We start from the raw sequence: 72,089 nt of genomic DNA on the forward strand, positions 1-72,089 counted from the left end.
ACAAATCTCCACAAAGATGTGCCCCCAAAACAAATGGTAAGGATTCAATCTCTCTAGGAGATTCTGAATCCACGAATCTAGGCTTCCCTACGTATGGGTGTCTCTGTAAAGAGATACAACCCATATGAAGGGGCATGTCTTAAGATAATGAATGTTCAACTTGTATTGGGCCCAAAACAGCAAGCCCATGACTTAAAAGCATAAGTCATATATGGGCCCAAAATACCGTCCAAAAAAGTAATTTAATGGACCCATACCCAAACCTAAGCCCAATCAGAGAAGTGTTGCACTCACTCTTGATTTCTCTAGTATGACGATGTTTATGCTCTATAATCCCAAGATAGAGAAGTGAAAACCAATTCGGTGAGGGAGAGAGAGAGAGAGAGAGAGAGAGAGAGAGAGAATGTTGTCTTCCAATTTGAGTTTGGAATGGAATGAAAAGATTGACACACTCCTATTAATAGATGTGAAGGTACCCCTTCAAGGGATCTCTACAAAGGTGTGTCCCCAAAACGAATTGCCAGGATTCAATCTCCCTTGGAGATTCTGAATCCACGAATTTGGGATCCTTATGTATTGTGTCTTAAGAAAATGAATGCTTAATTAGTATTGGGCCTAACACTGGGCCCAAAACCGCAAGCCTATGACTTAAAGGTTTAAGTCATACATAGGCATACCTTTCAAAAAGTAATTTAATGGATTCAGGCCCAAACCCAAGCCTAATTGCATTGACACAGTCCGGTTCGAGCGCATGTGAAAGCACTCAAAACCTACTCCGGACATCCCCAAGTAAGGAGAAGCAAGCTTTTAGAATCCTTGTCCCTTATAGTTCCCATAAACACATATATCCCAAATAAAGTATTCTCTCACTCTATGTGAGACCTTTGTTAGCAATAAGTGTTTAAAACGAACACGTTCCTATTTTATATCGTTTTAAACATGTTTTGCCGTATGTTTAGGAAACATACGGAAAAAAATGGCAAACGACAAGCATATCTGTTTAAACATGTTTCCATTTTTTTTTTTGGAGATATTTGACTTGTTAAACAATGGCTTAGCCCCCTTTTTACCGTTTTATTTTATTGACCGTTGCAATTTTTTACTGTTTAAAAGCCGTATCGTTCGCTTCCATTTTTTTGTTGTTCTATGTGTGAGACTAAAGCACTTAAAGATCCCAAGTCCTTTACTTTAGAAAAAGCAAGGCTTGGAGGGGAACCAAGAAAACAACAAATTAAAACAACACAAAATATATAAAATAATTTTAAAATGGGCAAGAGATCTCTACTTGGTCGCATGGTCTCTGCACAAGTGTATGGACCAATGGATGAGCACGCCTGGATATCTATTCAGGGGATAGAGGCATCATCTCATGGTATCTGTGAGAGGGCGAAGGAAACACAACCAAGTAGAGATCTTTTTTTCCCTTAAAAAATAATTGAAACTTGCTATTTTTCAAAACAAAACAACATGAAGTCTAGTTACTAGAGAGCCAGCACTTCATGTACATTCCATAGATAGATAAAGTGTTACCAAAAAAAAAGATAGATAAAGACAAGGCTTGTAAACGGATCGGATTCGGCTCAGATACAGATCGGATGTAATCGGATTCGGATATTTTCTGGTCGAATACGGATACCTCTAAATGGATTCTGATGGATTCGGATGCGGATCGAATTCGGATTTTCGACCATCCGTTTACACCTCTGCTTTGTGTAACCTGAACCTTCCTCCCCCTAGTGGATACATTTCACTCTCAATCCATAGTTTTAGATCATGATTCTCTTCTCATATTCTAGAACCTGTTGAATCTTCCAAAACCCTCAAGATCGTTATTTACTTAATTTTTTATAATTAAGTATTTAGATTCGAATTTTTATCAAAGTATTCGAATTTTTATCAAAGTATTCGAATTTTTTTCCAAATATCTCTAATCGAATATGGATGCCCCTAAACGGATACGGATGCGAATCAAATTTGGATTTTCGATTATCCATTTACAGCCCTAGATAAAATCTATGAGAGGGTGTAGGAAACACCACCAAGTAAAGATTTGTTTTTTCTTAAAAAATATTTGAAACTAGCTTTTTATTAAAACAAAACAATATGAAGTCTAGTTTTTTTTTTTTTTTTTTTTGATTAGACAACATGAAGTCTAGTTACTAGAAAGCCAGCACTTCATGTATATTCCATAGACAGATAAAATGACCAAAAAAAAAAAAAAAGAACATAAAGTCGCTTGCTTTGGAATCTGGAGCTCTGTTTCATAGTCTATTCGCCTTTGGTTGCGAAGCCAATCTACACCCCATCTTGACGACAACTCTGTCTGCTTCTATGGATAAGATTTCAGGATCAATAGGTCGAATGGCTGACAGCGCAACTGGGGGCTGTGCCGCTAGAGATTCGTTTACAGTAAAAAGGTCAATGCTGCCGATATACACATATAGTGGCCTTGTTGATAATGGAGAAGATCAGAAGATATTGTAATTCTGAAAAAAGGGAAACCAATAATCGAAGACTGGATTTTGGAAATTGTAATGTTTCCTAGTGCTGCCTGCTCTCACAGCTTCAAAATTGACTACTTTTTATACAAATGTAATGCAATATTGGCCTCTTCTTTCAATGATGATTCAGAACTGGATGGCTGTGGCTTCCAATTTCATCTTGCTTTTGTCCAGGCTAACATGCACTGACGAAAGTCCGCTGCGTGTTTTTCCTAACTTAAATCGGCGTAGGCCTAGTGCCTTGTCAAACTTTTTTTTTTAACTCCACCGTCGAAGAAAATTGTTGAAAGAGTATCTGACTTCTGACCTCCCGAGTTTTCTTACCTCTTCGATCTCCATTTTGGTTGAGAGATAGGGATAGAGATAGAGAGAGTCCATCCCTTGAATTGCCAAATTGATATATGGAAGATTTTTCAGCAAACATCCTATTGTTGCCTTAATGTAGTTGGATGACGTAGAGACCTGTAAAAGGTAAAGGGCACTAAAGAGACCTAGAGCGGATTCCGAGGGAGGACTCTCCAATAAAGTTAGTCTGGTAAAACAGTAAGTACAGGGAGTACGCAAAAAGAGTTGAAAAGTGAACGTCCCTCTTTGTGGTCCCTCTTCTCCTTTATATAGGGGTTGCGGTGGTGACTCTTCTTTCAATTCATCTCCTACTTGAATGTTTGGTTGGATTCCGTGCCCTCTTAAACCTGGGACTGTTTCCCGTTATAGTCGAGTCAGGGATTTAGAGTCCATCTAGGAATGCAGAGTATGCTGTTAAAAGTCGTATAGCCCAAGCCATCCTCCACATGTGCTCTTTCTATTGGAGGGCTATTATTTGGTATAACACATCCAAACAACTGATGTGGCCTAAGGTTCCTACTTTATAACCAACTATGATGTATGCTATTTTCTTTTTTTTTTTAACAATTTCTTAAATTTATGAGATAAGAAAAAGAATTACAAAACAATTAGATAGGTTTATAAGAAAAAGTACTTGTAAACAAAGTCAAACATAGTGATATTGTTCATTGGAAACCATCCAAGCACAATGATTTGTTCCTCCAACGTGGCTTAAGGAAAATTGGGTTAGAAAGAAAATGTATGCAACGGAGGTTTACTATTCCCTTGCTAATTTGGTAAAGGCCTGAAATTAAAATAAATAATCAAAAATATATAATTTTCTTTAATGTCCAATGAATTTAAATTTGGTGGACATATTGTCGATATCAACATCTAGTTATCTGTCAAATTCAAACCAATATGAGTTCTTCCACTTGTCAGTTTTGTGCTTTAAAAGATCATTTTTTTTGTTGGAGAGACTAGTCGCAATACTAGAAATTTTTATTTATCCAATTGTGGAGATCCTTGGTCATTTCACATCTATTAAAGCACAACATGAGCAACTTGATAATGGAAAGAGGTAATTTGTTGGCTTAGCTGGTAAGGTCTCCAGCTGTCCAAGACGAGATGTGGGATTGGGCCCACCTTCACCCTCCTCTTCCTCTCTGTTAGGTACGCCAAAAGTTTCAGAGCTAATGGAACGTGTTAAATCAACCCCTCTAACCTATCCCATGCTAGGCTGAACCAATCTAGCGCCCATACACTAAAGTGGACACCATTAGGCATATAACAGATCACCACGCTTCCACAGACGTCATCCACGATGGCTCTCACTCTAGGCAGCTTTCATTCTTGAAAATGGCCCCGATTGTGCCTGTGAGGCCTATGCTTACGAAACATAGTAGATTGGATTAGAGCCCAAAGATTATGGACTTTCCTCAACCTGAAGAGGAGCATGGGCCCACCCTCACCCTCCTATTTAGGTTGAGCACCTGAAGCCTCATAGCCTTCTCCATAACAACATGCCAGATCAACCTCAACTGGATCCGCTGCTCCTGTATCCATATCTAAAAACAAAGATTCCCAAGGGATGAGCTTCCACAGCCCAGTGAGTGATTAAACCATACACATACATATAATAAATAAATACATTGATAATGCATGCTAAAGTATGATCATCACATATGATGTATGAATGTTTTTGTTGATTTTCCCCCTAACATCGAGATTCTAAGTCAGGTCAAGTACTACTATAACACGGGTAGCATCGTTGGCAAATAGTGCCATAAACCGAATGACATTCCGACCATGTCAAACCCATACTATAATAGAAGCCTGCGAGATCGGACCTCCTCACTGGGTTGTCTGCAAAGCCCCGATACAAACCCCGTCCTGGCGTCCAGCCCAAACCACAGTCGGCCCCTGAACTTCACGATAAGCTACCTCTAAAACGGGGCCGGGACCCATGGGCTTGTACGATACCTAAACCCTTGTCGGTAAGGGTTGTAGTACTGGGTAAGTTACGTCCTAGCCAACAGACATCTATTGCAATGCACTTATATATTTGTGCGCAGGTGTAGCCTAGAGGTCGAGTCCATAGTGCCATACTCGGTGGCCCAGCTATCCTCTTGCCCCTCTAGCTTACATCCACACATGGTAATAGTACGGCGGGTGTGATACCGATATATCAGTCAGCCGATCACCACCCGAACTCAATCCATCGATTCCACAATAGGTAGATTCCCCATTTATATAACTCATCTCACCACACTCTCATTGTAATCACAAGCCTGTCACCTACTCACGGTACTTGGATTCCAACACACATCCTTAACATACATCCACATTCCATTTCCATACATGGCAATACTCACATATCATTCATAACCGAATTTTAAGTCCTAATTCCATCTATCATTCAATCATGGTTATCAAATCATACTTCGCATCAATCCATGATAATAGGAAAATAAGAAGTAACATAGTATTCAAAGTATTCACATGACACCAATATGCATAGCTTAATTTGATGCCTAATGAGAAACATGCCATAAAATAATTTAAGCGGTCAATCCACTCACAAAAGTCGAAGCGTAGGTAATCTTAGCCTTCGTGTAATGCACGCTCCCTCTGTACACGTACATTAGCCTAACATGGCAATATATAGGTGTACAATAAGTGAGAGAGAGCCTGGTTAACAGCCTAGAGTTAAAACTCCAAATCAGCAGCAAAATACACTAGGCAGACGATGCTCTGTAACCTAGGCGGATCATGCCATCATTCGCCTAGGCCAAAATTACAGCATTTTGGCCTAAGGTCGAGCCTACATTTGGTCAATGGCCAAGGGGCCTTCAGGGTCAATGTGGGTGGTGTCAAATGCTTCCAACAAAGCTACCAAACAATGGGTTTGATCCAATTAGGATCCACAAGGCAAGGATTGATTCCTTACATCAAAATCCTCCAAAAATAAAGGTTTATAATGGGGTTTCATGGCATCTAAGACAAAGAACAGGGAATGGGGTATTCCAAGGCACCAATTGATGCTCTAGGCATCCTATTAGGTAAATAATACAATTAGGAGGAAAAGCCCTAAGGTTTGGTAAGAGATTGGTTAGATTCCAATCAATTCTAAGTAGGAATTAGCTAGGAATCCATATAGGTTGAAGAGCTTACCAAGGGATTAGCTAGGACAGCCAAGGGAGGATCTTCTATGGCTGAGATGGAGCTCTAATCAGCTATTCCCACCAGCTCCAAGGCCCCAGGATGGAGGTAGCCAGCTAGGGGAGTGAGGTGAGCTTGAATATGGCTTCAATAGAGGTGGAATCCTCCCTTCTCTCTCCTCCTTCCTCTTTCTCCTTCCTTCTTCCTTCTTCCTCTCCTCTTTCTTAGCTCCCACGTTTTCTCTCTTCTTTAGGGTTGTGAGATGAGAGAAATGAGGAGAAGGCTGAGATCTTTCCTAGTTTATCTAAGGGTTCTAGGCCTTGTTTGGTTGGGGGTTGGTTTAAGGTCCAAAAATGGGTTTGAATGTGGTAAGGTCCAAATAGGTCCTAGGATATTGGTCTTGGGTTTTAATACGATCACATGGGTCACAATTGGTCCAAAATAAGCAAGGGCTAAGCCCTAGGCTAAGGTAAGATAGAATCAAGCCAAGTTTACCTTCACAGAGAAGCCCTTCCGCACTGGGCGGATGTTGCACTAGCGGTCATGCATCGTCCTCCTGCTTTATCAGCTGCTAGGTCTAAAATGGGGCCTTTGAATGTTTATAAGCAATGGGGTTTCCTCGAGGGTGTCCATATAAGTGAGGGGGTAGTAGTAGATACACATGGCATACAAATAACATACATGGAATGTATTCGAGATTGGTTTTTAGCCTAAATATATAAATGAATAATTTAAAGAAATTATAATTAGTACTTACCATCAGTCATCCAGGAAAGGAGGTCCCGAGCGATTCGCTCGTAGTCTCTCACACCCTTGACAAGTACATAGGGGAAGGTCATATACTGTCTACCCAGCCACGAACCTCCCCCAATCTCGATCTAGGAATCTATCCTCAACAGGTATACCAAAAGTACGATTGATGACCTTGTAAGTTGGTTTCATGTTGTCAGCCCATAGGTCATGGACATATTCGAGCTCTGCACCTACATACAAGTCCAACAATAGTAGGGTTTAGGTTACGGGTGTAACATTCCCCCCACCGTATAAGAAATTCGTCCTCGAAATTGATGTACCTGATAACCCGAACAACTGAGGGTGTTTCACCCTCAGCTCGGTTTCACGCTCCTAAGATGCTTCTTGGTCGGTGTGGTTGCTCCAAAGCACCCAGACATAAAGATTATATTCCTTTTGCTTCAAAATTTCAATAGGTCTCTCTTCATAGGTCAAATCTTCATTCAACTCAGATAGGTCTTGGGAAAGCACATGGGTTGGATCCAAAACGTATTTCTTCAACATAGAAACATGAAACACATCGTGAACCCCCGCCAAGGTTGGAGGCAATGCCAACCTTTAAGCTACTTGTCCAATGCAAGCCAAAATTTTATAAGGCCCAATGAATCTCGGACTCAACTTCCCTTTCTTCCCAAATCTCATCACTCCCTTGGTAGGTAACAGCCGAAGAAAGACTTTCTCCCCAACTACAAACTCTAGATCCTTTTGCCTAACATCGGCGTAGCTCTTCTACCTTGACTAAGCAGCTTTGATATAGTCCCGAATAAGATCTACCTTCTCACAAGTAGCCTGGATCATCACCGATCCTAAGATATGTCGCTCGCCAACCTCATCCCAATACAATGGCATACGACACTTCCTTCCATATTGGGCTTCAAAATGTGCCATGCCAATAGATGCCTAGTAGCTATTGTTGTAGGCAAATTCAATGAGTGAAATGTGCTCATCCCAACTATCTTGCATGTTAATAGCACAAGCTCTAAGCATATCCTCCAGAGTCTAGATGGTATGCTCCAATTGTCCATCGGTCTGTGGATGAAAGGCTATGCTAAAGTTCAGTAATGATCCCATGGCCTTCTGAAGACCACCCCAAAATCTTGAAGTAAACCTCGGATCTTGGTCCAAAATGATGCTAATCGGTACTCCATGTAAGCGAACAACATTGTCAATGAAGAGCTTTGCTAGACGGTCCATGGTGTAGGTCATCTTCATAGGGATGAAGTATGCCACTTTGGTCAACCGATCAACTATGACCCAAATGGTATCCACACCCCTAGCTGTGCATGGTAACCTGGTAACAAAATCCATTGTAATGTTGTCCCACTTCCACTCTGGGATCGGTATCGACTGGGGTAAACCATGGGGTCGCTGTCTCTTGGCCTTCACCTGCTGGCAGACAAGGCACCTTGAAACATGTGTTGCCACATCGAGCTTCAAACCTCTCCAGCTGAAATTTCTCTTCAAGTCCTTGTACATCTTGGTGCTATCAGGATGTACCAAATAAGATGAATTGTGTTCTTCACATAACACTTCATTCCTCAGTTTCTCATCCTTAGGCAACCAAATCCGGTCTCTATATCAAATTATGCCATCCTCCGATAAAGTGAAATCCGGGTCTAGCTGACTGCTTGCTCGAGCTCTATCAGTCAACACCTGTAGCTCAGGATCATTGGGCTGCCTCTTTGATTCTGTCAACCAAGGATGACTGTAAGGTGAGGGCTGCTAAGGATGCAATGGCATTATAAGTCCATATCTCTAACTCCATTTTTTGAACTTCTTCAATCATCGGTTTGCTAGAAATCGATGTTGCCAGGGACATGGTCTGGGAATTCCTGCTCAGTGCATCAGCTACCACATTTACCTTGCCTAGGTGGTAGTGAATCATGCAATCATAATCTATCCTTCATTAGTTCCAACCATCGTCTCTACCGAATGTTCAACTCCTTCTGTGTAAAGAAGTATGTCAAGCTCTTGTGGTCACTAAAGATTTCACTCTTCTCATCGTAGAGATAGTGGCGCCAAATCTTTAGTGCAAAGACTACAGCCACCAACTCAAGATCATGAGTGGGATAGTTCTTTTCATAGTCCGTCAGTTACCTCGAAGCATAGACTACAACCTTTCTGTTCTGCATCAGTACACAACCTAGTCCCAATCTTGACACATCACTGTAGACCGTCATACCTCCTGTGCCATCTGGTAATGTTAGGACTGGGGTTGTACTTAACTTTTGCTTCAAGTCTTGGAAGCTCTTCTCACATTCATTGGACCAAACAAATTTCACTCCCTTGCAAGTCAATTTAGTCACAGGGGCTGATATACATGAGAAGTTCTCAATAAAGTGCCGATAGTAATCGACCAACCCTTAGAAGCTACGAATCTCACCCACATTCTTTGGTGCTTCCCATTCTATCACCACTTTCACCTTTCCCGGGTCAACTTTAATCCCTTTCACAGAAACTACATGGCCCAAGAAGGTAACTTGTGAGAGCCAAAACTCGCACTTGCTAAATTTGGCATACAGTTGCTTCTCTCTTAATCTCTGTAGTACCAACTTGAGATGCTCAGCATGCTCCACCTCTGATTTGGAGTAAATCAGAATGTCATCAATAAATACAATCACACATTTGTCAAGGACATCCTGGAAGACTCAGTTCATCAATTCCATGAATGCTACTGGGGTGTTGCTCAAGCCAAAAGACATAACTAGAAATTTGTAGTGGCCATAGTGTGATCAGAAGGCAATCTTGCTGATATCACTCTCCTCGATCTTCAGTTGATGGTACCCAGATCTCAAATCTATCTTAGAGAATACTTTAGCTCCCTGCAGCTGATCAAATAAATCATCAATTCTAGGTAGTGGGTATTTGTTCTTGATAGTGAGCTTGTTGAGTTCCCTATAATCAATGCACATCCTCATGCTACCGTCTTTCTTCTTAACAAAGAGGACCGGTGCTCCCAAGGGGACACACTAGGCCGAATGAACCCTTTCTTCAACAAATCTTATTGTAACTATTCTTGCAAGTCCTTTAACTTGGTTGTTGCCATCCTGTATGGAGCCTTGGATATCGGTGCCACTCCGTAATAGATCAATGGAAAACTTGGTTTCTTGATCGGAGGCAACTTGGTCCAATCGTCTGGATACCCATTTGGGAAATCCTTCACAACTCTCAACTCTTCTAATGGTTTCACCTTGGCTTCTATATCTGTCACCGAAGCTAGGTACTAAATGCACCCTTGATCCAAAAGTTTCTTGGCTTGGAGAGCCGTGATTATAAGCCTTTAGGATCGCTTCCTCCTATCTCCTTTGAATACAAACTCATCACCACCTTGGGTTTGAAAATAATTTGCTGCTCCGCTAAGCAAGATTCACTTTGTAGGCGGCCACCCAATCAATACCCAAAATTACATCAAAGTCATTCATGTCCAGTTCCACAAGATGTGCGATCATATCACGACCACATATCCGTATGGGGCATGGCTCATAAACTATGTCTAAGCCAACCACGTTCCAGCTAGTATGCTAACCGCTAGCTCTTGAGCTAAACTCTTAGGCCAATCCCCATTTTCTTGGTGAAAGAAGTGGACACAAAAGAGTGCGACACACCGAATCAAAGAGAACATAAGCAGGAAGGGATGCAATAGAAACAAGACGACACAATTTTGAAGTTCAATAATGCATGCATGAGATGACATGAAGCAAAACAAAATTTACTCATTTAAGCCGGGGTGTTACCTATTAGGACTCCGTGTGTTGCCTCACCTCGACATCACTATAATGTATGCTTAGGCTAGGATCCGGTTACTCAAGGCAGGTAAAGGGGGCTCGACCAACAAATTTAGCATGAGATGCTTGTGAAGCTAAAGGTTGAGCTATAGTCCACAATACCCAAGGCTTAGTCCGAGAGCAAGCCTTAGAGATATGCCCATATTTGTTGTAGTTGTAACATCGCATGTAATCATCCGGTGAGGTAGGGATGATGCTTTGATGATTGAGTAGGTTGTGCGGGTTGAGCCGATCTGCATGCTTATAATACATAGGTGCATAGCTAGAGTAAGGTGCCAACGGAACAAGTTAGCTTGAAAGTTCCCCACACCCAATAGTTGGTTTGGGGCTGTTGGACATGTGAAAGGTCCAACTTGAACCATGAAACCCGATTCATTCACATTGCAAGGAATTTCTTTGGACAATACAATCAATGTCAAATGGAAACATGCCAACTTAGATTTTGGACCACAATAGGTTTGAATAAAATTGTATTAGTATGTGTGTTCATTTGGTTTGAGGTTAACAAAATTGATCCATTATGTATCATGACCTTAAGCCCTGTCTTGAAAAACACTTTCCCTTCTGGACAACATCCACCCAAAACCTAAAATGAGTTAGGGAGCAAACAAAGATAAATCCACCAATACCCTAAGTTTATCAAGTGTTACCCATTCATGGATTCCTCAAGTGAGATCCATATTGAACCCAATCAGGGCCCATTCCTCCTAGAGCTTTTTGGAAAATAATTCTTGAAGAAAGTCTCCTTGAATTGCTCCCAATTAAGGTTAGGATGGGTAAACAACAAGGTTGGGTTGTGTTGACCTCCACCAATCATTGGCCTCGCCCTTCAACTTGTAGGCAACACATTGAATCTTGTAGTCCTCCGTACACTCAATCATCAAAAAGGTTTTCTCCATCTCCCGGATCCATACAGCCAGGTGCAATGGATCCTTGGTAGGCCCGGAGAACTCCATTGGCCTCATCTTTTAGAAACTCTCCATGGTTCTTGTAACATTCACTTGTACTTAACTCCGGCCGAGCCACCATCACAAGTGTTAGGGGTGGAGGGTGTGGGGTATTGGCTGCCGCCCTAGCACTCTCATTGGCTTCATACCGGTCTGTCATATAATCCACAAACTCCCTTTCTTCTTGCTGGTGGAAAGTGTGCCTCATCTCATTTGAATAGTCCATTTGTTGGACCCAAAATTCTCTCAACATATCCCCAACCATTAAGATCACATCGTGACCAAGGTATACTTTGGGGTATTCGGAAAGGATAACCAAAAGTACCGTTGTGTCTTGGTCATGGCCTCGACCCTTGGCCCACAACCGTGCCACGACATGTGTACCGTGGCTAAATCTCTAGAAAGAGGAAACCATAAGAGTTAGCCCCGCAAAAATGCACAACACAATTAATCAATATAATATCAATAATGTGCAATTAAATGGGTGGGGTCATACTCAAGGGGTTCAAGGCATGTAACCTGGGTACACGCCAAACGGGGAGCCAAAACTCATCAAAATAGGCTAAAATTGCATCCTAACCTTAATTGGGAGCAATTCAAGGAGACTTTCTTCAAGAATTATTTTCCAAAAAGCTACCGAGAGAGGAAGGTGATGGGGATTCTGGAGGATCGTCCGTCGGCGGAATCGCTTTTAAAACACGACCTGTGACTCTCCCTCTTCCCACTTCTTTTCTTCCATCCGCCGTAGCCGAGCTGGGATGACCAAGAGGGGACTCCCTTCACCTCAAACTCCATCTTCAAGGCCTCAAATAACCATCTTCCACTCCCAAGCCTCGACTAAGGTAAGCCTCTTCTTCTCCAAACTCCATTCTCAAATCCCTTTCTTCCCCAACCGAATCTAGGTTAGGATTGGGTGTCCTCCTTGAATTTGTGTTCAATAGTGTTATTACTTGATTAATCCATGAATGTAAACAAACTTGATAAACTTAGGGTATTATTGGTGTGATTTCATGGTTTTGTTTGATCTCTGTAACCCTATTTTAGGTTTTGGGTAGGATTTTGTCCAAAATTGAAATTTTTTTTTTTTTGCATTGCCTAGGGCAAAATCTCATGATACATCAATGGATTGAATGTTTAAACCTCAAACCAAATGCACACACATACTAATACAAATTTTTTTATTTCAAACCTATTGTGCTCCAAAATCTAAGTTTTGGCATGTTTTTCCTTATTTGACATTATTGTATTTTGCCCAAACATGATATTTCTTGCAATGTGAATGGAATTGGAGTTTTCCAGGTTCATGTTGGATCCTTTCACATGTCCAACAGCCCCAAACCAACATATTGGGTTTTGTTTGGGGAATTTTCAATCTCTAACTTGTTAGGTTTTCCCATTTTATCTTGTTAACTTACATGTAGGGTAAAAATGCACACAAGGTGTTTGTGATTTGGTGTCAAAGATTTATCATTCAATTTATGGTCCACTTACCCACTTATTTTAACATATGTAGGCTACCAATGGCTCCGAGAAGAGGCGTAAGGGAACCATCTCTGCCCAGAGAATTTGACGCTCATTGGTCCAGTGCTGCAGAGTACGCAGACTTGTGGAGTAATCTTCAATTTGCCTTAGTCATCCCCGAGAGATGGGTTGAAGTTGAAGATTTTTGGTCCTTTCAAGTAGCGGAAAGGTTTGCCCATCTTGGATGGTTAAACATACTCGAACCCAAGGAATATTTTTACCCTCTACTGGTCTGATACTTCTATGCGAATTTGGAGATGGAGGACATTGGTGGGCGGGGTGTCGACTCTCTACTAGAGTCAATGGGGTGGACTTTGCCTTCACCATGGCCGAGCTAGGTGGGATTTTGGGGGTCTCATTGGAGGGTTCGCTCAAGTATAGGCCCCAGGGTGTGATTACTCGGCTTTCCTCTCTGATGAGGAGTACTCAGATATGCTAAAGGTCCTACGCCTAAGGAGGTGGATACCTGACTCCTCATTAAAGATTACAACCCATCTCTCCGCATTTTTGCACGTCTGGCGCAATTGGTCTTCGTCCCCTCCGGTGGGCACAAGCATCATGTAAGCCACAAACTCAATTACATCTTCACTATATTTTACTACAGTTTGATTTCTCATAATTTCTAACACTTGTTTTATTTCTTGGCAGGTTTTGAATATGCAGAGCTACTATGCCTACTGCCTTTACACTGGGTGCCCTTTGTGTCTCCTGAGCATCATTATCCAGACTATGGGACACCACAGAGAGTTCCCCTACAATGGGAACTTGCCCTATGCCAAGTTGATCATGAAGTTACTACGTCACTTCAATGTCCCTATGAATGTTGAGTGGTTAGGCAAGGGGGTAACCCCAGTCAACAAGACCACACTAAGGAAAATGGGGATGATGGGGAAAGAGGGAAGTGTAGGGTTGCCACTGGACAGCGCAGAAGTTCCAAGAAGGGCCTTGGAAGAAGATGATGATGATGAGAACCAAGATGGCTTCGATGGGGATGATGATCTTGGAGGAGGTGGTGGTGGTGTTGCAATGGCCCCACCGGCTGCTAGGGTAGCTAGAGTTACATGAACATTGATGCGTGCATCAGCACGGGGTCATAGACAGAGAGGTGCTACCACTGCTGCCCGTGGTTCTGGGGCATCTAGTTCCCAGGTTCGTGAGGATCCACCTCCACCAGAGGGAGAGCAAGATATGTCGAGTGTACCTGGCTGGGGGTACATGATATAGAGGTTTTCAACCATGGAACAGATGGTGGAGCAACGACTCACAGCCCTAGAGAAGCAATCAGAGGCCCAATACCGTAATTTGATGGCCTTGGTGAATGCGGGGTTCGATGACACTGATAGGAGACTTTGTGACATCGAGTTCCGTTTGATGATAAATTGGGCTCGAGACAAGGCAACATCTTGACCTGGAGGGGCAGGGCCATCACAAGCTCACGATAAGGGGAAAGGGCCACACAAGATCAGCCGTAGGAGTTATTTTAGTTTCCTATTTTATTATGATCTATGGTTATTTAGGGTTAGTTTCTATAGTTACGTGGTGGAGAGTGGGAAGAAACACTTGTAATATTCTTTTTATTTCATTTTGATGTTATTTGGGTTATGTCGGCCTTGGACGGCCTAATTATGTAAAGAGGATCTCTACCTAATGCAAATTTTAGAATTTCAATCATCAACATGTCTCTACCTTTACTTCCTTATTTGTGTTTATAAAAGGTTTATATTCTTTCGAATCCTGACACGGAAAGAATTGAGATGGATCAAATATGATAGTGTACATGGGAGGGCAAAAGAGCTCTAATACTATACTGTCACACCCCTATCCCTAGTTTAGGGCAATGTGACGAGAATACCCCTGTATTCCACACCAAACCACAGGATCAACACTTTGTTGTGTCATGTACCCTACCCGGTTTCTCATTCAAAGAATAAGAAAGGAATCAGAGTTACAAGAGAAGGTATTAAAGATAATGATCTCATATAGTTAGGAATTCTAAATGACATTATGCACTTAAGTAGCAGTTTATTCCCAATCATCAAGATTGTCAACAGGTTCTAAGTACTAAATATCAAGTATAAGATATAAAGAAAGTAACAAAGTGCCAATTGTTATCAGTTACGTTCATCCTCAAGTTTTCCCAAAATAAATAAAGTCCATAATCTCTGGGCTCTAATCCAATCTACTGTGCTTCGTAAGCACACGCCTCACAGGCACAGTCAGGGCCATGCTCCTCTTCAGGTTGAGCACCCCAAGCCTCATAGCCTTCTCCATAATAGCACGCCGGATTGACCTCAACTAGATTCGTCGCTCTTGTATCCATATCTAAAAACAAAGATTCTCGAGGGATGAGCTTCCACAACCCAGTGAGCAATTAAACCATACACATTCATACAATAAATAAATACATTGATAATGCATGCTAAAGTATGATCATCACATATGATGCATGAATGCTTTTGTTGATTTTCCCCCTAATATCGAGATTCTAAGTCAGGTCAAGTACTACTACAACACGGGTAACATTGTCGATAAACAGTGCCATAAACTGGATGACATTCTGACCATGTCAAACCCATGCTACGATGGAAGCCTGCGAGAATGAACTCCTCTCATGAGTTGTCTGTAAACCCTTGATACAAACCCTGTCCTGGTGTTCGGCCCGAAATACGGACGACGCCTGAACTTCACGGTGGGCTACCCCGAAACACGGTCGGGACCCATGAGTTTGCCCGATACCTAAACCACTGCCGATAAGGGTCATAGTACTGGGTAAGTCATAACCTAATCAACAAACAACTACTGCAATGTAAAGGTGCACGCAAGTGCATGTAGCCTAGAGGTTGAGTCCATAGTGCCAAACATGGTGGCCCAGCTATCCTCTCGCCTCCTCTAGCTTACACCTACACACAAGATTATAGTACGTCGGGTGTGATACCGATATACTGGTCGGCTGGTCACCACCCAATTCCAATCCATCATATACACATCACAATCATTCCTTATCCACACAATTGACCTCACAACACTCATATGGAAATCACAAGTCCGACGCCCACTCACGGCACTTGGATTCCCTCCCTCATTCTTAACACATATTCACATATCATTCTGTTCATGTTAACATTCGCATAAATTCCAAAACAAAATTTCAGTTCTAGAATCATATAGCATTCAACATGATTATATCTGATCATCTTTCGTATCATTTCACAATAATAAGACACGTGGTGATGTAGCATGCATACTAATCACTCCACATTATCATGCTAACCTAGTCACATGCCTAATGAGAAACATTCCACAAAATAGTTCAAATGTCTAATCCACTCACAATTGTTGTCACGTGTGTCCTCGGGTTTCATACACATGTACACTTCGGTTACAAGTGTAAGTTATCCTAAAAGTCACATTTCATAGATACCATAAATGAGAGGGGGTCTAGGGTTCAACCCAAAGTCAAAATTTGATCTGCAGGCCATTCTAGTCTTTGCGGAGGATCCCTGTGGAGGCTATTTTCATCCTCCGTAGGTTGCCTCTGCATAACCCAGAAATGCTGTTTTGCAGCAAAGCTCGGGTCTGAGCATGAGATGGGGTCTTGGGGCCTATGGTGGGTCTTTGAGGGAATATAATTGGTTTCCTAATCTCCCATTAGCATAGGGATTCAATTTCCAATGGGTTCTATGAATTGGACCAAGTCCTAGCATCAAGATCTTCCCAATTTGAGGTTCTACAATGGGGCTTCCATGGTGGTTTGACCATGGAATGGCTATACAGTAGATTAAGGTCACTAATTAACATTAATAGCATTTAATAGAAGGTCTAACTACAGTAGGGTAAGAAGCCCTATGGTTTGGCTAAGGATTGGATGGATTTCCAATCAAATCCAAGTGAAATTGACCTAAAATTGATAAGGGTTTGGCATACTTACAATGGGGTTAGCTTAGGACAGCAAGGGGGAGCAAGTTCTAGCTTATAAATGGACTGAAACGTCTCTTCTCCACGAGCTCCTAGCTCCAAGCTTGGATCTCTAGCTGGTTGGGTGAGGTTTACACTCAAGAGGGGCTCCTCCTTCACACTCTTCTTCCTCATCCTCCCACGTTTTCTCTCCTCTTAAATGTTAGAAATAAGAGAAATGAGGGAAAGGATAGGTTTTAGCTAAGTGTCCTAAGGTGTGTTTGGTTGGGGTGCTTTAAGATATAAAATGGGTTTTAAAACTCATGGAATCCCAAATAGAGCTCAGGGTTTAAGTTATAGGGTTTAGTTGAGTCCCTTAGGTCTTAAATAGGTTGGGTTAACCCAGGGTGGAGCCCTAGGCTTGCGTCCAAGTGGTCCAATGCAAGTTCAATCAATTCTGGGCCATTTCAGCCTCTGCGGAGGATCCTTGCGGAGGATCCCTACATCCTTCGCTGGCTACCCAGAACATCCTCCATAGAGGGGATTCTGGTCAGGTCTGATCCCAATGGTTTGGGGCTTCTTCTCAAGGATGAATATACGTAAAAGAGAGGTATTAATGGGCATGAATGAATTATCAACAAGGTAGGGGAGGTATGCGCGATGTTTCGATAAAACTCTTACCAACAATTTGTAAGATAGGGGCAACTTTGTGTGTTGGCTTCATTGTGATGGTCCAAGGGTCACCGATGAAGTTAGGTTCGAACCCACACACAAGTGTTAATTAGTAAGGATTTGGGTAGGGATGTAACACACACACACTCTCTCTCTCTGCAGCACTTGAGGTTAACATAGCTACTTCCACTTCATCCAACAACCGTGGCCGCAAGAACACCTTCACCAACCGTGCTTACTCTAACCACTCTTCTCTTAACCGTGGTAGAGGCAGAGGTCGAAGTCGCTTCTCACTTGGACAACAATCTGGTCAATCCTCTCGATTCTCTTCCAATCGGCCCACATGTCAAATTTGTGGTCGACCTGGACATACTGCCCTCCAATGTTATAACTTCTTTAATAACTCTTATCAGGCTCCTTCTGCACAATCGACTACCATGGCCGCCTCTGGTCCAGCACCCTCCATCGATGCTTGGTATCCAAACTCCGACGCCACTGACCATATTACTACTGATTTGAATAATCTCTCCATGTACTCGGATTGTCAAGGTTCTAATCAAGTTCTCGTCGGCAACAGTCAAGGTTTGCAGATTGCTCACATTGGTTCTTTGAAATTATCTACACCCTGTTGTTCCCTTTCTTTAAACAATATTCTTCATGTTCCTTCTATCACTACAAACTTACTTAGTGTTTCTAAATTTGCCACTAATAATGACGTTGTGTTTGAATTTCACCGCTCTTTTGTGTTGTTAAGGATTGATCCTCGGGGAATATCCAACTCCATGGAATGCTTGATTGCGGCATGTATTGTCTTCCTTCGCATACCTCTCCTCAAAGTTTCATTAGCGAACGTATTTCTATTGATGTTTGGCACCAACGATTGGGACAATCGTCTCCAAGAATAATTCCCAAAGTCATCTCCGCTACCCATTTATCTAATCATGGCAGCAATCAAGTCTCTTTTTGTCATTTGTATCCTCTTGGAAAATCTCACAAATTGCCATTTCGTCCTTCTTCTTTTGAGTCCTTAGGCACCTTAGACCTTATTCATTTTGATGTATGGGGTCCTTCCACAGTTAATTCTTCTCATGGACATCACTTCTATGCTAGTTTATTGATGATTGTAGCCACTATACTTGGTTGTTTACCATGACTCACAAATCTGAAGTTTTCTCCATATTTAAATCCTTCCAACAATAGGTTGAACGATATTTTGAATGTTCCATAGACTACGGAAACTGATTGAGGTGGAGAATACCGGACAATGTCTTCCTTTTTAGCCTCGTCTGGGATCCTCCATCGTGTTTCTTACCCTCACACATCTGAGCAAAACGGTTGGGCTGAATGGAAACACCTTCATATACTTGAGACAAGACTTACCATGATGTATAATGCTTCTGTTCCTACTATATATTGGGATGATGCTTTCTCTGCCATTGTAATTCTCATCAACAGGATGCCTACTCATTGGCCTTCTCCTTGGGACCTTCTATACAAAACAGCCCCGGACTACTCTCTCCTCAAACTCTATGGCTGTGCATGTTATCCTCTACTTGTCCCTTACAACTTGAACAAACTTCAGAAATGTTCTAGGCGTGGTGTGTTCTTCCCCCTCCCTCCACCCTCGGGTTCCCAACCCCTACCTCCCATCACCCCAAGGTGACCCGCATGACGGATCATACCCTCCAACTTAAACAATTTCCAGATCATATCACCTTTGCCACCACTTGTTATCCCCTTGTATTATCTACTTGTGTGGAATCTGAACCTACGTGCTTCACTCAGGCTCACAAAGATCCCCCTTGACGTGTAGCAATGGTTGATTAGTATAATGCCCTTCTTCAGAATAGCACATGGTCCATCGTCCCCCTACCCCCTCACAAAAATATCGTGAGTTGCAAGTGGGTTTTTCGCATCAAGCGCATATTGGACAGCTTAACTGACCGTTACAAGGTTCATCTCTTGGCCAAGGGGTTTCATTAGACTAAAGGCTTAGACTATAGTGAGACCTATAGTCTTGTAATCAAACCCACTACCATTTGTGTTGTTCTCACCCTAGCCCTATCCAACGGCTGGCATCTTCACCAACTCGATGTTCACAATGCTTTCCTGAACTGAACTCTCAATGAAGTATATATGGCTCAGCCACCAGGCTGTGTTAAACTTATCTGCCCCTCCTAGGTGTGCCGCCTGCACCGCGTTCTTTATGGCCTTAATCAAGCTCCGCGGGCATGGTTCACCCGCCTTAGTACTCGATTGATTGAAATTGGCTTCCGCAGTGCTTCATCTGACGACTCCTTATTTATTTGTTTCATGCATGGTCACCTTACACTTCTTCAAGTGTACGTTGATGGTATCATCATCATAGGCAACAATGAGCCCACGATCACAGACATCATCTTATTCCTCTACGCCAGTTTTAAACTGCATGACATTGGCTCTCTCCATTACTTCCTTAGGATTGAGGCGTCCCCGATTACCTCAGGTCTTTTTATCTCCCAACACAAGTACATTCAGGACTTACTCATCTGCAACAAGATGGATGGCACAAAAGGACTATCCACACCCGCCTCTCCCGGTGTCAAGCTTTCTCGCTTCATTGGTACTGCTCTGCAAGATGTCACCATGTATAGCAGCATCGTCGGTGCTCTTCAGTATGCTACAATTACATGGCTCGATATTGCCTACTCAGTCAATAAAGTATGTTAATTTATGCACTCTCCCACTGATGAGCATTTTACTGCCGTCAAGCGGATCTTATGCTACCTTAAGCACATCATTCACTTTGGCTTACAAATCTGCCGCTCTTTGGATCTTAACTTAACCACCTACTCTGATGTTGATTGGACGCGATGTCCTGATGATCGCCGGTCCACGAGCAGTTGTTGTATTTTCCTAGGTCCTAACTTAATTTCCTGTTGCTCCAAAAAACAGCGTACCATTGCTGGTTCTAGCATAGAGTCTGAATACCGGGGTCTCTCCTAAACTGTCATCGAACTCACATGGATTTTCCAGCTACTCCATGAGCTCCAAGTTCCTCTCTCCATCCCGCCTGTGATTTGGTGTGATAATCATGGTGCCACCTACCTTACAGTCAATCCTAATTACCATGCATAGACAAAACATATTGAGATCGACTTTCACTTCGTTCGTGAGAAAATTGCCCGAAAGGAACTCACTGTTCGGGACATCTCTACGGTTGATCAGTTGACTGACATCTTCACCAAGCCACTTACTACACACCGGGTTTCAACTCTACAGTCCATGCTCACCATGATTCCTTCACTTCTTCACTTGCAGGGGCATGATAAGCTACCGATGAAGCTGACGTTGGATAACTCTTGTTAGCTGGTATAACTCTATCCAACCTCTTATCTCGTTTAAAGCAGGGTGATAAGGCTACCGATGAATTTCTACCTCTAATCTCATGTAACTTCTATTGTTATCTCTTGTAACCCATACGTCTCTCACTTGAGACAATCCAATTGTAACAGTAAAGTTTATAGATACTCAATACAAAGCTGATCACAGTGTGTGACAGAAACAGTATCAATTAAGAGTTTTAGCTAAATCCAACTAAAGATGACCTTAGTTGTAAGATTTTTTGTCTAAAAGTTTTTAGATGAGGAAGGTTGCACTATTGAGACATATTAAATCATGATACTAACTTGATTTATTAGAATTCATTGACTCCATTGCGTTGATAAATTTTTAGCCAGCAGACATACGCGTGAAGTTGAGTTGTTGAGGTATAAAGCACCAACTTAAGCACAGCCACCTTGGAATTTCCCTTTCTCTATAAAACACATCTCTCACGAAACCAGTCAAAATTTGAAGACAAATTAAGCTCACTTGTACAAACTTTTATGAAAATGTTGACTTGAGTGACAGCATGCACCAGATAACGCCTAGATTTATGTTTACAGGACATACTGACCTGCTTTCCAATACCCAAAAATTTTCCATGCGCGTAGAGGTGGCAAAATGGTCAGGCCGGAATGAAGACTGGTTCAAAAGCTCACCGAAAGCTAAATCTTACAAGATACAACAAAGTAACAAACTGGTTCGTTCTTATTACGTTTGACCCATTAAACTGTGCTACAGTTAGAATTTTCTTTCTTTCTCCACCTAATATTTATTAAAGAGAGATGTGACCACCCTGATCAACTAAAAACTCATGGACCCAAAATCACACTTATTTTGCCCAGTTCACACTCCTTGTGGACCAGTTTTATAAATCTATAAATGATGCCCAACCCAATCCATATCTGCTATAAAATATTGTAAAGAACCAAAAAGTTCATACCTACTTATATATATATATTTTTTATGTAACTAGTCAAAAAAAAAGTTTGACTTTATGATCACGTCAGGCAAGCCTTCTTCTTTTTAATGGCATTTCTGTTTTGGAGCTTTACTGAAAAAGCCAAACAATCTTCAAGGAAACCGCGTTGCATAGCTGCAAAGTTTGAAATTAAGCGATGACTGGTAAAAAGATTGGAGAATATATCTATACAATCTGATCATCTCCATGCATGCACGTTAAAGGCTATATAAAGAGCTTAAATTCTCTCTTCACAACCTAAGTAACTTAAAGCTTCAACCTATCTTCCACTGAGCCATGGCCTCTGCAACCCATTTCCTTGTTACAATCTTTCTCTTTACCCTCCTAGCTTGCTCTGCCAATGCGCAGCTCTCCACCAATTTCTATGTAACTTCTTGCCCCAACCTCCAAACAATTGTGAGGAATGCAATGAAGGAAGCTGTCAATAAGGAGTCACGGATGGGTGCCTCCATCCTTCGGCTTTTCTTCCATGATTGCTTTGTCAATGTATGGATTTCATTGCTTTCAGCTTTCATGTTTAATTTTCTCTTAGAAAGCTATATTTGCTGAGGTAATAATATACTCCCTTTGGGTGATTTTATTTATAAACTCAGGGTTGTGATGCATCGATCTTACTGGATGACACAGCTACATTCACTGGAGAAAAGAATGCAGGACCAAACAAGAATTCAGCACGTGGGTTTGAAGTGATTGACACCATTAAATCCCGTGTAGAAGCTGCGTGCAATGGGACAGTATCCTGCGCAGACATCTTAGCTCTTGCAGCACGAGATGGAGTTGTGTTGGTTAGTATTCAAATTTTAAGCTCTCCACGGAAAGACAAAAAAATAAAAATGAATAAGATGAGAAGGATCTTTTGCTACATGCACCTGCATGGGAAAATTATTCTCTCAGGAGAACCTCTGTCTGGTACAGTTTTCTAGTGCCTCTAATAAAAGGGGGTGGATCCCACCTGGGCAGTGGCAATTGCCATTTTCACCCCTTATGAGAGGAATAGGACGAACTATTCCGGGCAGGGAACCTGAGAGGATAAAGATCCCACCTTCATGTACATGTGTAGTACCAACACCTGGTCCTTGCTTCCATATATGCTCCTCTTCAGCCTTTCAGGTGTTGCCATCTAACATGCATGTACATGCACCTGAACGGAAATGGAGATGAACTCTCCTCCAATATGGTCTTCCAATGGGGGAATGGAAAGTTATTTAGATTCCATCCATATACCATTTTTTTAAATAAGAATTGATTATTATGACATATATACCCTTTATCCATAATATAAATTAGAGGAAAAGAACACTACCTAGTTGCGTGTGGTGTGGGAAAATTGTCTCCTCCAGTTCCCTGCCAGGCCCAGTTCCCCAATCCCTCTAATGAGGGGGTGGGCCTCAGGAAGAGTGTTCTGCACTCTGCTTGTGGTCCACCCCTGTTATTAGAGGGACTGGGGAATTGGACCGGGCAGGGAACTGGAGGAGATAAAGATCCGTATGGTGTCCGGCTTAGACATAGGGTAGCGCAACATGACCGTCGTGTCCCCATGGAAAGGAGGAAATCCTCGAATGCACGACAGTCATTTCGTGTGGCCCTGTATCTAGGCATAGGAGTTGCGCTCCGCATGCGACCAGGTTGCATTCTCTTTCCCTACAAAATAATAAGTAATTCTTGAGGGGTATCCAACCTGCTTAGTTATAGGATTAAGATTTCCTTCACCCATGGAGAAGGAAGAACCCTTAACCCTATTATTAGACTCCTATGTTATCATTAACTCTCATCCTCTATTGTACAAGGTCTAAAGCACCCCTCCTTTGTACAATTAGACAAGAATTGACAGTAGTAGTGAAGGTATTCCACTTTCATTGTGAGTGAAGAAAAATTGAGTCCGTAGTCATAAATTTTGAAAGGCTTGATGCGTTTATGGTTTTCTAAGCAAGCGGTATAGAGTAGCCCAGTTATGAGGTGTGGTAAAAGGGTATTAATGTACATTAGAGGGCAGTGTGGACATTTAATATGAGGAAAAGAGAGACAGACACAAAGATGCTAGTGTACTCCATGCCAACCACTCAGAGAACCTTTTCCTAAGATTAAATATGAATGAACTATGACTTTATGGGGGACTACTATGTATACATATATATATATACATAGTAGTGAAGTGTCTCTAAACTTAATTTTTTTTTTCTTCATTTGAATACTAGTGAAGTGTCTCTAAATTTTTAATTTTTATTTTTTTTTGGACTGTATTTATAGCTTGGTGGACCATCATGGACAGTGCAACTTGGAAGAAGAGATGCAAGAACAGCAAGCCAAAGTGCAGCCGACAGCCAAATCCCTTCTCCGTTCTCTAGTCTCTCAACCCTCATCTCCATGTTCTCTGCAAAGGGTCTCAGTACCCGTGACATGACAGCCCTCTCAGGTGGCCATACCATAGGCTTCGCTCGTTGTTCCACCTTTCGGAACAGAATATACAACGACACCAACATCAACTCCAACTTTGCAGCCACAAGAAGGTCCAATTGCCCTGCTACCAGTGGTGATGACAACTTGGCCACTCTCGATCAGACCTCAACCCGGTTCGACAACAACTACTATCAGAACATTGTATTAAGGCGTGGCCTCCTTCACTCAGATCAGGAACTTTTCAATAATGGGTCTCAAGATCGGCTGGTCCGGACCTACAGCATCAATAATGCTGCTTTCTCCAGTGATTTTACTGCTGCAATGGTTAGGATGGGCAACATTAGCCCCCTCACCGGAATTAATGGAGAGATAAGAATCAACTGTAGGAGGGTAAACTAGGTTTTTAATCGTTCTTAGAATTTAGCATAAAATCAATAATGTATTATGTGTCTTCAAATGGGAAGATCAAAATAGGTCTTGTCCTACGTACCTCGTCACACTTGTAATGGCACGCAAATCATGCTATGAAATTGGAAAAATTTTATCTTTGGTTTTACCCTATTGTGATTTGTGAGATCTTTGGGTTTTTCCATTCATAAAATAAAAAAATAAAAAATACCGAGTTTTGCTTAAGCCACGGTGAATGGGTTCCTATTTCAGTGTAGAGCTTCAGATGCACGCGGAAGAGTATCAAGAGGATATTTTGGGGGACATACTAAAACCTTATAGGAGTTTGTAAACCCTAGGGTGACATGGTAAATCTTCACCCACGAAAGCGTGTGTGAAGGAAAACTTTGTCCCGAAAAAAAAAAATTTCTCAATATTTCCATTCCTTCAATGATTTTTCTTTTTTGTAGTTTCCACTTTCCTTATAGGGATGTAAATGAATTCAGAGTAGATACGCCAGTATTTGAATTAGTATTTGACAAGCATAACCACTATCCTGAAGTATAAGTAATATCAGAATCTATACCCGTTAAGGATTTAGTTATCCACGTTCAAATCCAACATATCTTATTAAATTTTTTAGAGATAAGCTTTTCTAATCCAGTAGATCTAGAGAGTTTCTCTAACTGGGCACACATTTTTGCATTGTGATAAATTATATAGAGCTACAATTTTGTGGATGGATAGACGCAAAGGGCCCTTTCTCACATGTTAAGTTTCAACCAAAACGAAGTTGGCAAAGGGAGCCCTAAGGTAGAACTCAGAACCACAAACCAAAGCCCGCCTAAAACCTAGATTGAAATTAATGGAAATGAGAGGGAAAAGGGATTGCTCACCATGGGAATTGATGGAGCAGGTGAAGGAGGTGCCTTTGAGCTCACTTCTACTCCTTTCACTTTCTTTCTTCCCCTTCCCACGTTTTCTTTTGATTTGGCTGAGCTCCCAAGTGATTGGAATGGGGGAGCTCAGCCAAATCAAAAGAAAACGTAGGAAGGGGAAGAAAGAAAGTGAAAGGAGTAGAAGTGAGTGGAGGCTCCTTCCCTTCTTCTTGTTCCTTCTCTTCCTTCTCTTCTTCTCCACGTTTTTCTCTTTCTCTCCTTGAAATGTGAGAGATGAGAGTGGTGGCTAGGGTTTTCCAATTTTAGGATAAGTCACTTAAGGGCTGTTTGGCTGGGACACTTTAGTACTCTGTTTAAAGTGTTTTAAACCTCAACTGGGCTTAGGTGGACCCATATGTTATACACACACCTAAGATCCTAATTATTTATTATTATCCTTGTGACGTGTAGATGGTGCTGCCATGTATGTCGTGAGTTGTTCGCGATGGTTGTCAAGCCCAGTCACAAGATCATTGTATATGACACAGGTTTGCCCGTCGAGGAGAGGTTCCTCAACCAGGAGTGAGGGAAATTCATCGATGATGACTTCACCGACTATCCTCCTAGTACAAGTCCCAAGAGCAAAGAGTACTAGAAGGCACACCCTGTGTCGTGCCATATCGACACTTTGTCTCACGACGAGGTTAGCATCGAAGTGAGGAAGCTCTTTGGGATCACGGAAGACACACCGTGATGGTCGAGGGATAAGTTACTAATTTCATTTATACTTGTGCATCCTCCCCTCTATGACCTTGAAGTACGGGCCAAGGCCCAGAGACCTTTTCTTTTGTTGTTCAGCCCTTTTAGCTGGAATGGATCCACGAATGGACCCATTGCTGGAGAGTATGTCCGAGCGTCCGTTCGCACTATTTTATGCTTGTGTGGGACCCATGTGCCCATGTCCCGAACATGGTGGACCCCACCCTTAATCTCTTTTGTGTTGGTGGGCCATGGTAGTGGGCCCACATGCCTTATAATGTGTTAAAATGAGTTTCTAAACTATAGACTTGAACCAAACAGACCTTAAGTGGACCCCTTTACATATATAACACCCCTTAGCCACTTATTGGCTCATTCAATACCCAACCAACCCAAGACCGTGGAAGCACCAGATGTACTAGATCCAGCCCCTGCTGATACCGAAGCACCCCTAGCACAAAAGGTGCCAATACCACCCTTACCCCAGTGGCCACTCCAGTGCGAGCGGCAAGACTAGCTTGGGCCGATGTCTCTAAGCTATCAAAGAAATCCCAAAAGCATCGCCCTTCCACTTTCAATAGGATAACCAATGACTCCTTATTCCCAACTCGCTGGATCAGGGACTTAGAGAGAATCTTCGAGGTGCTTCAATGCACCGATGAGGATAAGATCAGATGTGTGGTGTTCCAATTAAGAGGGGAAACTGATGCTTGGTGGCATTCCACTAAGGAGAACTTCTAGGGTATGCATCCCAATGCTACTTAGGAACAATTTATAGAAACTTTTCTCGAGAGCTAGTTTCCACGGAACTTCTACGACAAGAAGGAAGCCAAGTTCATAAGCCTGATTCAGGGATCCAAGTCGATCCTTGAATACCAGCAATCGTTCAAAGAGCTATGTTATTTTACCCCCGAATGCATGAAGCCTGAGGATGTCAAGGCAAGGAGGTTTGAGAAGGGGCTGAGGTCTAGAATTAGCACATCTGTGGTGTTGCATGAGTACCCCACTTACGCCCAGGTGGTCCAAGACGCCAAGGTGGTGGAAGACCAGCAAAGAGAAAATTATAGGGCAACTCAGGCTGGTAAAAGACCTATGGCTTCCTTAGATTCCAGAGTGCCCAGCAAGTTCCAAAGGGGATCCTATTCCACTCCATCCCGATACAATACCGCAGACTAGAGGTAACCCAGGCACCTAGCCCTCCTGCAATATCTCACTATAGGGCACAAATAGTTAAGTGAGACACATGGCTAGGGAGTGTCCACATGCCAAACAAGGAGGTCCTCCAGCTATTTTACCTCCTAGAGCACCTCAACCACCACAGTCGGTCGCTGTGAGGATCTATTCCCTCCTAGGAGCGCGCGCCCCCTAGCGCTCTGGTTCCGATGGGGTTTGTTTGGGTTATGCTCCTCAGTTGGAGTGAGAAGGGATGCGTCTTCTCGAAGGTTATGATTTATCGGGGGATGGGAGTCATACAATGATATAAAATGGAGTTGCCACCTAGGATTAGGACCTAGGACCCATTGGTGTAGCCCTATGAAGGGCTACGGGACTTCGTTTGGTCTGGTCAGAGATTTGGGGACAGTGGTTAGGTTACGAGAGTGGGAAGGTGTTAGGCACCCACCTCGCCCGGGTAAACCAGTCTTTCTACTAGATGCTGGTTTTCAAATATTCTCCCTTTATAAATGTCCTATTTTCACATGTATAGATAAAATGATGCACAAACTACTTTAAATTAAATTAATCTAAGTTAGCTATTGTATACTACACAAACATAATTTAAAAGTCTACATTATTACAAAATTAAAGTGCGACAAAAGGATTAAATACCTGTGTACTTTAAACCAATGCAATTATATGGGACGGATCGTGTCCCCCAGCTCAAGTAGAGGCAAAAGACTAGCTTTGTCCTTCGTCGGACAGAGTAAAGGCATCAGAAAGTAATTGCCCGGATATCGGGCAGAATAACGGCATCAAAAAATCTTTGGAGAGTAATTACCCAGATGTCGGGCAGCGTAACGGCTCACAGATGTCGGGCACTAGGACCTCAAACTGAATAACGGCGTCAGAAAGCTTCAAAAACTAGGCTCTCGGTTGTCGGGCAAAGTAACGGTACACGGGTTTTGGGAACTAGGACCTCAGACAGAATAATGATGTTGGAAAGCTTCGAAAACTAGGCATTAGGACATTGGGCAGGGTGACTAGGCCATGGGAGACTTTGGGGGTTTGGGTAGAAATGGGTTAGGGAAGGTGAGTCCGAAGGATCCGGACTCCGGACAGAGGGACGAGGCTCAAAGGCTCGAAATAGGATTGGAGCAGGGCTTCGAAACTAGGAAAAAGAAGAAAAAAGGATAACTAGAACCCTGGGGTTCCCCTCTCTCCTCAACTTGGAACTTGTTGAAATGAGGGGTGAGGGGTATTTATAGGAAAAAATCCGGTTTGACGGTACCATGGTGAAATCTACGGTGCCGCCGGGCAAAAAGTTATGTTTTGGGTCCCCCGCAGCGCCGCGGTTTGGGGCCCAAAGCATCGAGAGGCAAAAACTTTGCTGGGTGCGGCGCTGCCGTGTAGGGCCCTGACTGCATGCGACGATGCCAGGCTGTGGCTTTGGGCGAGGGCGTCGTGCGGGGTTGTACCGAGGATGCAAAGGACTGTGGGTGGAAACAAGGTGGAACAGGGGGTGTCTGGATTACTCTGGGGAAAAAGAGTTTATAGGGCATAGCCAGTCTTTCGCGTCCGGTTGACGTTATTGCTAGGGGGTGATAAAATTCAGCGTCTACAGTTTGCCCCTCTTGGGCCGAGCCTTGTGCCAACAACCGAAAGGCAAAGACAAAAGACCGCTTGATTTTGTCACCAGGAGCATGTACTGCCACCACTTTGCTCAAAGGTGGTGGAGTTGAACGATAAAAACACATCTTGGTAAACCATTCGATGAAAATCTTTTGTTTTGAACGATAAAACCTATTTCGGTAAACTGTTTGATAGCAACGAGTGCTTAATCCGCCAATCTAGAGGATCGGGTGTCAATGAGAGATCAATAGATCCAATGGCAACGGGCGATCCAAGAATCGAATGACAACTGGTGATAAAAAAATCAAACGACAATGGGCGATCCAAGGATCGGATGACAATGGGTGATCAACAGATCAAATGGCAATGGGCGATCCAAGAATCGGATGACAATGGGTGATCAACAGATCAAATGGCAACGGAGGATCCAAGGATCAGATGACAATTGGGTGGTCGGATGTCAAAAAGGGTAATGGTTTTGAGCGACGCTCCATTGGATTTGATGACAATGGATGATCAATAGATCAAATGGCAACAAGCAATCCAAGAATCAGATGACAGTGGGTGATCAATAGATCAAATGGGAACAGGCGATCCAAGGATCGGATGACAATTGGGTGGTCGGATGTCAAAAAGGGTAATGGTTTTGAGCGATGCTCCGTTGGATTCTGATTTATGAGCGACACTTGGCGAGAATTTTTTTGTTTTGAGCATCGCTCGACGGGGTTTTGACCTTGAGCAACGCTTAGCAGGAGTCTTGGCTTTGAGCAACGCTCAGCAGAGTTTGGGTTTTGAGCCACTCTCGGCAGAGATCTGATTTTTTAAGCATCGATTGATTAGAAAGGCATCATGATCGAATTTCTTTTGAAATTGTACAATGAGATGGCATCGCTACCAATTTTGGAGAATGTATGATGAGATGGCATCGCGACCCATTTTTGGAAAATGTACCATAAGATGGCATCATGACCAATTTTTGGAATGTGTACGATTAGATGGCATCGCGACCAATTTTTTGAAAATGTACGATGAGATGGCATCGTAATCAATTTTTGGAAAATGTACGATGAGATGGCCTCGCGACCAATTTTTAGAAATTGTACGATGGGATGGCATCACGACCAATTTTTGGAAAATGTACGATGAGATGGCATCACGACCAATTTTTGAAAAATGTACAATGAGATGGCATCGTGACCAATTTTTGGAAAATGTACGATGAGATGGCATCGCGACCAATTTTGGAAAAATGTACAATGAGATGGCATAACGAGCAATTTTTGGAAAATGTTCGCTGAGATGGCATCACTAGCCATTTTTAGAAAATGTACGCTGAGATGGCATCGCGACCAATTTTTGGAAAATGTACGATGAGATGGCATCGCGACCAATTTTGGAAAATGTACTATTAGATGGCATCGCGACCAATTTTTGGAAAATGTACGATGAGATGGCATCACAACCAAAGAGTAATTTTTTTTTTGGCGGTGCTGCCGTACGGGACCGCAAGCCTGCATGACGGTGCCACACAGGGCTGCAGTGCAGCCAGGTGCGCGCCCACAGCTCCGCGGCGCCGCCAACGTGGTATTTCTATAAAAAGGGGGGTGGGGCTCCTCATTTCTCACTTCCCTCTCCCCCTTTGCTTGGGTTTTCCACTTAGAACTCTGCCCTCTCTCCTCTTTCTCTCTCTTCTTTGTTTTTTTCTTAGTTTGGCCATTTGCCATGTCTTCATCAAAGCGGGTAGGTTGTCGTCTTCTTCCTCTGAGGTGACCAGCGATCTAAAAGTGGAGTGGTATCCAGGCAACATCCTGGTGGACACTGCCCTCCACAAATGTTGTACCATTTGGGGTCAAACCCTCAAAAAGGTAAGTGGTACTTTCCTTCTCTTCCTTTTCATGCAACACATGTTCTGTTCAATACTTGGTTTCTGCCAATTGCTTTATTGTCACACCCCAAACCACCTCCTGGGAGGATTAGGTATGTCAAACCCTGCTCCTGGTTGACCTGGAATTTTGATTGAAGGATAGGAACCCCTGATCACGCAACCAAGAACACTGTGGAGTATCACTCCAGTGATTTGGATTGATGAGGAAACCCTGTGTGGATCATCCTACATGCCTGTCAGTAAGTGGATGGTAGATCCCTGCAAATGTATAGCTCATAGCATGATGTATGGCCTGGACCCCAGGTAATATCTCTCCTCCCCATAACTGTGGGACCCACCTTTGTAAAAATGTACAAAAACCCCTAGATGGCATGTGGGGACAATGCCCTGACCAAGGGTTAAACCCCTGTGCAAGCCCCATTGAATTTCAGCCAGCTGGAATTCTCTGGACAATGGCACTAGGCGATGTAGACAAGGCCCAATGACATCGCCCAGTGAGTGAAACAACATTTTTTTTTATGATTTTTAATTATGGGGACCACCCAACAAGGACATGGGCACCCTCCATAGATAGAGGGGAGTCTGAGGGACCACCTCATACCCTTAGTTCACTGTGGACTCCACCAGTGTGCCCAGAATCACTCAGAATTAGTTTAAAAACTAATATTCAAAAGAGGCCTTCACAGCCAAACAAGCCTCAGTGTGGGCTGGGCCTATAAATAAGAAGGCCTTGGGCTCATTTAGAGCCCTTAGCAACTCTGAAACCGTGAGGAAAGAAAGGAGTGAAAGAAGAGAAAAAGAAGAGAGGAAGACGAAGGAAGAAAGGAAGAAGGAAGGGAGAGCTGCTCCCAACCCCTAGGCCTGGATTTTCATGCCTCCTTTGCACTGTTCAGGTATGAATACATATATGTATACCTGCTGCCTCCATCCTATCTCTGTGGTTGATGTGTTTCTGCTCCCTGGGCAGCCCTGAACAACTAGGGTTTGCCCTGGACAGCTCTAGATTTGCCATGCAAGCCTTGAGCAAGGAAGATCTGAGATTTTTATTTAATTTTATAATTCTGATTTGCTGTTCTTGAGAGCCGAATCTGGCTATGCATGGCTGCACTGCCCAGATTCACTTCTGGCTGACAATTTGGAACCTTGGATGTAAACCATGGCTACACAGACCTAACTCTAGATGATTGCAGCCATGGAACATCAAATTACATCTGATTCCAGCCTGCATGTGGCTGAAATCGAATTCCAATCTTGAAGAAAACCCTATGATACTATTCACTGGGTTGTCTGGGCAGCCTCTAGCAGCCAAATGGTGGGTCTGATGGAGGATCCATTTGGATCAAGAGGTAGACCATCCTTGGCATTACCTGACCCCCTAACATGCAGAGGGATCAGATTTGAGCATAGCAGCCCAACCTTGGAATCTCAGCCCAATGTCGATTTGAGGGCACTGGGCGATGCACCCAACGCCCAGAGCCATCGCCCAGTGAAGGAAATGCTGTTGTTTTTGCAATCAGACTTGAGGATTTTCACCCATTGGCTATGGGACTGTGTGGGAAGGTGGGAAATGACATAAATGCCCTTCCCCACATCTTTCCTTATTGAGGGAATGCTTTGGAACCCTAGTGGGAAACCCTACTGTGCTTGGTCCTACAGCTCAGGCAAGCTGTGGACAGCATTGTGAACCTAATCTAACCTAGGGTCAGGTACAACTATTGAAAATGACCATTTTAACCTGATGCCACTGACACTGGAAGATGCACCAGGACATGGACCTAAGCCCAGTGCAAGGCCCAGTGAATCCAAGTAAGGACCAACTCAACAACCGGGTCAACCCAGTAAGTTTAGGTTAACCCTAGGGGTACTAGTGATAGACTGAAAACTCAATAAGACATTTTTTTATTTGTATTTAGGATTTGATCCCGTGCTCAAGGTCAATAACCAGACTGCTTTTGAAACTGAGTTTGCAACTGAGGTCTTAGAACCCAACTCAGGTGAGTGAATAATATTATCATATGTGCATGTGTAATTATGATGCTATGCCGGCTATTAAGAATTGTAATTATAAATGTTGTGTTACTTACTTCTGTTTCAAATTACTCAAATCACTGCATAATGACTGTCTGTTGATCAACATTGTGAATTCTTATATGATGATTGTGAATGTTAGACTAGATGCCGCAGTCGGCTTGGAAATGAGGCCTGTGGTAGCCCATAGAATGGGATGCGGTTGACACCACCCGACTCATATGATGCCATATAGACATGGGGCTAGAGTTTCATCACCCGTGCTACGCACCCTTGCCAACAGGGGTTAACGTGTTGGATGCCTGTGGGGGCAACCATATATAATGAGAAAAGAGAAAAGAAATGAAAAGAACACCGGAATGGTGAATATGGGCTGTAAGCCAAAGAAATGAAAAGAAAAGAGAAAAGAAATGGATTGTCCCATGGGTTAATCACAGAGGGCTGGTCGGGCTGACCTTGGTGAATGAATGTAGGAGCTGACTAGTCCTCTCCGACAACTCAATGGGTGTATCGTGGGAAGGGGTTAGAAGCCTGCACCAGGGATACATGTATTGGGGATTATAGTAGCACAGGCCTGACTTAGTTGTATTGTTAGGTGGCTAATAATAATAAACAGGTCTTGCATATCATATAGGATCATGTGGATTGTGATTGCACATGCATGCATGATGATATATTTGCTCACGAGCTTGGTGGGGCTCACACTCTGTTATATATGTTTTTCTTTAAATGATTTTGCAGATCGATGTCGCTATGGCATGAAGGCTCATCTCGAGGAGGAGAGTCCTGTTTATTACGATGATGTTGATGTAGACCCCGACGGAGGTCATACCGATCCTACATACATTCTCGGTGGTCATTGATGAAGACCGTTGAAGAGTGCACGTGATGCTTTTTATCTTGGGGACTCCTTTTTGCTTTTGATAGGAGTTTATCCCCGTGCTGACTGTGGTTCTGTTGTAGTTTTTATTTTCTTTTCTTTTGGGGTTGAGTATGCTCACCCTGTATATGTATATGTATAGGTTAACTTTAGTACTGATCTTGTCAGCTTTGTTTCTATGTTTATGGGTTGGTGGGAAATGTACAAACTTACTTATGTATATATTATCATCATTTCCTGTATCGCTATGCTTCCTTTTATTATTGTAATTCGTAGTAAATCTATAGCACTCTGATCTTGCCTTTGGTAAAGTGATGAATGGGGTTCCATGAATGTAAGCACTGCTTCTAGATCCGTGGGATTTGGCGGATTGTCATTGCGCAATTCAGGTCACCTACCCATTCCTCCCAGGGGGTGGTTTGGGGTGTGACAGAGCTTTGTATCAGAGCATGAGGCTCTTCTTACATTCATGGAGTGCAGACTAGGACTAATAAGCTATAAATAATAAAACATGTAATAATTAAAAGCTACAGGAGAGGTAGATGTAAATAAACAAAAGATGCATAAATCCACTAATATAAAAACAAATGTGGCCAAGCCACTACATAAGATTTGATAAGATAAAGAACTACATCTAAAGGTTACATAAGCCAAAAAAAAAAAGTACATAAGCTGAATGCAAAAAAAAAAAAAAAAATAGTCTAAATCATGTAGCATGAGCATCTGAAGCTGATCAGGAGCTACTCAGTCGGAGGCAAGTCGCTAAGTGGAGGTTATGTCTAGCGAGAGTCAACCCTGTAGAACCTGTCCTCGAAGTCCAAACGCTACTCTACAGAACCCACTCTACTCTCCAATGAAGTAAAGCCCCGATCCATCCTAGTCGCCATATCTGAAAGCTGGGTACCGAGACTCTAAAAATGTGTCATCATCTGTGTCCACTTTGATGGCCCTGGAACCTGAGAACTAGTGGCACCCATCGACTCATAGGCAGGTAAGTCGGTGTACTGCATGCTAAAGCCCTCGAAGTCGCCCTGACCCATGCCCTATCCTCTGCATGCATGCCCTGGGTGTCTCCCTCAATGTCCCCCAGCTCTATACCCTGGTCATCCCCACCATGCTCCACTCCCTGCTTCTCCACATCCTGCTGCATCCCCATTTATTCCTCACCCTCTGGTGGATCCTCCCTAGGCACCTTCATCTTCAGAATGGAAGTCTTATCAATAGGCCTGGATCTGTCCTTCTCAGTATACACACCCCCCAAAGGAACCCCAAAGTACTGGAAGACTAAAGTGAGGAACTTTTCATATGGAAGGTTCCCATCAGTTGGGTTCTGTGCATAATATAACATGGCCTGAAGTAGCAAGTAAGGGAGGTTTATAACCGGACCTCCTCTACCCGCACCTAGAAGGCAATAGGTGATGTAGGCCCTCAACATAGATATGCTATCCCTATTCCCGCCCTTCGGGTAGATGTTGTAGGACACACACCTACTGATCACTCGAGCACTGGGCTTGTAGGAAGCCTCAGACTTGGGAGTACTCTGTGATCTTGTCAACGCTCTGAAGACTGTTCTCCTAGTCTCCAAAGAGAACATCTCAGAGATGTCCATTCTGGGTTTGTAGTAAACCCTCTCCCCAGTATTGGGTAGACTCAGAATCTCTGCCAGTGAGGCAGTGGTCAATGTGATATCCACTCCCTTCACCCTACTCAGTAATCTGAACTCTCGTGCCCCAGATGGCACCAAATTACAATAGAAGTACTGGACCAAGTTGGGATAACAAGGCCCGGAAGGAGACAACATAGATGCCCAACCTAGGGCATTGAACCTAGCAAATAGGCTGTATTGGTGAAAGTCCTCCACCCGAACCACTCGACCGTTCATAATTTTTAGCGATCTAAAATCATTCCAAACCTTAGCATGCTCGTACCTAGAAAAGTGGAACCAATCGAACTCGGGCTCCTTCGAGGAAGAAGAATCGTCTCTAGGAGATGATGGAGGCACTGAGGACGATGAAGAATGATCAGACTCAACTCGTAGCCTCTTCTGGGCCACGGATTTCCTGGCTGTATGGTGGCTTGTAGACATTTTCTACAAAAGAATAAAAAAAAAAAAAAAGAAGATAGTTAGAGCTAGAAATTTTGGCAAAACCCTAGCCAAAATATTAGGAAAGTAAAAGGAAGAGCTAAAATAGGGAAAACAACCAAGAAATCTTACCTAGGCACGTGTAGATTCGCGAAGAACACAAGGAAGCGCGAGGATTTGGTGTGGAATGTGTCCCACTACTCTCCAAAGACTTTTCTTAGGTGATTAGGAGAGTTTAGAAGAAGTTAGAATGTAAATGGGCCCCTCTCGGACTCATACACTGCGCTCTCGATTCTCTGGGCGATGTGTCCAACGCCCAGAGGCATCTCCCAGTGAGGGTATCTTGCTGATTTTTGGGTTTTAACTTATGGAAACTTGGGGAATACCTAAAGTGACCTTAGACAACATAGAAAAACAGATTTTTATTACTGTTTTAAAAAAAAAAAATTTATCAAAAAAATTCATTTGACCTAAGAGTTAAACAAACTTAATTTTCTTAAGATCAAAGGGGTGAAAATTTCTATATATGGTTTGAATAAAACACCTAAGGACTTGGAAAATGTTGTGGATATAACTACAATGAGTATTTAATATATATATAAATATAAATATACGTGTATACATATTTATAGGATATGGTGCGTATTACCTAATTTCTACATGCTTGAGTATTGAGATGTACGAACTGTGTGAAGTGATACTATGCAAAACAGAACTTAGTTACATAGGTATGTTGTAATACATATGTACTACCTGTGGGAAGCGTAGATCTTACCCTATTCACAGACTTGGTCAGTCGAGAATAGGAATCTAAGAGGTGGTTTAGCCAATCGAAACATCTAGACGTTAAGGTACCTCGAGCCAACCCAAGATTAGTTTAATTAAATCTTAGTTATTTAAATTTCAGTAGATATATACTTAATTCTTCTAATTAAGTATGACCTATTGCTTAGAATCATTTTCTATGACAGGACCTATTACCTTGACCAAGGCTGGAGACCCCAGCATCATGATCTATGTTAGACAGTTACGAGAGAGATTGAGACGGATACGACTAGTACTACCCCAAGCTGAGAACAGATTGGACTTTTATTTAGCCATTGTTGCCATTAGTGGACCGGAAGAGCGAGACTATTTTATGACCTTAGCTGAAGAGGTAAGAGCGGACATAGAATACCTACTTGCGATGGAGTTTGTGACAGGGAAGAGGTTGGAGATGCTTGCCTGTTAGACCAGGTAAATAATTAAAAGTCTTTTATTTAAAAATTTGAAATCTCTCATATAGTGCCATGTATAGCATATCGATACATAAAATGCCTAAGGAAGAGAAACAAAATATAAAACCAAATAAAGCATCACACTATAAACCAAGACAACATATCTAACAACCCACCTTACTGGTGTGACTCATGAAACTCATTGGAACTGTGGACTAGATTTGTACCTGCTCTAGCTAGGAAATAATTGTTGATCCATATGGATGATATTGGAATATTGAACATGCTCCTCTTTTCAGAGAAGCAACAATGGCAAACACCAGAAGAAGTTCTCGTGGTGGTCGCAAAGGAAAACAACCTTGAGTTATACCGGAGGTTGAACTACTTAACGAGACTGAGGCTTAAAATTTTGAAGCATCGGCTGCTTCGTCCGAGGCACCAGCGGCTGCTCAAGCCACTACTGCTGCACCTCAGCCAAATATGGCAGTTGGTGACGTGATTGCATTCATGACTACAATGATGCGGGCGATGCAACAACAACAAGAATTGTTTGGTCAGATGTCTACACAGTTTGCAACTATGATACATAAACGCGCAGCACCACCACCACCACCCAACCGACCCATACTATTTCCACCACCTGTACCTCAACACTTAGCGGAGAACTCTACCGCCAAGGTTATGGAGAGATTCAAGAAACTCCAACAGCCTGCATTTTCCAAAGTAACTTCAGAAGTAATGCAGCCGGAACGGTGGATTAGTGCACTAGAGAAGGCATTTGAAGTATTGGAGTGCACGGACGCACAAAAGTTGAGATGTACGGGTTACCAGTTACAGAATGAAGCCGAAGCTTGGTGGAAAGCTACTAAACCTAACTTGGAAGCTACTCACCTAAATCCCACGTGGGAGCAGTTTAAAGAAGTTTTCTTTAAGAACTACTTCCCAGAGAGTTTCAGGGATAGAAAAGAAGCAAAATTCATCGCACTGGTGCAAGGAACCAAGTTAGTGCTGGATTATCAACAGCGATTTGAGGACTTGTTCTATTTTGCTCCAGAGCACCTAAAAGGGGAAGTTAGTAAGGTGAAGAAATTTGAGAAAGGACTCAAGACTGAGATCGGGTCAGTGTTGTCAATCATGGACATCCGGGATTATGCTCAGATGGTCGACAAGGCGAAAACCATGGAAGATAGATTTAAGGAGAAAGAGAAAGAGAAAGATGTGACGTCGTCTGTAGGCAAAAGGCCAAACAATTTTCAGACCTATGCCTGGCCAAAGAAAGTTTATTGTGGAATCAACTCAAATTCTGTCTCGACTCCGTATCATAGGCCGAACGTGGGGTCAGAACCCTTTCCGCCCCACATTCAATCGACCTGCTCAATCGATGATGAGTCAAGCGACAACAGTAGTTTCGCCAACCCGACCAGCAACAAGTCAAGTGAACCAAGCCTCAACACCTGCTACTCCACCCTTTAAGTGTCACCAGTGCAACAAGGAAGGGCATATGGCCAAAGATTGTAGAATGCGTGGGTACATCAACAACTCGCTGAATCAGCCCTACGCTAGGTCTTTCCAGCCACGGGACAATCTGACGCGAGGAAAGGTGTTTGCAATGACGAATGAAGAAGTTGAGGCGAACCCCGATGTATTGATAGGTAAGTTTGTTGAACACTACTAACCTATAGGGATTAATTGGCTACTTTATGTAACCTAAATTACCTACAAACCCTAGGTACCCTGAATGTGTCAACCATACCCGCACGAGTATTATTCGACTCGGGTGCGACCTACTCTTTCGTCTCCTCGACCTTTGCAAGTAAGATGAAGGTTCAACTAAGAGACATCGGGCATGAGCTAGCAGTCAGCACGCCAGCAAGAAGTGTCGTGAGCTTGAAGAAGGTCTACGACCCTTGTCAGATTAAAATTTGTGGGGAGAAACTAACCGCACGATTGATAAAGATGGATATAAATGATTTTGACGTAATACTAGGCATGGACTAGTTGTCCACCTATGGTGCAAATGTCTTGTGTGCGAAAAAGAAGATAATGTTCAACTTGAAAGATGGGTCGACTTTCACCTATCAACGTGAACCCAAGAAGAAACCCAGGAGAATAACTTTGTTAGCCCTCCAGGGGCGCAGGTTGCTTGACGATGGATGCCAAGGCTTTTTGGCCACAGTAATAGACACGGAGGCAAAGATAAAACCATTGGAGGAACTTGAAGTCATCAGAGATTATGTTGATGTCTTTCCAGAAGATCCGACGCAGTTACCACCTGATCGCGACATAGAGTTCGCAATTGATCTAATTCCTGGTGCAGCCCCGGTATCAAAGGCCCCATATCGGATGGTGCCAACTGAACTAAAGGAGTTGCAGGTTCAACTTCAAGACCTACTGAAGAAAGGATTTATATGAACTAGTGTATCACCCTGGGGAGCACCCGTGTTGTTTGTTAAGAAGAAGGATGGCAGTATGCAGCTGTGTATCGACTACTGCGAACTAAACAAGCTGACCATTAAGAATCGATATCCATTGTCGCGTATCGATGATCTATTCGATCAGTTACAAGGAGTGAGTGTTTACTCCAAAATTGATCTTAGGTCAGGATACCATCAACTGAAGATCAAGAACGGTGATATTCATAAAACGGCATTCCAAACTCGATATGAACATTACGAATTTTTGGTTTTGTCATTCGGATTAACCAACGCCCCGGTGGCTTTCATGGACATGATGAATAGAGTATTCCATGATGTGCTGGATAAGTTTGTCATAGTGTTTATTGATGACATCCTGGTGTACTCTTAAGAATGAGGAAGAACATGCTCAGCAGCTTACTTTCGTGCTGCAGTGATTGCGAGAACACCAACTTTATGCCAAGTTTAATAAATGTGAATTTTGGCTTCACCAGATTGGATTCCTGGGACACATCGTCACTGAGGACGGTATTAAAGTAGACCCAGGCAAGGTGAAGGCAATTCTTGAATGGAAAACTCTGAAGAGTGCCACTCAAATTCGAAGTTTCTTAGGTTTGGTTGGATATTACTGACGATTTATTGAAAACTTCTCACGGATTTTGGCATCAATGACAAAACTTACAAGGAAGGGAGCCAAATTTAAATGGAATGAAGCATGCTAGAAAAGTTTTCAAGAATTGAATAACCGATTGGTAACAGCTCCAGTTCTAACCATTCCGGATGGCACCGGAGGAATGGTGGTATACACCGACGCATCCAGAACAGGATTAGGTGGTGTCCTAATGTAGAGAGGTAAAGTAGTTGCCTATGCCTCCAGACAATTAAAAGAGCATGAGAAGAACTACCCCACTCACGACTTGGAGTTGGCAGCGGTAGTTTTCACGTTAAAAATGTGGCGGCATTACCTATATGGTGAAAAGAGTGAAATCTTCAGTGATCATAAAAGTCTGAAGTATTTCTTCACCCAAAAGGAGCTGAACATGAGACAGAGTCGGTGGTTGGAATTGGTGAAAGACTATGATTGTGAAATCCAGTACCACCCCGGCAAGGCGAACGTTGTTGCGGATCCATTAAGCAGAAAATCTCAAACAGCATCCCTCGCTTCCTTAATTGTAAGTGAGCAGTTAGTAGCAGAAGCTCAGAAATTTGATTTGGAACTCGTGATCGAAGGAATGGCTATGCAATTAGCAGCTATGGACCTACAACCGTTGATACAAGAGGAAATATTTGTGAAGCAACCATTGGACCCCGAGCTGGCCAAGATAATTTGGGAAGTACAACAAGGTGTCTATAAGGACCCAGACTTTTCTTTGGCCCAAGATGGTGCACTGAAGTTTTGGGATAGATTGTGTGTGCCGGACGATTTTGATGTCCAAGACCGAATCCTTAAAGAGGCGCACAACTCACCCTACACAATCCACCCTGGGAGTACAAAGATGTACAAGGATTTGAAGAAGTATTACTGGTGGATGGGAATAAAGGAGACCATAGCAATATACATGCCCAAGTGCCTCACCTATCAACAGATAAAAGCAGAGAGACACCGACCGTATGGTTTTTTGCAACCACTTCCCATACCTGAATGGAAGTGGGAAAGAATCACCATGGATTTCGTGACAAATCTTCCCAACACTAGGAAGGACATGAATGCAATTTGGGTGATTGTAGACGGACTAACAAAGGCGGCACACATCATACGAATCAAGATAAGTTACCCAATGGAGAAGCTTGCCCGGATATATATTGAAAACATAGTCCGGCTACACGGCGTGCCTATCAGTATTATGTCTGACAGAGATCCTCGATTCACCTCAAGGTTTTGGAGAAGTCTACAGAAGGCATTGGGAACCCAACTAAATCTTAGCACAGCTTTCCATCCACAGACAGACAGACAGTCAGAAAGAACTATTCAGACTCTAGAGGACATGCTCCAAGCCTGTATTTTGGAAATGAATGACAGTTGGGATGCTCACATACCTCTGGTGGAATTTGCATATAATAAGAGCTATCACTGAACCATTGGCATGGCACCATTCGAAGCATTGTATGGACGGAAATGTAGAACTCCGTTATATTGGGATGAAGTTGACGAGCGGAAATATCTCGGACCTGAGATGATACAAGCGACCTATGATAAGGTGGATATTATAAGAGAAAAGATCAAGACAGCCCAGTCAAGACAAAAAAGTTATGCGGATAATAGGAGAAAGGACATTGAATTTGAAGTTGGAGAAAAAAGTATTCCTTCGAGTATCTCCAACTCAAGGATTGCTGCGGTTTAATAAGAAAGGTAAGTTGAGCCCAAGATTCATTGGTCCTTATGAAATACTCAACAGAGTGGGACCCGTAGCATACCGACTGGCACTACCACCATCTTTGTCAGGCATCCACGATGTTTTTCATGTGTCAATGCTGAGGAAGTACAATAATAACCCGACACATGTACTATCAACTGAACCCGAATAGTTGGATGTGGATATGACCTACAAAGAGCAACCTACGGAGATATTGGACAGAAAGGAGTATAACCTCCGTAACCACATCGTTGCTTTTGTGAAAGTTCGATGGGGAAACAATCCAGTGGAAGAAGCTTCATGGGAACATGAAGAAGAAATGAAAGAGAAGTATCCTCAACTCTTCAAATTGCAAGGTAAGCAAATTTCGAGGATGAGATTTTTGTAAGGTGGGGAGAAATGTCAAACGCCGCTCCAGGCTGACTGGAATTTTGATTAAAGGATAGGAACCCCTGATCACGCAACCAAGAACACTGTGGAGTATCACTCTAGTGATTTAGATTGATGAGGAAACCCTGTGTGGATCATCCTACATGCCTGTCAGTAGGTGGATAGCAGATCCCTGCAAATATACAGCTCATAGCATGATGTATGGCCTGGACCCCAGGTAATATCTCTCCTCCCCATAAATGTGGGACCCACCTCTGAAAAATGTGCAAAAACCCCTAGATGGCATGTGGGGACAATGCCTTGACCAAGGGTTAAACCCCTGTACAAGCCCCATTGAATTTTAGCTTGCTCGAATTCTCTGGATGATGGCACTGGGCAATGCAGACAAGGCCCAATGACATCGCCCAGTGAGTGAAACAACATTTTTTTTTATGATTTTTAATTGCGAGGACCACCCAATAAGGATATGGGCACCCTCCATAGATAGAGGGGAGTCTGAGGGACCACCTCATACCCTTAGTTCACTGTGGACCACACCAGTGTGCCCAGAATCACTAAGAATCAGTTTAAAAACTGATTTTCAAAAGAGGCCTTCACAGCCAAACAAGCCTCAGTGTGGGCTGGGCCTATAAATAAGAAGGCCTTGGGCTCATTTAGAGCCCTTACCAACTCTGAAACCGTGAGGAGAGAAAGGAGAGAAAGAAGAGAGGAAGAGGAAGGAAGGGAGAGCTGCTCTCAGCCCCTAGGCCTGGATTTTCGTGCCTCCTCTGCACTGTTCAAGTATGAATAAATATATGTATACCTACTGCCTCCATCCTATCTCTGTGGTTGATGTGTTTCTGCTCCCTGGGTAGCCCTAAACAACTAGGGTTTGCCCTGGACAGCTCCAGATCTGCCATGCAAGCCATGAGCATGGAAGATCTTAGATTTTTATTTAATTTTATAATTCTAATTTGCTGTTCTTGAGAGCCGAATCTGGTTGTGCATGGCTGCACTACCCAGATTCACTTCTGGGTGACAGTTTGGAACCCTGGATGTAAACCATGGCTACACAGACCTAACCCTAGATGATTGCAGCCATGGAACATCAAATTACATCTGATTCCAGCCCTGCATGTGGCTGAAATCGAATTCCAAGCTTGAAGAAAACCCTATGACACTATTCACTGGGTTGTCTGGGCAGCCTCTGGCAACCAAATGGTGGGTCTGATGGAGGATCCATTTGGATCAAGAGGTAGACCATCCCAGGGGTTACCTGACCCCCTAACATGCAGAGGGATCAGATTTGAGCATAGCCTAAAAAGCCCAACCTTGGAATCTCTGCCCAATGTCGATTTGAGGGCACTGGGTGATGCATCGAACACCCAGAGCCATCGCCCAGTGAAGGAAATGCTACTATTTTTACAATCAGACCTGAGGAATTTCACCCATTGGCTGTGGGACTGTGTGGGAAGGTGGTAAATGACATAAATGCCCTTCCCCACTTCTATCCTTATTGAGGGAATCCTTTGGAACCCTAGTGGGCCCCGTAAGTGAAGGAAACCCTGTTGTGCTTGGTCCTACAGCTCAGGCAAGCTATGGACAGCACTGTGAACCTAATCTGACCTAGGGTCAAGTACAACTATTGAAAATGACCATTTTACCCTGATGCCACTGACACAAGAAGATGCACCGGGACATGGACCTAAGCCCAGTGCAAGGCCCAGTGAATCCAAGTGAGGACCAGCTCAATAACCGGGCCAACCCAGTAAGTTTAGGTTAACCCTAGGGGTACTAGTGATAGACTGAAAACTCAATAAGACATTTTCTTATTTGTATTTAGGATTTGATCCTGCGCTCGAGGTCAACAACCAGACTGCTTTTGAAACTGAGTTTGCAACTGAGGTCTTAGAAACCAACTCAGGTGAGTGAATAATATTATCATATGTGCATGTGTAATTATGATGCTATACCGGCTATTAAGAATTGTAATTATAAATGCTATTTACTTACTTCTGTTTTAAATTACTCAAATCACTACATAATGACTATCTGTTGATCAACGTTGTGGATTCTTATATGATGATTGTGAATGTTAGACTAGAGGCCGTAGTCGGCTTGGAAATGAGGCATGTGGTAGCCCGTAGAATGGGATGCGATTGACACCACCTGACTCATACGATGCCATATAGACATGGGGCTAGAGTTTCATCACCCGTGCTACGCACCCTTGCCAACAGGGCTTAAGGTGTTGGATGCCTGTAGGGGCAACCATATGTAATGAGAAAAGAGAAAAGAACACCGGAATGGTGAATGAATAAAAAAGAACACCGGAATGGTGAATATGGGCTCTAAGCCAAAGAAATGAAAAGAAATGGATTATCCCAAGGGTTAATCACAGAGGACTGGTCGGGCTGACCTTGGTGAACGAATACGGGAGTTGACTGGTCCTCTCCGACAACTCAATGGGTGTATCGCGGGAAGGGGTTAGAAGCCCGCACCAGGGATACATGTATTGGGGATTGTAGTAGCACAGACCTGGCTTAGTTGTATTGTTAGGTGGCTAATAATAATAAACTGGACTTGCATATCATATAGGATCATGTGGATTGTGATTGCACGTGCATGCATGATGATATATTTGCTCACGAGTTCGGTGGGGCTCGCACTCTGTTATATATGCTTTTCTTTAGATGATTTCACAGATCGATGCCGCTGTGGCATGGAGGCTCATCTTAAGGAGGAGAGTCCTGGTTATTATGATGATGTTGGTGTGGACCCCGACGAAGGTCATACCGATCTTGCGTACATTCTCGGTGGTCATTGATGAAGACCATTGAAGAGTGCACATGATGCTTTTTGTCTTGGGGACTCCTTTTTGCTTTTGATAGGAGTTTATCCCCATGCTGACTGTGGTTCTGTTGTAGTTTTTATTTTCTTTTCTTTTGGGGTTGAGTATGCTCACCCTGTATATGTATATGTATAGGTTAACTTTAGTACTAATCTTGTCAGCTTTGTTTCTATGTTTGTGGGTTGGTGGGAAATGTACAAACTTACTTATGTATATATTATCATCATTTCCTGTATCGCTATGCTTCCTTTTATTATTGTAATTCATAGTAAATCTACAGCACTCTGGTCTTGCCTTTGGTAAAGTGATGAATGGGGTTCCATGAATGTAAGCACTGCTTCTAGATCCAAGGGATTTGGCGGATTGCCGTTACGCAATTCGGGTCACCTACCCATTTCTCCTAGGGGTGGTTTGGGGTGTGACAAGGTAGGTGACCCAAATTGCATAACAGTAATCCACCAAATCCCACGGATCTAGAAGCAGTTAATCCATTCATAGACATACACATCTACCATACCACATCACATGATACTCAAAGTGCTACGGAAACTATAATTTCATTAAAACATTGAAAAAATAAAGTAGTGCAGGAAATGTTAATTTGTACAGTACTATGTCTGATCATTCCCTCACTCACTCCCATAGAGAAAACAGTAAGACCTATATCTACCATATACAAAGAAATATACACAGGGCAAGGTAACCCGAGCCCCAAAAAGAAGAAAGCTAAAAGTAGAAATGGGGAAAAACTCTTATAAAAAATAAAAAGAAGTCCCCAAGACAAAAAGCATCAACAAAAACACCCTTCACGGGTCTTCTTCGGTAGTCACCGAAAATACTCGCACCATCGGTATGACGTCCATCTGGGTCCACACCAATATAGTCATAACCACCATGGTTCTCCTCCGGTTAATAAGCCTCCCCGCCACAGTGACATCCACCTGTAGAATCATCTAACAGAAAACATGTATAATAGAGTATGAGCTCCACTGAGCCCGTGAATGAAGCATATCATCATGCATACATATGCATTCACAACCATATGAGTCCTATATGAGGTGCAGTTCATTTTATTTATTAGCCACTTAACATCACAACTAAGGCAGGTTAGTGCTACTACAATCCCCAATACATGTATCCCTGGTGCGGGCTTTTAACCCTTCTCGCGATACACCCATTGAGTTGTCAGAGAGGACCAGTCAGCTCCCGCATCAGTCATCAAGGTCAGCCCGACCAGCCCTTTGTGATTAACCTGTGAGGCATCCATCTCTTTTTTTTCATCACTTTTCTTTTCTCTGGCTTATAGCCCACAATTCACCTTTTCGTTGTCATAATATTTCTTTTCTTTTCTTTTCATTTCATTTCTTTTCTTTTCTCATTCATATGGTCACTCCCAAAGGCATCCAACACCTTAACCCCTATTGGCAAGGGTACGTAGCACGAATGATGAAACTCTAGCCCAAATGTCTATATTGCATCGTATGAGTCGGGTGGTGTCAACTGCATCTCATTCTACGAGCTACCACAGGCCTCATTTCCAAGCCGGCTACGACATCTAGTCTAACAATCAGACACAACATATAATATTCATCCACAGATTCCACCAGTCAACACATGGTTGTTTCCAGATTTCAAGATTTATGAATTAAATGTACAACACAGTATCATTATGTTACAATTCAATTCAGCATATTAGTTATGTTACACCTACATACACAATGACATTTCACTCACCTTGGTCTGGTCCTACAGGTTCAGTTGCTGGTTCAGTTCTAGCCGATGTCTAGCAGTGCACCTCGAGCGCGAGATCAAATCCTAAAGTAATAAATCAAAAATATGTTATTTTAATTATTCAAAACTATTTTGGATAACCTAGTGATGATCTAGGCTCACTAGTCTAACTCGGTATTCAGTCTGGTGTCACACAGAATTCTCTGGGTCTTGCATTGGGCCTTTTGGGTCCATGTCCCGGCGCATCATCTGGAGATGTGGATCAGGCTCACATTTGGTATTTACCAGTGTAATCAATTGTACATGGTCTTGATAGTCTTACAAATCAGTCCTCAGGTCAACAATTCAGCTAGACCATCTCTGGCAAGGTTGCCAGGCCTGGTGGGGCCCACTTGGGTACCCAAGGTATGAATATCGATGAATAGATGTGAAGAGGGGTATTTTGGTCATTTACCACCTCCTCACACTGTATATGGCCCACTGGTGAAGGCCCACAGAGATAGGACAGCTGTACAGCCCAATTTAAATCTCTGGGCGATTCACTAGGTGATAGGGCAATCGCCCAGAGCCTGTTTGAGGCATGAATAGGCTCAAATTCTTGGATTTCTCTGCATGGGCAGTGCCTAGGTCAATTCTTCTTACATGTGGGGTTGTTGTGGGCCCCATTTAGAGTGGAATCCAATGGTCCTTATGGATCATAGCTTGGTTATGCCATTGGAAGCCAGGAGCTGTCTAGACAACTCAGAGAACAACAACCCAGCTGTGTTCTAGCTTCATAGCCATGGTTTAGGCTGCATGCAAGAGTGATTCCACATATAATATCATGGTAAGAAACTGTTCCAACACAGGGCTAGGCAAGGAGCAGCCTGTGTGCAAAAATCCAAGTCCAGACTACCTGTTATGGGTGCAACTAGGCAGTGCAGTCTGGCACAGAGACTGATCTCAGTCTCAGATGCAAAATAGCAAGTTTATTATACATAAAATCCTCAGATCTTACATGCAAGAGGATTGCATGTTAGATCAGAGGCAACATAAGGCAGCCCCCAGGTGTTCTGGGCTGTCCTTGGCCAGGTTCACCTCCATAGAGCAGAGATCCATAGGAGAATATAGGAAACAGCAACAACAGCATATGGGGGTAGTAGTGTTTACCTGTGATGACTAGGCTGCTGGAACTGAGCTGGATGTAGCAGTCCAGTGTCCTTCTTCCCCTCCTCTTCTTCTTCCTTTGCTTCTTCTCTCCTCTTTTTTTTTTTTCCCTCTCTTTTCTCTCTTCCACGGTTTGAACAGTGTAGAGGTTTTAATTTGGGTTGGGACTGCCTATTTATAGGCCAGCCCTACTGAGGGTCTGTTTGGCAGCCAGCCCCCTCCTCCAGAATGTATTTTCCAAACTAATTTTGGGCCATTCTGGCAACTCAGGTGGGGTCCACAGGGATCCAAGGGTAGGTAATGGTTCCTAAAATTCCCATCTACCCCTAGAGGGTGTACATGGTCTGTATGGGTGGTCCCCACATGTTTAGAGTCCAAAATAACCAATCCAGCCACTTTGGGCGATTCACTAGGTGATATAGCAATCACCCAGTACATCGCCCAGAGAATACAGCAAAGCTGTAATTCCTCTACGCTTGCACAGGGGCTTGACCCAGGGCTTGGGCCTTGCACCAACATCACACCCAGGGTTTAATACACATTTTTACAGGTGTGGGCCCCACATTTATGGATAGGAGAGAGAATACCTGGGGTTTATGCAGTACATTAAGCTGTTGGCAGTGTAACTGCATAGGGTTGCAATCCAATCTGGTAGGTATGTAGGAGGTCATCCTCAGTGGTTCAGCTACTGAAATGATGCTCCACAGGGTGTTTGGATGATTGACCAGAGGTTCTTGTCTTTCATTCAAAATTTCCAGCCAATTAGGGGCAGGCTTGAAATTTCTCCCCACCTTACAAAAATTTCGTCCTCGAAATTAGCTTACCTTGTAGCTCAAAAAGTTGGGGGTACTTTTTCTGCATTTCCTCTTCGCGTTCCCATGATGCTTCCTCTTTGGGACAGTTTCCCCATCGAACCTTGACGAATAAGACCATGCGGTTACGGAGGTTATGTTCTTTTTTGTCCAATATCCGTAGGTTATTCTTCATAGGTCATATCCGCATCCAATTGTTTAGGTTCAACTGAGAGTACATGTACCGGGTTGTTGATGTACTTCCTTAGCATTGACACATGGAAAACATCATGAATGCCTTGCAGAGATGGCGGTAATGCCAGTCGATATGCTATGGGTCCCACTTTGTTGAGGATTTCATCGGGACCAATAAATATTGGGCTCAGTTTGCCCTTCTTGTTGAAGCATAGCAATCCCTTCGTTGGAGACACTCAGAGGAATACCTTCTCTCTGACTCTAAATTCAATATTCTTCCTTCGATTTTCTGCATAACTCTTCTATCTTGATTGGGCCGCTGTAATCTTCTCTCTAATCATATCTACCTTCTCACAGGTTGCTTGTATCATTTCGGGCCCAAGATACTTTCGTTCTCCGACTTCGGCCCAATACAACAGGGTCTAGCACTTCCGACCATAAAGAGCTTCATACGGTGCCATGCCAATGGTGGAGTGGTAGCTGTTGTTGTATGCAAATTCCACTAAGGGTATGTGGGCATCCCAACCGTCGTTCATTTCTAATATACAGGCTTTGAGCATATCCTCCAGAGTCTGGATTGTTCTTTCGGACTGTCCTTCCGTCTGAGGATGGAAAGCTGTGTTGAGATTTAGTTGAGATCCCAGTGCCTTCTGCAGACTTTTCCAAAATCTTGAGGTAAATTGGGGATCCCTATCAGACACAATGTCGACAGGCACACCATGTAAGCGGACTATATTCTCGATGTATAGTTGGGCGAGCTTTTCCATCAAATAGTTTATTCTGATGGGAATGAAGTGAGCCGCTTTCGTCAGTCCATCCACAATCACCCAAATTGCATTCATCACTTTTCTGGTGTTGGGTAAATTTGTTACAAAATCCATGGTAATTCTTTCCCATTTCCACTTGGGTATAGGAAGTGGCTGCAACAATCCATACAGTCGATGTCTCTCCGCCTTTATTTGCTGACAGGTGAGGCATTCGGACACATATATAGCTATGGTTTGTTTCATCCCAATCCACCAATAGTACTTCTTCAGATCCTTGTACATCTTTGTGCTTCCAGGGTGGATTGAATAGGGTAAATTATGTGCTTTCTTAAGGATTTGGTCTTGTACCTCAAAATTGTCAGGCACGCACAATCTGTCTCTGAACTTTAACACCCCGTCATGGACTAGTGAAAAGTCTGGGTCCTTATGGACTCCATGCTGTACTTCCCAGATTATTTTGGCTAGATTGGGGTCATAAGGCTGATTTTCAATTATCTCTTCCCGATCGATGACTGTATATCCATGGCTACTAGCTGCGTAGCCGTTCCTTCAATCATAAGCTCCAGATTAAACTTTTGAGCTTCATCATTCAGTTGCTTGCTTACAAGGAAGTGAGAGATGCGGTTTGGGATTTCCTGCTTAACGCATCCGCCACTACGTTGGCCTTGCCAGGGTGATACTGGATTTCACAATCGTAGTCCTTCACCAATTCTAACCATCGTCTTTGTCTCATGTTCAGCTCCTTCTGGGTGAAGAAATACTTCAGACTCTTGTGACCGCTGAAGATCTCACTCTTTTCACCATAGAGATAATGTCGCCATATTTTAAATGCAAAGACTACCATGGCCAACTTTAGGTCGTGAGTGGGGTAGTTCTTTTCGTGTTCCTTCAGTTTCCTTGAGACATAGGTGACCACTTTGCCTTTCTGCATTAACACACCACCCAATCCTATTCGAGATGCGCTGGTGTATACCACCATTCCTCTGGTGCCATCTGGAATGGTCAAAACTGGCACTGTCACCAATCGATTCCTCAACTCTTGGAAGCTTTTCTCACAAGCATCATTCCATTCAAACTTTGCGCCTTTCTTTGTCAACTTTGTCATGGTCGTCGAGATGCGCGAGAAATTCTTAATAAATCGATAGTAGTATCCAACTAAACCCAAGAAACTTTGGATCTCAGTGGCATTCTTCGGAGTCTCCCACTCAAGAATTGCCTTTACCTTGTCTGGGTCTACCTTGATGCCATCTTTGTTGATGATGTGCCCCAAGAATCCAATTTGGTGAAGCCAAAATTCACACTTATTGAACTTGGCGTATAGTTGGTGCTCTCGCAATCGCTGCAACACAAAGGTAAGGTGTCAAGCATGCTCCTCTTCACTTTGGAGTATACCAGAATGTCATCGATAAACACGATGATGAACTTATCCAACACATCATAGAACACTCTATTCATCATATCCATTAATGCTGTCGAGTCGTTGGTTAACCCGAACGATAGTACAAGAAACTCATAATGTCCGTACCAAGTCCTAAACGCCATCTTGTGGATATCAATGCTTATGATCTTCAGTTGGTGGTATCCGGACCTAAGATCGATCTTGGAGAAAACTCTTGCTCCCTACAGTTGATCAAATAGGTCATCGATGTACGACAACGGGTATCGATTCTTAATTGTCAGTTTATTCAGTTCTCGATAGTCGATGCATAGACGCATACTACCATCCTTCTTCATGAATAGCACAGGTGCTCCCCAAGGAGACACGCTAGGTCGTATGAATCCCTTCTTAAGCAAGTCTTGTAGTTGGACCTATAATTCTTTCAACTCAATAGGTGCCATTCGATATGGTGCCTTGGAAATCAGTGTCGCACTAGGAATCAGATCAATCGCGAATTCTGTCTTGCGATCAAGTGGTAGCTGGGTCAAGTCTTCTGGAAAAACGTCGGGAAATCTCTAACAACATCAAGCTCCTCCAAAGGCTTTATCTTTGCCTCGGTATCCATTATCATGGCTAAATAGCCTTGACACCCATCATCCAGTAACTTCCGCGCCTGGAGAGCGGATAAGGTTATTCTTTTGGTCTTCCTCATTGGTTCACTTTGGTAGGCAAAAACTGAGCCACCATCTAACTTGAATATGATCTTCTTCTCCGCACACATGACATTCGCTCCATAGGCAGATAGCCAATCCATGCCTAGTATCACGTCAAAATCCTTCATATGGAACTTGATCAGCGGTGCGGCCAAGTTCTTCCCGTAAATTTCTATCAGACAGGGGTCATAGACTTTCTTTAGGCTCACAACACTACTAGTCGGTGTACTAACTACTAAATTGTGCCCGATGGCTCTTGGTTGTATAGTCATCCTACTCACAAAGGTGGTGGAGACAAAAGAGTGGGATGCGCCTGAGTTGAATAGTACTCGTGCGGGGACGGACGAGACAATCAGGGTACCTAGGGTTCGTATAGATTTTAAATCTCTTGCATATACCAGGGTATTTTCTACAATTTAGTAGTGTTCGGTGGACTTACTTGTCATTACATCAGGCTTCGCCTCCACTTCTTCATTAGTTAGGTGAATACCTTTCCTTGTGTCTGACTGTCCCGTGGCTGAAAAGGTCAAGCATGGGACTTGTTTGGCGAGTAAGTGTTGTATCTGCGATGTATGCATTCCCTAGCCATATGTCTTGCCTTGTGGCACACATAGCATCTATTGGACAGCACAGCCGGTGATGAGGCCTGGCTCACTTGGCTCATAGCAGGTCGGGCTGGCGAAGCTACAATTGTCACTTGATTCGTAGTTGGTTGGGTAGGCCAGTCATAAGTGGGGCGAAAAGGGTTCTGGCCTACACTTGGCCTATGATACAGAGTTGGATTGGGGCGCAAACTAGCTCCTCAAAAAACCTTGTTCAGCCAACCAAAGTTCTGGTAGCTGCTTACCCTCTTGCCCAATCTGGGCGACGTTGTAGCTTTCTCTATCTCTTTCTCTTTCAACCTATCTTCCATAGTCTTCGCCTTGTCGACCATTTGTGCGTAATCCCAAATATCCATAATTGACAAGACGGGCCCGATCTCTGGTTTGAGTCCTTCTCAAATTTCTTTGTCTTACTCACTTCCCCTTTCACGTGTTCTAGAGCAAAGTGCAACAGATCTTCGAACTGCTACTGGTAGTCCAGCAATGACTTGGTTCCTTGCACAAGTGCAGAGAACTCAGCTTCCTTCCTGTCCCTAAAGCTCTCTGGGAAGTAGTTCTTGAAGAAAACCTCTTTAAATTGTTCCCAGGTAGGGTTTAGATGAGCGGCTTCAAGATTAGGCTTGGTGGCCTTCCACCATGCTTCAAACTCGTTCTGTAGCTAATAACCTGCACATATCAGCTTCTGCGCATCCGTACATTCGAGCACGTCGAATGCCTTCTCCAAGGCACTACTCCACCATTCTGGCTGTATTGCCTCAGAATTCAACTTGTAAAACGTGGGTGGCTGGAGTTTCTTGAATCTCTCCATCACCTTGGCTGTAGACTTTTTTGCTAGGTGTTGAGGCACAGGTGGTGGAAAAAGTATTGGTCGGTTGGGTGGTGGCGGTGGTACTGCTCGCTCTTGCATCATGGCCGTAAATTGTGTAGATATTTGGCCCAGCAACTCTTATTGTTGCTGCATGGTCTGCATCATGGTGGTCATGAAGGTATTCACCTCTCCAGCTGCTATACCTAGCTGAGGTGCAGCGGCAATAGCCTGGGCAGCCATCGGTACCCTCGGCGAGGTAGCCGACACTTCAAAATTCTGAGCTTCGTTTCCATCCGACAGCTCAGTTTCTAAGACATTTCGAGGGCATCTTCCTTGACGACCACCTCGGTTGGATCTAGTGTTGACCATGATTGCTTTTTTGAAAGAAGCTACACGTTCAATATTCCAACACTCTTATCAAGGTCAACAAATAATTCCAAACTATCATATGTACATTACCTATTCCACAGTTCCAGTGAGATCATGTTATCAACCCAGTAAGGTGTGTTATTTATTAAATGTCTTATTTTTGTTATTTGTTTTATGTACGAGGAGTGCTTTATGCTGTGATATGTTATGCATGATATTATGTTGAAAATTTATTTTAATAGAAACTTCTTAATTTTATACCTACGTCTAACATGCAAGTCTCTCCAACTTCGTTCAGGTGATAAGAGTCTACATGTAAAGGTATCCTATGTCACTCCTAACCCCGTCAGCTAGGGAAAGGTAGATGGCTTGACCCTTGGGTCCACTAGTATCTGCAAGTGCTAAGTAGACAACCAATTGGTTCTCGGCCCGGGACTGTATCTCTCGTATCCAAGCTAATCTCTTCCTTAATCGTCTAATGTAGAGCATGTTGCTGGGGTCTCCAAGCCCGAACAACGCGATAAGGTCCTGTTATAGAGAATTTCTATGTATCAGGTCACTCTGGTTACTCAATCTTAAAATTAAGTGCGACACTATATGCAAATAAGTAACATAGATAGGAATTTAATTAGGCCAGCTCGAGGTTGCACACAGTGTTTAAGTACCTGCGAGGTTCTTATCTTGCTCGGCAGCCTATTAGGTCTAATCCTTGTTGGGTTAGGCTATGGGCATGGTAGGGCCTATTTATAAGCACAAAATTTTAGGTAAAGCCTAAGCTTCCCAAGACTCTACAACCACACAATTTGATATGCCTAAGTATCTATGTTCAGGTTTGCACAGCATCACACATGTAGTGGTTCATACACATGCATATAACATTTAAATATTTGAAAGTCTAAATTATAAAGAAAATCTAATTCCACAAATTATTATTATTATTTTTTTATCTTTGTTTACCCCTATACAGCCTTACTTAATACTACTTTATTTATTCATGATTGTTTATTATTATATATTTTTTTATAATTTTATTTTATTATAATTTTTTTTTTATTCTCATAATTATTTGAATGCTGAAATTATGTTAATCATACTGTATTAGGGTGGAAACAACAAGTCTGTAAGTGTTTAGTTCAAAGCTGCTAAAAGTTCCATTCTCTGGACGATTCTCTAGGCTTTTGGCCCCATCGCCCAATGCATCGCCCAGAGAATTGGGGCCTAGGCTATTTCAGTCCGAGAGTTGTCATTTTCAACTCATTTTCAATCCTAAGCCTCCCAAACATCTAGGGCAGAGCTACAAGGGCTTCCTTGACCATTTCTACACCAAATCTACTTGTTTTCATGGGTCCCCCGCGCATCTATGCTAATCTAGGGTAAGTTTCTCACACTTTTCTTCTATTTTGGACTGCTGTCCACAATTTTCTTGTCTTTTTTGCTCAAAAATGCAGATTTTTATGCCCTAATTTTGTTTTTAGTCGCTCTTCTTACTTGCAGCACCATGTCCACAAGTGGTAGGCATAGTATGGCGAGGAAAGCAGTGACACACAAGCGGTTGCGGTCTGATCCTGCACCTTCTTCACCATCTATGGTACCTGCTGCCACACCAAGAGAGGATTCCTCGTCCGAGGAACCAAAGTTCAATTGCTTTTGGTTCTCTAGGTTTGAGCACTCAAAGGACTAGGCAAAATTTAAGTCCAAAAACATAGTGAATGGGAGGATGGTGCAGGTGGATGACTTCCACCAGTACAGGCTATATGCTAGGTTTAATGCCCTAGGCTAGGCATCGATGCTGTCACCCATACAGCCATGCTATCCGAACCTGGTTTGGTACTTTTACTGTAACCTTGTACCAGCCTCTAGGGTGTAAGGGTTTGGTCTAGAGAGTAGGGTGAAGGGAGTTGACATGAGGTTCACCCCTGTCATCTTAGGAGAGATATTGGGAGTGCCCAACACAGGTGATAGATGTTATTATAAGCCTCGGGTAGATATCTCTGATATGTTTTCTCCAAAGACCAGGAGGATAGTGTTAAAGGCATTGACTGAGTCAGATGGGGTTCCGAAATCTGAGGCTGACTACAAGCCTACACCTAGGATTATTAGCAGATGCTTCATCTCCTACAACATTTATCCAAAGGACGGTAACTGGGGTAGTATTTCTATGCTCTGGGCTTATATCACCTATTGTCTATTGGGGGCTGGTAAGAGAGGTCCGGTGTTCAACCTCCCATATTTGCTGATGCAGGTGTGCTCTATCATGCATAGAACCCATCTGATGGGAACCTACCCTATGGGAAGTTCCTAACCCTGGTGTTTCAGTATTTTGGAGTTTCTCTAGCTGGAGAGTATACGGATGGGGACAGGTCAAGACCTCGATCCAGAAAATGAAGATGCAGGGGGAGCCTAAGAGCGATCCAGAGGGTAGAGAGGAGATGTAGATGGAGCAGGAGGTTGGCATTGATGAGTAGGGTGATCTAGAGTGTATTGAGACACAGTTTGTAGATTCACACATAGCTATCTTATCAAACTCAGATTCACTCAATGCATATTGTAAAAATGTGATAGCTTTAAAGTTCTGTTGAACTTTATCATTTTTAGCAGGGGTTAATTCATCTGTGGTCTTGGGCACATCCTCTTCATCGACTTTCTTAGTAAAGACATATGGTCCATGTTCAATAACATGCCACACATCAAGGTTGGGAGCACAGGTGAAGTTTCTAAATCTAATTCTCCAATAAACAAAATTATCATCATTAAACAATGGAGGTCTGGAGACATTCAGTCCTTCAAGTGCATTAAGATGATGTGATCCCATGGATTTTCAAGTCTCAAGAAATAAGCTCCCGCTCTTATACGAATTGTGAGATAACCTAGAGGGGGGTGAATAAGTTATCACTAGTGAAATATTAGCCTTTTTAAAATTTTCTTTGATTAAGACAAAATAGATAGAAATAAATGATCACAGAGAACAACACACAAGATTTATAGTGGTTCGGCTACCCAGTCTACATCCACTCCTCTCAACCTTAACAGAATTGCACTAGCTTCTTCCTTTCAGTACAATAGGTGGGAAGAACACTTTTGTAATCTTTTTCACAGGATAAGAGGATCCTAACAATTTTTCACAGGATAAGTGTCCCACCCCAAACCACCCCCTGGGAGGATTAGGTAGGTGACCCGAGTTGCATAATGGCAATCCGCCAAATCCCACTCATCTAGAAGTAGTTATTCCATTCATAGACACACATCCATAGTAATACAACATGTAAACTCAGAGTGCTACAGAAAACTATAATTACATTAAAAGATAAAGAAACGTAGCGATACATGAAATGATTGTTATATACATAAGTAGGTTTTATCATTCCCTCTCTCACACCCACAAACAGAATAGTGAAAGCTAATATATACATCAACTGAAATAAAAAGAAAATATACACAGGGCGAGGTAACTCAAGCCCCAAAAAGAAGGAAGAAAACTAAGAGCAGAAATGGGGATAAACTCTTGTCAAAGTCAAAATGGAGTCCCCAAGACAAAAGACAACATCAGCATCCACATCAACACCCTTCACGGGTCAGTCCTCAGTAGTCACCGAGAATACTCGGACCATCGGCACGACCTCCGTTGGGGTCCACACCAATATGGTCATAACCACCATGGTTGTCCTTCGCATAATGAGCCTCCCCGCCACAGTGACGTCCACCTGTACAATCATCTAATAGAAAACATGTATAATAGAATGTGAGCCCCTACTGAGCCTGTGAATGATACATATCATCATGCATGTAACCACAACCATATGGATCCTACATGAAAATACAATGCAGTTATGTATTAGCCACCTAACATCACAACTAAGGCAAGTTAGTACTACTACAATCCCCAATACATGTATCCCTGGTGCGGGCTTTTAACCCCTTCCCGCGATACACCCATTGAGTTATCGGAGAGGACCAGTCAGCTCCCGCATTCGTTCACCAAGGTCAGCCTGACTAGCCCTCTGAGATTAACCGATGAGGCATCTGTCCCTTTTTCTCTTTTCTTTTCTTTTCTGGCATATAGCCCATAATCACATTTCTTGTCTTTTCATTTCTTTTCTTTTCTTTTTCTTTTCTCATATATACGATCACTCCCACAGGCATCCAACACCTTAACCCCTGTTGGCAAGGGTGCATAGCATGGGTGATGAAACTCTAACCCCATGTCTATATGGCATCGTATGAGTCAGGCGGTGTCAATCGTATCCCATTCTACGGGCTACCACAGGCCTCATTTCTAAGCCGGCTATGGTGTCTAGTCTAGCATTCACATTCAGCATAGAATATTTAAATAGAATTGTCCAACAGTCAACACAGTGTTGTAATAAATTTATAAGATTTGAATTAAACAAGTATCACAGTAGTATTTATTATAGAAATTTAATTTCAGCATATTATTCATGTTACACGTGCATACGCGAAGACATTCCACTCACCTTTGTCTGGTTCTACAAGTTCAGTTGCTGTTTCAGTTTCGGCTAGAGTCTGGCAGTGTACCTTGAGCACGGGATCAAACCCTAAAGTATTAAATTAGACATGTGTTATTTCATATTCAAACTATTTTTGGATGGCCTAGTGTTGATTTAGACTCACTGGTCTGACTCGGTGTTCAGTATAGTATCACTTGGAATTCTCTGGGTCTTGCACTGGGCTTTAGATCTATGTCCCGGTGCATCATCCGGAGAATGTGGTTCAGGGTTAGGTATGGTATTTCACCAATGTAGTACATAGTTCATAGTCCTGATAGTCCCACAATGCAGTCCTTAGGTCAGCAGTGTTGCTGGACAAACACAAGCAGGGTTTCCTAGCCCTGTGGGGCCCACTTAGGTACCCAAAGTGTGTATAATGGTGGATAGATGTGAGGAGGGGTATTTTGGTCATTTACCACCTCCTTACACTATTCATGGTCCATAGGTGGAAGCCCCCAAGGTCTGATCTGTATTACAGTCCTTTTTAATTCTCTGGGCAATTCACTGGGTGATGTGTGCATCGCCTAGAGCCTATTTAAAATGTGAATAGGCTCCAGATCTTGGGTTTTTCACCACAGGCAGTGCCAAGGTCGATCCCTCATGCATGTTGGGTCATTGTGGACCCCATGTGGATTGATTTACAGTGGTTCACATGGATCATGACCGGGGCCTACCACTTAGCAGCCAGGAGCTATCCAGTCAGCACAGAGAATAGTAGCCCAGCTATGTTCTAGCTTATGGCCATGGTTTGGGCTGCATACAAGGGTGATCCTAGGTAAAATAGGGTGGTTTAAGGCTGTTGCAACACAAGGTTAGGCTGAGAGCAGCCTATGTGCACAGATCCAAGCCCAGACTGCCTGTTCTTGGTGCAACAAGGTAGTGCAGTTTGGCACAGTAACAGATCTCAGTCCAACGTAAATAACAGCAGTAAAAATCAATGAACAACCCTCAGAGCTTCCATGCAATATGTTTGCATGTTAGATCTAGGGTAGTGCAAGGCAGCCTCCAGGTGATCTAGGCTGTCCTTGACCAGAAATACCTCCAAAGCACAGAGATCTAAGGAAAAGAGCAGAGAACCAGCAGAGGTAGCATATAGGTATGAGTTTATACCTGTGATTGGACTGAATATACTGCAGGAATCAATGCTAGGCAGCTGTTCCACCTCCTTCCCTCTTCTTCTCCTTCCTTTCTTCTCCTTTTCCTTCTCTTTTCTCTCTTTTCTCTCTTCTTTTCCTCCCACAATTTGAACAGTAAATAGAGTTCTAATTTTTAGGCTGGGTCCTCTATTTGTAGTCCAGCCTTAATTAGGTCCTATTTGGCAGCCTGGCCCCACCCCTAGAATGCATTTTTTAAACTAATTCTAGGCCATTTTGGCCACTCTGATGCGGTTTACAAGGGTACAGGGATAATTTATGGTGCCCAAGACTCCCATCTACCTCTGGAGAGTGTCCATGGTCTGTATGGGTGGTCCCCATACTTCTACTATTTAAAATATTCATTTTTACCACTTCAGACAATTCACTGGGTGATGTGTGCATCGCCCAGTGCATCACCCAGAGAATACAGCAAGGCTGCATCTCACTATGCTTGCACAGGAGTTTGGCCCAAGGTTTAGGCCTTGCACCTAAACCTCACCCAGGGTCAAATGCACCTCTTTCTAGGTGTGGGCCCCACATTTATGAGGAGGAGAGAGAATACCTGGAGTCCAAGCTATACATTATGTAATGTGCAGTACAGTGGCATGGAGCTGCAATCCACCTTTTGGTAGGTATGTAGGAGACCATTCCTGTTGGATCAGCCACTGGATTGATGCTCCACAGAGTGCTTAGGTGATTGGTCAGGGTTTCCTATTCTTCATCCAAATTCTCATCCAGTCAGGGGGAAAGTTTGACAATAAGAGTATCCCACAGTATTAATCTAAGTATAGTCTAGATTAACACATTAATGCTTTCTTAACTCAAAAGCATAAACAATATAATAGAGAAAAGGTAAGAGTTACCTAGGCAAGGAGTGTAACATGTACTCCTTCCAATTGATGAATGATATGCAGTGATGCTCAAATGCTTTGACCTTATTTAGAACTTCTCTTTAGAATGAAAGCTTGTAAGATCTTGAGTGTTGAAGTCAAACTAGAATGATCTTGACGGAGATAACTTGACTTCAATCAATAGGACTTTAGAATGACTTTTCACCTTTCACAAAAGTACGATTTTGGACTATATTGGATATGTGAAAAGCTCTCACAAGTCCACTATTTATAGGGTCATTTAATGCACTAAAAATATGTGCAAAAAGAGCTCTAACGGATCTATTTTTGGTCCATCCGGTCGACCTGAAGATGATCCGATTGACCAGATCATAGCCGTTGGAGGCCAAACTTTTATCCGATCGCAGTCCGGGCGATCGGACCATCGTTCCACTTGACCCGATCGACCGGACCAAGTCATGGGTACGTTCCCGTGATGCTATTGCCAGCATCCGGATGGAATAGGTTCTGAGATCCGGTCGACCGGATCACAGTCTCGTTCCCCTGTTATGCTTATTTTTGACAGTTCTGATTGTGAGGTTTCATAGGGCTTTGCTCCAAGCTTTTTCCAACATTTCCTAAGGTCATGTGGGTTCAAGTACAACCTCCTAAGGTCTCTATATGATGTAAATACAATTTCATTAATATTATGCAAATACAAATACAAGTATATAAGTGTGTGTGTAAATGTAAGTGTGCATACGAGCATCTTCATGAGGGTCTGCATCTTGAATTCTTCAAGTGATGTTCTGCAATTTTCAATCTCCATTCTTCAATTATTCTTTAGTAAGAATGGTGAGATGTCTTCAAAGCCTTGGTCCTTCAAGGTTTGTCTTGAACATCTTTGTTCTTTATGTCCTTCAATTTCTTAGCATGATCTCCTTGGTTCCATCATCAAACATGTTGACACATTTATACACAATGGCTTGTGCCAACATGTTTGTTATGATCAAAACAATCATGGAGGTAGGAAAGGTTTTCCCAATACTATCATTAATTACATTCATCCACATAAGTCCTCAAAATAAAAACAAAAAATAGTGTTCATAACCACTGAGCCTCTAACCCGAACTATTATGCTTTGTGAGCACTCGCCTCACAGGTCTGATCTCCATTGTACTCCTCCTTAGTGGGTTTCCCACAAATGTTGTCTCCAGGTATGAGTATGAGTGTCTAACCAAGATCTCTCCAAATATCAAGTTCAGCCAAGTACGGCCATCGGAGCTCTTCATCTGTCTCCATGGCATCATCTGTATCAGAATCTGAAAATAAGATTTCTGAGGGATGAACTTCCACAAGCCCAATGAGTAATTAAACAAAGCACATCCATACAATAATAATGCATGCTAAAGTTTGCTCATCACATATGATGCATGAATGAATTTGTTCATTTTCCCCCTAACAGTGAAATTCTGAATTAGGTCAAGTACTACTATAACACTGATAGCATCATCGGCAAACAGTGCCATTTACCAGATGACATTCTGACAATGTCAAACCCATGTTATAATGGAGGCCTTTCAGACCGGACCCCCTCACCGGATTGTCTGCAAACCCCCGATACAAACCCTATCCTGGTGTCCAGCCTGAAAACACGATCGGGACCCATGGGCGAGTACATAGCGCCAAACACGATGGCCCGCCTATCCTCTCACCCCCTAGCTAACACACACATGTAAGATAATAATATGGTGGGTATGATACCGATATACCGGTTGGCCGATCACACCCCTATTTCCAATCCATCATATACACATCACAATCATTCCTTATCCACATAATTCACCTCACAACACTCACATGGCAATCACAAGTCTAGCACTCACTCACGGCACTTGGATTCCATCACTCATTCATAACACATATTCACATTTTCATTTCATTCATACCAACATTCACATTGATTATCATTCCATTCTCTCATTCTCTCTTTCTAACCCACGATTCTTTTAACATACACGATTATGCCAACATGGTATCAGAGTAGGTCTGATCTAGGTTAGAAAAAAAAAAAAAACCTTCTTCTCTTCAATCACCTTCTCCCACCTTTCTCTCTCTCTCTCAACTTCTCCTTCTTCTATTTTTTTTCTTCTTCTCATCCATGTAAGGGGGCAGCACTAATGAGGTAAATATATTATCCACTGATTTAGTTGCTGCCCTCTCCATTCTATCTATTTTTTTCATTAACATTCTGCTGGAACCATCTCTGCGATTTGGAGTTTCCCTCTTCTTTGGAAATTAGATTCCTATCACCATGGAAGCCTGATCTTCCATTAATGGAGCCTCCTATGCACCCTTTTCTAGCACCTTTTTTTTTCTTTTTCTTTATCTTTCATTATCCATTCCAGCCTATAGTACCCTAATCGATCTCAACTTGTCAGGGTTATTTTTTAAAACCTTGACTCCAATCGATTTTAGGGTTTCCCTTTTCAAATGCAGCTAATTTTTTGGGGGTGATTCCCTACTACTACAAACCCTACTCGACCTAAGTTTGGACCCTTTCTGATGGTTGGATTTGTTTCTGCAGCAAACCTTTCTTAACTAAGCTAATTTGGTTACCTACTAAAGCCTTGACTCCAATCAAAATTAGGGTTATAGGTTTCAGCTTTTGCTAATTTTTGGAGGGCTAATTACTTCCATTACTAGGACCACTCGAACTCAATCTTGAACCTATCCAAGTTTTCTAGAAGAACCCTCCCCAATTGATCTCTATTTTTTAGGGTTTTCCAAAACCCTGACATTAATCGATTTTTTGGGTTAGGGTTACCTGCTGCTTCTGGAGTTTTTGGAGGTATTTCTACCATCAAGAGAGGCAATCAACTTCAATTATTCATGGCTTAAGAAGTATTTTACCTAAGCTAGCTGTTGCCCTATTTTTTTCTACACTTTTTGTTGTTCTTCCCACTTGAAGATCAAGTCTCAAATCCTACAAGAGATTGGGTGTTCGTATTGGAGATCCATTCTAGCAGCTGTGGACAGCATCTATGCCAAGAAATCATCACACTTTAACAAGCATCAACAGATTTTTTAAGTCCCCTTCCCCTAATCGATCTCAATTTCAAGGTTTTCCAAAACCTTGACAAAAATTTATTTTAGGGTTAGGGCTTTTCTATCAAGCTAACTTTTTTAGGAGAGTCTTATTCATATCTAAGGAGTATTCAACCCAAATTTGAGCATCATTCTTGAAGTTTTTTTGAAAAAAAATTCAGGTTCACACTTATTACTCGATTTTTTCAATTATCAACCTATTTTTTATTGGTTCCTATGTGGCTGGCTACTTCAACTACCTATGGATCTGTCGGATTATTTATCTTAAATTTGCTGCTTCTATTGAGCTTTACGACATACCTTGTTGGTTCTATTAATTAGCTTCTGTAAGCATGATTGGTTGACATGTTACTGCTACCTTTACGTGGACTACTGCTGCCCTATTATTGAGACTGAGTATCCTACTATTGGAGATCGAAGTTCTTTCATCATTGAAGAATCGAATCTACTACCCTGGAGATCAGCTTATTTGGTATTACAACAGTGTGTTCCAAGGTTATTGGTTGCAGCTAAGAACCTATTTAGATATGTGAAGCTTTTCTGGTTCATATCCGGCTTACTTTGGAGCTTGATCCTAGTATTATTCATTAATTCAAATCTGATCCAAGTTTTTTGTTGAAGCTTCTTACGTCAATTACTATCCAGAAATCTTTGTCAGCCCTATTTTGCATGTTGGAGTTTATACATTGGAGTTTTTGCACACTTGTTCTTCCTTGTTTGAAGATTGATCAAGCCTTGAAGATTGGAGCTTTTTCTTAATTCAAATCAGATCTGTATACTTATTAGATTTGAATATTGGAGTTAGGAGTTTCTCCCCTGCAGGAGTTTCCATCAAAAGTATTTATTTGATCGTTTGAAGATGGTTGAAAATTTATATGTTATATTGTTTTACTCCGTAATTCATTATCCCACAGATCTTTTCACTTCACCACTTCCCAAAATATACCTTTGGCATATACCCATAACCACTTTGGACGATAATGGTATTCTCTAATATGTCATTTCTTCCTTTTCCATTACCCTTAGCACCTTTTTTGGAAATTTTGGAATATTATGCTTTTACCCTATCACTTACATCATCTCTGTTATGTCCATGTGTACTATTACATGTGAGGGGGAGATTATGTACAGTACATCTGCAGACATTATAGAAGCAGAACTTGCGGGAACGCTTGGTGTCAATACATAGAAGGTCAAAGTTTCCTCCACCATTGCCATTAGGTATCTCCTTTGTTATGGAGGTTGAGTTTGCCGTAAGGGGGAGATTAAAGTATTAAAATATTGAAGATGTTTGGTTATTGCCTACCTATATGTGGTTCTACAGTTGGATTGATCATTTCTGCTGCCTGATTTATTTGTTTCCGCTATTTGCACTCTAGTTGCTTATCTTCAAAATTGTCAGTCAGAGATTCATCACTGGACAACTGTTGAAGATTGGTGAAAGTTTGTTGATCAAGTCTGCCCAGGTTTTGAAGAATATTTTTCAAGTTCTTGAAGGTTTATTTGGGAGCTACATTCATCTATCAAGCTAGATTCTGCTGCAACTTAGTTTCTTCCCATTTTGTTCAAGTTGGGCATTAGTACTTTGTATGCGCCAACTTGAGGGAAAGTGTTTGCATTATTATGGAGTTCTTTTTTTCTTTTTAGTTCAAGTTGGATCTTCTTTCTTTAATTATTTGTATAGTCCAGCTTGAGGGGGAGTATTGAAATATGTAATCCAGAATACCGTGGGGGTATTCTGGTCCTTTTGGGATAATTTTATTCTTATGTTATTAAGTTTAAGTCAGTTATGTGGGTTTTAGTCCCACATCGCCTATTTCAGTCTCTTTGTAACTTTTCCCTCTATTATAAATTGAGGGGCTTACCTATCAATGAATCTAAGTCATTCTATTCTCTCATTCTCTCTTTCTAACCCATGATTCTTCTAACATACTCGATTCTGACAACAATTCCAAAATAGAATTTCAGTGCTAGAACATCTAGCATTCAACATGATTATGTCTCATCATCTTCATAGTATCCCAATAAGAAATGAGAAGTGGCATATCATGCATAATAATCACACCATATCATCATGCATAGCCTAATCATATGCCTAATGAGAAATATTTCATAAAATAGTTCAAATGTTCAATCCACTCACAAGTGTCGTATAGTATATCCTCGGGTTCCGTGCATGTGTATGCTCCGATCACAAGTGTAATTTTATCCTAAAAGTCACATTTCAAAGGTAATATAAGTGAGAGGGGGAGTCTAGGGTTCATACCCAAAGTCAAAATCACATCTACAAACCATTATGGCCTCCGTAGAGGATCTACTGAATCCTCCACAGGTTGCCTCCGCACAACCCACAAATGCTATTTTACAGCAATGCTCGGGTCTATGCTTGGTCTAGGTTCTTGGGGCTTATGGTGGGTCATTAAGGGAGTAAAATCAATCTCCTAAGCTCTTTCTTACTTAAAGGTTCAATCCCAAATGGGATCCATGCATTGGATCAAATCTTAGCATTAGGATCTTCCCAATTTGAGCTCCTACAATGGGGCTTTAATGGTGGTTTGGCCATGAGATGGATAAACAGTAGATTAGGATCATAATCTAACATAAATAACACCTAATAGATGGTCTAACAACATTTGGGCAAGAAGCCTTATGGTTTGGCTAAGGATTGGATGGATTTCCAATCAATTTCAGGTGAATTAACCTAGGATTGATAGCGTTTAGCTTACTTACAATGGGATTAGCTTAGGACAGCAAAGGAGAACATGTTATACACTGGAATGGATAGTAACACCTCCTCTCCACTACACTAGCACCTAGCGCCAAGGTTGGATCTATAACAAGTTGAGGCGAGGTTTGCACTCAAGAGGGGCTCTAATGGAGGTTGGGGCTCCTCCTCTCTCTTCTCCTTCCTTTTTTCTTCCTTCCTTAGTATCCCACATTTTCCCTCTTCTCTTAGGTGTTAGAAATGAGAGAAATGAGGAGAGGGTAGGGTTTTGGGTTGGTCTAGCTAAGTGTCTTAGGGCATGTTTGGTTAGGGAGTTTTTTAAGGTCTAAAATGAGTTCTAAGCAATTGGGATCCCAAATAAGACTTAGGGTTTAAGGTTTAGTTTAAATCCTTTAGGTCTTAAATAGGTTGGGTTGACCCAAGGTGGAGCCCTAGGCCCAAGCCCAAGTGGTCCAAGATAGATCCAATCGGATCTGGACTATTTTAGACTCTGTGGAGGATCCTAGTATCCTTCGCAGGCTGCCCAGAACTTCCTCTGCAGAGGGCAATCTGGCCTGATTTGAGTCCAATTGATTGAGGGCTTTTTTTTATAGATGTATGTACACATGAGGGGGTATTAATGGGCACAAATGGCATGCATCATCATACATATAATGCATCAATGTGCTGATTGATTAGGTATACAATTAAGCATATAATCATGGGCTTTCTAGGGTTGGTACCCTAGTCGAAGAAGTCTTCCTTCGGCACTCCGAATAACTTCCTTATTTCAGTGCATACTTCACAGAGGCACCAAGTATCGATGTTACAAGACACTGGCCTTCTACCTCAATACTCCTCACTCTTAGGGCTAGTACTAGGAGGATAATCAACGAACTTACGATCAACGAATCTCCCCCATTCTTGGATGATAGATCTTATGTATTGGTTTAATTGTCATCTTGAATAGTTCACTTCCGAAGGGAGCATCCCAAGCTACGCTACAATACACACACAAGTTTAAATTAGTATGGATTTGGGTGCGGGTGTAACAATCCCCCCACCTTATAAGAATTTCATCCTCGAAATTGACTTACCATCTAGGATGAAGAATCGAGGAAACTTCGCCCACATTTATGATTCGGACTTCCAGGATGCTTCTTTGTCGGTGTGATTGTTCCATCTTACCTTCATGTAAGTGATGGGACGGTTGCAGAGGCGGAGTATCTTTCGATCCAATACTTCAGCCGATTGCTCTTCATAGGTTAGGTCTTCCACAAGCTCCGGCAATTCTTGGGATAACACATGAGTTGGATCGGGAATATACTTCCTTAACATGGATACATAAAATAGATTGTGTACCCCTACTAAGGTTGGAGGCAGTGCCAACCTGTAAGCTACCTGTCCAATGCTTGCCAAGATCTCATATGGTCCAATGAATCTTGGGCTCAATTTCCCCTTCTTTCTGAACCTCATCACCCTCTTAATGGGTGAGACACAAAGGAAGACCTTGTCTCCAACTAAAAATTCTAGGTCCTTCCACCTAACATCAACATAACTCTTCTGCTTCAACTAGGTCGCCTTGATACGGCCTTAAATCAAATCTATCTTCTCACAAGTGGCTTGGATTATCTCAGGCCCCAAAATACGTTGTTCACCAACCTTGTCCCAATATAATGGAGTACAACATCTCCTACCATATTGAGCCTCAAATGGTGCCATGCCAATGGATACTTGATAGCTATTGTTGTAGGCAAACTCAATGAGCAAGATATGCTCATCTCAACTACCCTTCATGTCAATGGCACATGCCCTGAGCATGTCCTCCAAGGTCTGAATACTACATTCCGATTGCCCATCGGTCTATGGATGGAAGGTTGTGCTAAAGTCCAATAGAGAGCCCATGGCCTTTTGGAAGCCTTCCCAAAATCTCGATGTGAACCTCGGATCTTGGTCTGCAATAATGCTAACAGGCACTCCATGTAAGCGAACAACATTATCAATGTAAAGTTTGGCCAACCTATCCATGGTGATTGTCAACTTCATGGAATAAAATGCGCTGCCTTAGTTAATCGATCGACTATGACCCAAATGGAATCCATACCCCTAGCCATATGGGCCAAGCCAATAGTGAAATCCATGGTGATATTATCCCACTTCCACTCTGAGATAGGTATGGACTAAAGTAACCCATGCAGTCGCTGCCTCTCTGCCTTGACTTACTGATAAGTAAGGCGCCTCAAAACATGAGTGGCCACATCTGCCTTCATACTGCTCCACCAATAGTTTTGCTTTAGAGCCTTGCACATCTTGGTACTACCAGGATGCACCGAGTATGGTGAACTATGAGCCTCGCTCAACACTTCTTTCCTTAACTCCTCGTCATTGGGTAAGCAATTGTTGCCCTAGAATTTAAGCACACCATCCTTAGATATGGTGAAATCTAGATCTGGCTTATCATTGGTTCAAACTCTATCCATTAACTCCTATAACTCCAAATCAGTGGGCTAGGCCTCTTTGATTCTCCCAATCAAGGATGGCTGCACAGTGAGGGTAGCTAAGGATAAAATAGTATCATCAATCAACACTTTCAGGTCCATCTATCGAGCTTACTCAATCAACTACTCACACAAAGTCAATGCCGCTAAAGATACCGTCTGAGACTTTCAACTGAGAGCATCTGCTACCACATTTGCCTTCTCCAGGTGGTAATGGATCGAGTAGTAATAATCCTTCATCAATTATAGCCACCGCCTCTGCCTCATTTTTAACTCCTTCTGTGTAAAGAAGTACTTTAGGCTCTTGTGGTCCATATAAATCTCACTCTTCTCACCATATAAATAGTGACACCATATCTTCAGTGCAAAGACTATAACTACCAACTCAAGGTCGTGAGTGGGGTAGGTTTTCTAATAATCCTTCAACTATCTTGAAGCATAGGCCATTACTTTTCCATTCTGCATCAACACACATCCTCGTCCCAACCTCAAAGCATCACTGTAGATAGTCATTCCCCCAGTACCCTCAAGTAATGTTAGAACTAGTGTTGTGCTCAACTTCTGCTTCAACTCTTCGAAGTTTTTCTCATACTCATCAGACCAAACGAATTTCTCTCCCTTTCGAGTCAATTTGGCCATAGGGACTGATATCCGTGAGAAATTTTCAATAAAGCGTTGATAGTAACCGGTCAATCCCAAAAAGCTATGAATTTCCCCTGCATGTCAGTGAAACCAAAAGATATAACTAGAAACTCGCAGTGACCATAGCGTGATTTGAACATGGTCTTACTGACATCACTCTCTTTAATCTTTAACCGGTGGTACCCTGACCTCAAGTCATTCTTGGAGAACACTTTGGCTCCTTGAAGCTAGTCAAATAGGTCATCGATCCTTTGTAGTAAATATTTGTTCTTTATGGTCAACTTATTAAGTTCCCTGTAATCAATACACATCCGCATACTACCATCCTTATTCTTGACAAAGAGGACTATTAGTCCACAAGGAGACACGCTAGGTCGAATGAATCCCTTCTTCAACAAGTCCTAAAGCTGAACTTGTAGCTCCTTCAACTCAGTTGGTGCCATCCGGTATAGTGCTTTAGACAATGGTGCAGCTCTTGGCAATAGATAAATAACAAATTTGGTTTTTAGGTCAGGAGTAACTCTGTCAAATCATCCGGGAAAACATCTGAAAACTCCCTCACAATCCATAAGTTATTCTTTATGGTCAATTTGTGCAGCCCCGCGGGCACCCAGATTCTATTTTTTTCCATTTTTTCCACTTTGCGCGGCCCCACCATGTAGCCCTGCACAATTTCTGTGGCACTGTGGGGACCAATTTTTCCTATAAATAATCCCCCTCACCCCCTCATTTGCATATTCGAAGTTTGTCGGAGAGGGGGCACCCCCAGAGCTCCAGTTTTCCAATTTTTCCTTGTTTCCTTGTTTCGGGGCCATGCCCCAGTTCGATTTTGAGCCTTCGAGTCTCGTTCCCCTGTCCGAAGTTTGAGCTATCTGAGTCCAGCTTGCCTAGCATTTGAGCCCTTTCTTTCCAAAACGTTAAAACGTCATTATTTCACCCGAGATCCTAAGATCCAATACTCATGGCCCTCGGAGGCTCCACACAGTAGCCCGTCATCAGAAATCAAGACACCAAAACCTCAACAGGGTGCCACCTTGGTTCGTTTACCTTGGCTTTATACCGGATGGGGTGAGCCGAATGGGGTGTCACCTCAGCTTGACTCCAGATGGGGTGAGCTAGATGGGGTGCCACCTTGGCTCATTTACCTTAGCTTGATGCCAAATGGGGTAACCCAGATGGGGTGTCACCTTGACCCATTTACTTCGGATTGATGCCGGATGGAGTCAGCCAGATGAGTTGTCACCCTGGCCTATTGACCTCGACTTGACGCCAGATGGGGTGCCACCTTGGCTCGTTTACCTCAGCTTGATGCCTGATGGGATGAGCCAAATGGGGGTGTCACCTCTACCCATTCACCTTGGATTGATGCCGGATGGAGTGAGTCGGATGGGCCTGTTCACCTCGGCTTGGTGCCTGGAGGTTTCGCCGTGGTATCACCTCAGCTCATTTACCTCAGCTTTGGTGCTTGGAGGTTTTGCCATGGTGTTACCTCGGCTTGGATACCTTAGGGATTGGTCGTGGTGTCCCTCGGCTTGGTGCCTTGAGGTTTCATCATGGTGTCACCTTAACTCATTCACCTTGGCTTATATAGTGAGTAGCATTCGAACATCAACTTACTAGACTAAACCAGCTTCATTGAATTTGAATTTGAAATTACAAATTGAACACCTATGATTGAACTAAACTAAACGACTATTGGAAATACTTAAGTTCTTCGAGTTTCTTTGTAGGTGTACCTCCTTGCCCCTAGAGTTTTTAGATGGTAAGTATCTGGGCGGACCATTCTGGTAACTCTATCAAGTCCTTCCCAAGTGGGCTTGCTTTGGTTCCTCAGGTTTGAGACTTCTGACCTCAGGAGGAGCTTTTTCTAACTGCGACTGCCTTAGATTATTGCTATTACCCTCGCTGGTGCATCTTGTCCGGGCTGATTGTTTGGTCATTCTTGGTTGGGCGACCTAGACTCTCTCTCTTCTCATTGGCCGCGACGGTCTCGGGGGGCCCTATTATCTTCATTGCCTATGTCTCTCCGATTATCAATATAACAGCTAAGGTAGCCTCTTTGGATGAGGCTCTCAATTTTTCCCTTGAGATGTCCACACTCATTTGTGTTATGGTCGTTGTCATTATGAAACCTACAGAACTTATCCGAGTTTTGCCTTTCGGGATGCCTACCCATTTGCGGCGACCACTTGACGAACTTCTTGTTCTCGATCTGTAGTAGGATGTCGAACCTTCGTTGGGTGAGTGATGTATATCGCTCAAACTATTTCAGAGGGATCTTAGACCATTGTCTATCAAATCGTCACCTCTTCCACCCTTCATTGTGATATTCATTCTCCTCTCTCTCGTGTCTTTTCTTCTCAGATCATCCTTCCTGGTTCTTCAATTTGGCCTCCAGGGTGGGTGCGTTCATATACTCTTTGCAACGTGCTTGCAGCTCAGCGAGGTTTTTGGGCTGCTTCTTGCAGAGCTCCCAGTTGTGATCTTTATCACTGATCCCGGACAGAAGGGCGGTGAATTCGACCGCCAGGTCTAAGCCTTCAACCTCTAGTTTCATCTGGTTGAATCTAATGAGGTATGACCTGAGAGACTTGCCAATCCTCTACTTCACCGTGGTTAAGCTCACCGGTGTTTTCTTGTAGCTTCGACTGGTGGCGAAGGCCGTGACGAATGCTGTGTTGAGCTCTCAGAAAACCTTAACCGACTTAGGTTCCCAATGATTCAACCACATCCTGGCAGCCTTCCTTGGGGTCATGGGGAAGGCCCTGCACATGATGGGGTCCGAAGCTCTACAAAGGGCCATGAGGGAGTTGAATCCCTCCAGGTGCTACACCGGATCTATGGTGCCATCGTAGTGCTTCAATGTTAGCGTTTTGAACTCTTTGGGGAATCAGATGTTCATGATCTCATCAGTGAGTGCTGTCCTACTTGAGA

General features: G+C 42.8%; 1 protein-coding gene across 1 annotated transcript; it reads left to right on the plus strand.

Annotated features, from left to right (window-relative positions):
* The first annotated feature begins 22,206 nt into the window (after window positions 1-22,206).
* On the plus strand, window positions 22,207-24,783 carry LOC122640593 (peroxidase P7-like). Its single transcript, XM_043833814.1, has 3 exons — window positions 22,207-22,429; window positions 22,537-22,728; window positions 24,191-24,783. Exons 1-3 carry the CDS (start codon window positions 22,220-22,222, stop codon window positions 24,737-24,739), a joined length of 951 nt encoding a protein of 316 aa, XP_043689749.1. The 5' UTR covers window positions 22,207-22,219; the 3' UTR covers window positions 24,740-24,783.
* Window positions 24,784-72,089: the final 47,306 nt, after the last annotated feature.

Source organism: Telopea speciosissima, chromosome 9, assembly GCF_018873765.1.
Source record: "Telopea speciosissima isolate NSW1024214 ecotype Mountain lineage chromosome 9, Tspe_v1, whole genome shotgun sequence".
Classification (NCBI taxonomy): domain Eukaryota; kingdom Viridiplantae; phylum Streptophyta; class Magnoliopsida; order Proteales; family Proteaceae; genus Telopea; species Telopea speciosissima.

Bases quoted from the DNA above. Each gene is read 5' to 3' on its own strand.
- LOC122640593 (XM_043833814.1), top strand. From the start codon at position 22,220: ATGGCCTCTGCAACCCATTTCCTTGTTACAATCTTTCTCTTTACCCTC. The intron at 22,430-22,536 runs GTATGGATTTCA...TTATAAACTCAG, and splicing joins TCCATGATTGCTTTGTCAAT to GGTTGTGATGCATCGATCTT. The intron at 22,729-24,190 runs GTTAGTATTCAA...CTGTATTTATAG, and splicing joins CACGAGATGGAGTTGTGTTG to CTTGGTGGACCATCATGGAC.